The sequence below is a fragment of the Achroia grisella genome, unplaced genomic scaffold (genome assembly GCF_030625045.1).
Source record: "Achroia grisella isolate CSIRO2021 unplaced genomic scaffold, CSIRO_AGI_Agris_v1 utg546, whole genome shotgun sequence".
NCBI lineage: Eukaryota > Metazoa > Arthropoda > Insecta > Lepidoptera > Pyralidae > Achroia > Achroia grisella.
This window is the reverse complement of record NW_026712931.1, coordinates 1,464,395-1,526,858: the sequence shown is the minus strand read 5'-3', so window position 1 is coordinate 1,526,858 and position 62,464 is coordinate 1,464,395. Positions and strand designations below refer to the sequence as shown.

Sequence of the window (62,464 nt, the reverse complement as noted above, 5' to 3'; positions counted from 1 at the left end):
TAATTTAGTGCTAAATATTGTATGTGAAATTACATGTAAGTTTACCTATGGGTGATTTACGCTCATAAATTGATGTAAATTCTTTATGCCGTTAAAAGTATCTGGTATTAAATGAAAAAATCTATGTAGAAAAAAATGTAATTTCTTACACTCATTTAAACGTCATAAAGTTAAAAACAATTAGAGTCCAATGTCTTTAGGCATTCTTATATATATAGAAAATGAAAAATACTTGAATACAGAAGATATTTAAGTAACTTTAGTTTTCTATTGATAAATGTCGCATGCTCTACCTTTGTTCTATAATAAACATGTCAAAATGGCCTCCAGTACTAAGTTGAAGTGAACAGGGAAGTATGCCCCTATGAGTAAAGTGGCTGAAGGGAACTTCATAAGAGGAAGCGTTCCGCTACGGAAGTAAACTCAGTTGCCTTTTGTTTCCTTTTCTAAGCAGCATTTTCTAACGTCAAAACAGTACACCTTAAATTTTATTATCGATTACATTCATGTATTCTTTGTTGCGATGATGAGAAATGATGCTGCGTCCAACTGTGACGATGATGGTGAGTCTGGAAGTGGTTATGACATAAGACACTAGTGCATAATAGGATAGTTATGGGCGTCCAACTATAGTCCGATACGTATTGTTTATTGCAGTATCACAGGTTTAATCAATTCCGCACCTAATAGTATAAAAAAAGAATCTAAACATTTTTTACTAATAAAGTTTTTCCCTACAGTCTGAGTAACTATATGAATCTCAACCAGAGGATTATCCGTTTAATTTTATTAACTCACCGATAAAATAAACTACATTGTCAGTATCTGTAACGAACAAGCGGTGTTAAAGCTAAGCTTGTTCGTTGCTTTCATGAATTAAAGCGTTCGGCCGTTCTGTTGTTAAATAGTAGCACGTTGCAGAATTAACAAGCTTTTGTTAGGGTACCTTAATAACTCAAATTAAATAGAATACTCAACGTATTATATTTATTTTATCGTGTGCTAATTGCAGGGCATTGGATACCTAATAATGTCTAAGCTGTAGGTTTATAGAACATTAAAATTGTAGTTTTTTGCCGTATTTATTCATGTGTGATGAGCGAAATGACCTGATCTTTTTAATAATCATATTTCACAAATGCCTCACCAGCGCAACACCGTTAGGATGCAGCAATCTAACAACATTCATAAAAATCAAATTTATGTACTTATGTATGGGAATTAAATAAAGCTCATTGATTAATCATAAAATCATTGAACTGTCAGGTAATATTGATAACAAACAATGAAGACTATCTATAGGAGGGAATTCAATTTGCACACCAAGCAGTATGAAAATATATAGTCTCGGAAAAGTTCTATATTTTCTTGAAAATTTTGAACAGTTTATATTCAAATGTTTTAAAGAACCCAACCACTGACCACAGTATACTCTTGACAGTACTCTACAATGCCTCTAGTGTTTGATGTGGTGTTTTATCTGTTCGGTGGGCGTGTCCAAGACAATGATCTATTTTTACGTGAGCGCGTAAAGAGCTGGCCACGTGGCGGGCAGCTGCGCAGACGCACGTGCCGCGTATTTATACGACGCCCGCCCTTCGTCAGGATACAGTAGCTGATTTTTCTTTATTGCACCTACTGAAATGTGTTTTGATATGCTACATTGTACGTGAGAGATTTATGAGATTTTTATAGGAAAATATTCTGTATCTTCGCACAAGTGTAAATTCAGTAGCTTTTGGTATTAAAGAGGATATCGAGGTAACTTCAAAATGTAATAAGTATTTAATTCTATCCTAATATTCTCCTTAACACATTAGCTTAAAAGTGTGTCAATGTAAATGCAACAAAAATCTACAAATCAGGCGGATTATGAGCTCTTTTATCTTCCTCGTAGTAAAAAACAAACAACATTTTTTATTCCACTGAATTCTGATTGAAGCAATTAATATCAGCCTGCTAATATTATAATTCTGCTAATATCATAATCCTAAAATATTATAATTCTATTAATATAATAATCATTTTAGACAGGCGTGTTTGTGATAGATGTTTGCTTGTTTGTTACTCAATCACTCATAATCGGCTGGACAGATTTGAATGATATTTGCTATACAGATATCTATATTTAAAACATAGTATACTTACAATGATTTTCATTCATAGTAATTTACGGGGATTAATAAGAATATAATAGAGGGCCAATATGGTACTGAGACAACGTATAGTTTTCCAATTTAAATGTTTCATTGCAAAATAATAATTAATAATAAAATAATAATAAATAATTATTTTAAACTTTTCTCTTAATAATTTACATTCAAAATTAAATTCGAAATAAATTTATTATACTACGTACCTATATACATATTATGATATAGTCATATTTCTATAGATAACTATTATAATTGATGGTTATACCTAGCTTTTACACTTTTGACTAAAATTAATGAACCGGATTAGTGTACGAGGATGTAACCATAGTGGGTTTGGAAGACACAGGAGATGGTGATAGCTGGGCGGCGAAATATGAACACCCTGTAGGGTTATTAATCTGGTCAATTATTATGAAACTGACGTATGCTATGACACACATCTTCGTCGCATCCGTTTAGAACAGGGTTGTAACAAAGTGAAATGCTGTAATGTAATTCATATTTTTTTTCTTTATTTATCATATCTATAGATACGAGTAACGCTCCGTACCCTTGTTAATTTATTATTACTATTGCAGGTTACTATAAACTGTTAATAAAAATAATTTATTAACAGTTTAGTTTAGTTTTGAAATTAGGAATAAGAGGCAGGACCCCTCTGGAGTGGCAACGCTTGAATGGTATTATAGGTCACACTTGATGTTCGTAGTTCTGCTCATGTACTAACCGTCGCTTATAAATGTTCATATTTAGGCGACGGTTACCATTTACCGTCAGCAGGATAAGAGGCATGACATCTTAGTCTGGAATGGCAACGCATGAGTGGTATCTTGGGTCACATGATAACGCGATGTCTATAGATCTGTTCATGTACTGTCCGTTGCCTATAAATGTTCATATATAGGCGACGGTTACCGTTTACCGTCAAATGGTCTGTGAGCTTGTTTGCCGTTCCAATTACATAAAAAAGTCTTGTGTGCGGTTTAATCTGATAATAATCTTACTAGCATTATAAACGCCAATCTTTGTGAGTATGGATAGATGGGCGGATGGATGTTTGTTATTCTTTCACGAAATTACTACTGAACCGATCTTGCTGAAACTTTACAGTATATAACATAGGCTATAATTTACATGCGGGTGAAACCGCAGGCACAGCTTGTATCTATATAAAGAACTTGTCATTACCGGTTGTCATTCAATAACAACTAATACAGTAATGTCATGTTAGATAGAAAATACATTTATTTTATGAAGATGTTAATGTTAGGTATATTAAGAATTAGACGCTTCCAATAAAGTCATACGTATACAGGATTAGCTGATTTAGCCTATATCAAAATTGACATAATGTTAAAATATTTGCAGATTATATCCAATTCGTCCATAGGGTTGTCATATTCAATTAAGGATAAAGTAAAAAAAAATATTGCTTTGCGAAAAATGGATTTCACAATCTATTGGAATAAATTAATTTTGTTACGTTCCATAACCATTACCTACATACTCATCAGCAACCCTATATGTACGTATGTACTTAGTCATGTTATTTTTTGGCTTGAGCTGGATACTTTCTCTGAGTAGGTGGTAGTAAAAACTCGCAAATAAGATTAATCCAGCAACAGATATAAGAAATTTAAGTATACCACAAATATCATAATTTTGTATTTTTTTATTACACTGCATTAGTAAACAAGCAGTCAAGCACCTGGAGGAAAGTGGTAAGCGTGCTTTATATATATGAACATTATTATAATCAAAATATGTAGTATCTCTGATGCGGCTATGCTTGCGAACGAAATTGTTATCCTGTGCTATATTCCATAACTCGTACTGTGTTTCACTGCCATATCGCCTTCAAATCGGTAACCAGCTCGCATAGAAAGTTGAGCGGTTTTGGTTATAATAAAATAAACTATACTTTTCTATTATTAATGAGCACAAGACTTTATTTATACCAAGATAACTTGATAAAATGAGTTTTAGGCCCAGTACTAAACATACACTTGGGTGTCATCTAATAGATGTAGGGGTAAATGATACTGTAGGATCTTAGTAGACACGACTATTTTCTGTATGTGTAGTCTAGTAACAGACAACCCTGTTAGCCGGTCGTGCGGTGTGTCACTGGCAACGGGCGGCAGCGGCGTCTGCTTGCGCTTCAGCACTCCAATGTACGTGGACAGGTGTAGCCGGCTGCCCCGCGTTTTCATACAAAACCAACGTTTCACATATAAAAGGCACTTCCTTTCATCCCACTGCCTACTGTCGAGAATGCCCATTAATTTGCCAACACAATATTTTTAGTGCGCGGCTCGCGTGTAATATATCGTGCCCACGTGTCGCCTTATGTCGCCCGCCGAACGGCTGCGTCAAATTATTTTCGTTCATGTCACAAGATACGGCGCTCATCTGGACATTTTTCCTTTAAAAATCACACCAGTTGTTAGCTTAATGCGACCATGGCGCGCTTCCGGTGGAAAACGTGCGCGCAGCTTGCCGGGGAAATTGTAACGATTTATTACTCATGTCATACAAAATGAAGGAGAGCGGTAAAATATTTCGGTGCGAGAACTTAAATTACTCATGCACGATTTCATTGTAAATCATAGCGATCACATAAAAGTTTCTCCGTATTAGAAGATTACTATAATCTTGGTATACATGTTTATAACTTGGGAGCGAATTAACCATCAGTTTTCATGGAAATGGAACACTCGTCCGCCAGAGAAGATGCTAGAGATTACAGTATATTTTTTATATTATCACGTCATTTTACTTTTTCCCCGCCAAAGACATCGATCATGTTAAACAAAAAACAGCGGCTTGTTTCAATAATTTCATTTTCATATTATGTTAGTATATTTTTAGCGCTTTGTTGCGGCCTAAATACCCTTACTTTTCATGCACAGTAATAAATCTTTTAATAATGCGGCTGTTATTTTTTGGATGCCAGATAATAGTCTCTGTGATATATTATAAAAATCCTTTTTATTGCCGTTTGAATTTACTACTACTTGATTTCTTCAACACCATATTACTATATCAAAGGAGTTCATTTGTGTCTCGATTAAAGCCAGTTAAAATAAAATGTAGTGTAATGTGATGACGAGAAACAATATGTATCTTTTAGTAGTTGTGTAGTAGTGTTGGCTATTTTTGTTGGGTGTCAGGTTGGTGGGCAAGCGAAAAGAAAACAAGCGTCTACTAAGACGCCGATAGACATCGCTGATGAAGTACGAGGTGACGTTCAAACGGCGCCACATTTTGTGGAGTTGTCAGACATAAACAATACAATACTAACTAACGAGCATCATCTCATTTATTCTCTAAGCGTCTTGTTTTCAATCAACTGTCAAAAGATTGCCATGTCTACGGTATTTGTTTGCATCTAGTGACGCAAAAGATATCTTTGTTAAAACACAACGAATTCGATTACTCTTTTATAATTGTGATATATGATGCGTTCCCGGTTTGTCTAAATAAATCCGGATATAATATTACAACAAATCCCAGTCTTACTAGGATATACATTTCTGTAGCAGTAGTAATTATAGTATAATAATTGACTGAGCTAAAAATTGATATATCTTCTCAACATTGGGGCAGTTAAGTGGCGTGATAAGAGAGCCGGAAGGATTGCAGGACCTACGTAAATATAGATTACTAATTACATATTAATTATAGATGCATGTCGAGACCATAAATCGTTGAAATTTAGAACAACCAATATAAAACATATCAAGATGGTAGTTAAATCAAAGTGCAGGGTAAACAATTTGAATTTACAGCGATATAACGATGTTTCTGGCGGCACACATGCGTGACGGACATCCGCGGCAAGTGTGCGCACTGACAGCTGCAAAAACTACCGGCGCGCACTTATCACTTCAAAATTTTATGCCTAACCAAAATTCTAATTGATAGAGCATTTCAGAAGTATCTAGATGCTTTATCTTTATGAGATTTTATAATTATTTTATTGGTGTCCATCAATAGTCCGTTTTATTACCAACATTTACCCTATATATTAATGATACAACAGATCTCCAGGTCAGCATCACAGATTACCTATTAAAGGGGTTAATCTTCACTATTTGTTTTATACTGAGAACTTACGACATCTCGTGTCAGAGTTCATATCCAAGAGTGAGTAGTGAGTGGAAAAAATATAATCGAATTTCCTTCAGGCCCTCTAAGAGACAGTTATTGGAAAACTATGTATTGAGGCATCACCATTTAAGATACTCCTTTGAAAAACTGTAATAACTGTCAATTGTGGTGTCAATATTTTATAATATGTGGTAATAATCCAGCTTTTGGGTTTCCCGTGCTATCTATTATATTTTTTTTGTAATGAAACTCGACAAAAATATAGAAACACTGCGAAAAAATTTGGTTGAGAACAATTTATGTTGTTCCTTTCAAAACACAAATATAGCAGGTATTTCTGTTCTTGAATTAAGATTGATTAATCATTTCTTGTATGTAAAAAAAGAATAGTTGGAAATAATTAATCTCGACGTGGCTGTAGCTAATGTTCTGCGCGCGCGCACCTCAAGCAAGACAAACGCCGTCGACAACTGTTGTCTGCTTGTCGCGACAGCTGCGCTCCACTTGCGCCCAGCACTGCTTACAGGCAAACACTGAATAACAAACATAACTATTATGAACCGTATCCCACTGTAATAATTCCCAAAGCACTTTTCTGACACAAATCTATATTTATGTCCAGTTGTAATCGAAAGTGCCTGCCAGTGAACCGCTGTATAATATTAGTCATGAAAATTGCGTGACTTTGTTTTATATTTAATTAATGGCCAATAGTCATATATATGCTCTAGCCCGATAGTCAATTGATTGCATTTTAAGTGTCTAGATTATAGCTTGTAGTAAGAATATTTATATAAAATTTTGAAAATTATTAAATCATTGTAGATATGTACTTAACGGAGCACATGACTTACTGCATATATTGGTTCTATAAACATATATATATATGTATTTCACTTTTACTAAATGTTATGGAATAACGTACATAGATAAGATAGTAAAATTCCTAGAGGAAGGTGTGGATACCGTAAATATGTTATTATGCTAAGGATGTTGTTAAAAATCTTTTCAACATCCTTAGCGTAAAATAATATTTAAGGTATCCACACCTTAAATTGTTTTAAACACCTTAAACGCCTTGTATTAAACATAATACTGTGCGGCATATTCAAAATATTTATATTTTATATATTGTACTAAAAAGTAATAAATTATTAACATTTAACAATTTAGGTTGTATTTATTTTATATGGCTAATCGTGAGTCACATTACACGACAGTCAGCGTCACGGCGCGTCGCGGCGTCTTAACCGCAACGTAGGAGCACGAGACACTCAAGTTCGTTCGTGATTTATTTAACGGAATGTACCACATAGATTTATAAATTAGAGGTGATATAAATTATCACAAATAAGGAAGGAATTATTCTCATATTTATGTATTTGTATAAACATATGTACTCGTGTATATGTGCGAAAATTATAATTCCTGACGCGGATGGCTTTATTCTACATTATTTGAATTTTATGTTTTTTGGATAAATATGTTTATTATTTCTATCACTGGTTAATTTAAATTAAAATAGTCTTATTTTCATCTATGACTATTATGCAATACTCACATTGTTCGATTTTATATTGAATACTTGAACCCTGTTTCCTAAAGATTTTTTTGTATATGAAAACAATTTTATAATAAGACACTTGGTCTTGTAAGCGCCTAACATCTCAGTGGACGCCACACTGTCACTGCATTTTGTCTCTAAATCATCGGAGGTAAGATATAACTGATTCACTCGCTATTACAATAAAAAGTTATCAATATGTTAATCAATTTGGAATCTGTCTGTGAACTCTCACAAATATTATGTTTGTATATAAGTATTGTCGTTTTAATAAAAACCCATTTTCCCATTGCATTCATACTATTAGTATAATCATTCATATGAAGTTAAATAGTTCATTTAATATATTTGCCAATTTGTGTAGAATATTATTCTGAATGATCGAACATTTACTATTAAATATTAATAATTAGAACATGAATCATGCATACAATATTGCAGAGGCGCGCATAGGTCGCTAGTTCGCCATTTATCACCCGCGATCATAATCTGTGAGGCGTCGGCGCCGCTCAGCGTCGGTGTGTTTCTATAGGCGCGTGGTACAAGATTGTCATCGCTGACAGACAGACGAAACCTTGTCTATTAGCAATAATTATAATGTAAACTTTATCCGTGCATAAGAATTTGATAACGTTTGTATTTATTTTTTTATTTGCATATACATTAATGTTACTAAGTTAAAACAATTTGAATATTATTAAAATATTTATAACATTGTTTTTAGAAGATTTGCCCGTAGCTTAGTTCGCACACTCGGCTGACCTGCATCGTGGATAACTTTACTTCTTACTAGCTGTACCCGCGGCTTTGCCCGCTTGATATTTTAGCCTATGTGTTATTCTGATGTATAATAATTTTTTTTCAGTAATATAGCATTACTGAAAAGCGTCATCAAAACCCGTTCAGCACTTTTTGCGTGAAAGAATACAAAACAAACATCCATGGATACTAGCATGGATATAGACTAGACTCGCATTTATAAGATTATTACCTTCTTATTACAGATTGTTTTATATATTGACTAGTAATAATTTTATTTTTTCTCTTTGGCAATAAGCATCGTTTAAATTATAACATATTAGAACTTTCGATTATGTAGTATACACATATTGATCAATTGTTATTACTTTTTATAACATCATATCTCTGTAGATTCACTTTAATATCACTGCTATATTCAATTCTTTGCTTGTAAAACAAGCAGTTAGGGACCAGAACCTACATTAAAATTTAATTCTTCAGTTATAATTAGCTAATAAATTAAATTATAAAGCTATACCTATAGAAACTATCATACTAATAAATTAAGAATTGTTAAAAATTAAACTAGAAATTGTGCCACATCTCGCGACTCGCACGTGCCAGTTAGTATTTTATCAACAAGTAAAATTATTCGCCTCGTGGGCTTAACATTAATAAAAACTATATAAACTGTATGACGTGTTAAAAAGTTTCCGATGTTATTGTTTACAATAGGAAGTGTATAGGTTAGTGGTTTGATGAGAGAAGCTTTTAGTTGGCCGGCACCTTAGATATTTCATTATTTATAGCACATACGGCTTACTGTTTGTTTATATTTCGATCTGATGAATCTAGCGCGTTATTGTATGTTATATATAAGTAAAAACTTCAAGTGTAAACACTTTTAGATTTTCTTACATTGCTACAGTTTTTAATATTATTTTCATATTGTTTACGTTTGATAATATTTTATTATGTTGCATTATCTAATTTATAATATTCGCAAACAATGTTGATAGCTATAGATCTTAAACCAAGGAGATTCTTAGATTTACATTGAGGCAGACTTTAGAGTAAGTTAGAATTCATAAATATATAAATACGTGTTCGATACAAAGTTTGTGTTTATAATTGAAATGAAAAATGCTGATTGTAATAAAATGATAACGATCGAATTGTTTTCTCTAAATTTTTCGAAAATGTACTTAAAAATATCAAGTAATAAAATGAAATCTTCGAGTTTGTATAAGAATACAAAAGACTAGGAAAGTGTTTCAATTTATTTAATTGTTTATAAGGTTGGGTATAAATTAAAAAATATATCATTAACATTTTTTAATAAAGTTTTTCTAAGTTAACAACACAGTTATGAGTAGGTAATGTTTTGCTTAATTGTTTAAATATTTAAAATAACTCATCGTTACATTGATTAATACCACAGAAGACAAATTGATGTGGTTAGAAGAAGTTGTACTCATATAAACAACTGATATTTTCCTATAACAAGTCCTGTTTAATTGTAATCCTCCATTTCGCAAGCAGCTCGCGTCAGGGCGTCACGGCCGTGGGGCGAAGTCTCACATACTAATTGGCGAGTGCATGTCACATAACTTAATCAGGACCCTACACTACGGACTGCAGAGTTACCCTTTGTATACACTGTAGATATGTTATACCTATACAATTTAATAAACAGATATGCAAGTACAAGTTTCTCGATTGAAGCTAATACCAGGCAGTAAAATTACAGTATAAGAGGCATGGTATAGCAAGAGTGATATTATTAACGTTACATGATAAGGTGATGTCCATAGTGCTGTTAAGGTATATAGGAGACGGTTACCACTTACCATTAAATCAGCCGTCAACATGTTTGTTGTAATAAAAGTATTTAAAGTACCTTTGTCATGACAAAACAAATGCCAGAAAACACTAAGAAAATGATGAATGTATAATTTTCTCTATTACGAAGTCTTGAGTTTATAAGAAGTTTTTATATCGACGGTATAACATTGAAACATTATTGCATTTTCAAGTCTGAGTTTATGATCTCTTAATTGTCGAATTACTGAAAATATTAATGTAAGATATTAATAAACAATAGTATTTATTTATAGACATTACCAACAATAAACACATACAAAAACAACACATATAGACTGTGGTAATCAAGTAGCTTTTCATCCGTAGATCGATATAGCAATACCATAATGTACCTATAACGAACTGCACGTGTTCCGTCGACAGGGAGGTGGGTGGTGGGGTCCATACCAGCAAAGCCAAGCACGATGGCACTAATCTCAATGGGAAACCTTTTTATTAAATTGCTGAGTGAGGGCGGCGAGGGCGACGGCCAGCTGGCAGACTTGTATGGGCTCGCCCGTATGATTTATACATTTAACAATTTGCTTGCATTACTTACGTTAATTTGACTAATAGCATTGATGAATCCATAGGTTATTCTGAAAACGTCTAATTGAATTGAAGTTTTACTTATTCAGATAAATAAAGTGTTTTGGTTTGAAGGGCAAATTAATGACATGACACCTTACAAACGGCAACGTATGACTACATTATTCCGTAGTTGCTGTTCGTGAATAGGTATGTATGTATAATCAAGGGTTACCAATTGCCTTGGTAAGCCATCATCAGCATATTTGCTATTACAACTACATAAACAATCACATGGTGTTATAATAATTGAAAAATATGAATGATAAAACCAACATCTTTTACATTTGACTGGTTTTCATTTTACACCCAAATTTTATTGCTTCAATAATATAGGTATAGTAATGGAATTTTAGACTAGCGGGTTATAGGTACGTGAGATTATTATAATAGTCAACGAACTATAAATGTATTTCTAAGCATTATCCTGGGAGTAGAGGAGAAAGGGGGCGGATATTTGTGAATTGTGAGCACGTTTCGCGTAATTTAGTCGGTTCGGTCCGAGTGGAAAACGATGTAAGCATTTCATACGCCAATAATGCATTTACTGAGTAGTGTAATACATGCATACATAAGTATGAAATATCTTTCCGTATATATTGTAAACTAGCTGGATTTTATTTTCATTTTTTTTATTTAAAGGATATTTTTTTCTTTTAATTTATTTAATAAAGATTTATTTTTACATATTTTATCGCCAAAATGCAGAACAGTTTGTTGGCAAAATATAGCCTATGGTGTATACATACATCTATACACATACACACATCAATACACGTTTTTACAGAAATTTAGCAATAATCTAATATCTTTGCCTATATCCGCCTTTGCGAAACAATCTGTCACAACTTAATATTTCATTAAGACCCACTAAACAATTTAGTCGTGAAAAAGTAACAAACAATCATTTTAATGCATTTTTACATTTATAATATTAGAATACATATGTACATATATTATACACATAATACTTTCCGTTGAATCACTCTATCTATTAAAAAAAAACCGCAAAAATCCGTTGCGTAGTTGTAAAGATTTAAGCATACATAGGGACGGACAGACAGCGATAGCGACTTTGTTTTATACTATGTAATGATGCAGAATGCAACAAAATTATTCAAGTTTTATTCGAATATGCTGTGGAACCTATTGGTATGGTGTAACTAATAAGATAATCATTGATAATATTCATGTCGTGTACTTTGCCATTAGTTTAGTAATGTGAATTAGACTGTTTTGTTTATATGATAACTGTATGAAGTTTAGAATGATAGAGCCAACAAGGTCACTTGTATTTACAAAAAGTCCAAAGTACATTTGTAAATTCAAATTGTGTGAGTTTGTAATGTCTAACCTTTGACGGATTGTTACAATGTATGTATCTACTTACTGTCGGAACAACTCCATATATTGCTATGAATTTTACTATAAGTACAAAATATACCAGAATTTTTAATATATATTATGTACATTTGCTTGCTTAATTACTTAGATGTTCATGGGTATTTATTATTAAAATATCAGTACAATCTTAAAATAATCTATTTCATTGCTAGACAAAGATGAAAAGAAGAGATCGTGTAAGAAGAAGAAAAGGGAAGAAGACATAATCTTATCAAAATTTAAAAAACGTTAACTTTGATGGCTGTTAAAATCAAAAGCATTTGTTACGTCATACTTGGTTACGAAGTATGAACACGTGTTTCTAATAAATCTGTTGTAATATGATTAAAGTTAGCTATAAAACTATTACCTCACCATCATTGATGAGGTAACTTCTATTGATATGAAAACAATTTGGTCTAAAAGTTATTGCGTTTCGATTTTGGAAGGAACAAACACTTTTTTTTTTATTAATTTAACATGCATATACTAAAGGAATAATTTTGTACAGCCATAAGAAATTACGGAGTAATATTAAAATGCTTCCTCATAAAGTAACCCTTTTGATTTCCCTGTACCCTAGGGAGTGTCTGCCCCGCCCGCTCCATACCAAGCGCTATTGACTTTATACGCCGTGTTGCGTTTAGATCGTAAAATGCGTCTCTAGATCTCGAACGAGTTTTCTAAGTGAAATTTTGCGTTGATATTCTAAGTTCAAGATATATTTGTATACTTTTTCATTTATTTCTGCCGCCATGTAGCAGTTTTGGAAAGTTTGTTGTGGTTTGAAGGCTAAGAGACTGCATTGAAGAACTAAGGAAATATTTTTATAATGTAAATATAAAATATCTCTATATTAATATTTTACAACAGTACAAATATAATTATAACAAAAGTAAACAGAATAATCAATAATATTTTCCCACACACTCAATCAGTTCTTGTAGTCTAGTGCCGGAAGCGGGTCCACGTGCCATGCAGGAACTAACTATGTACATGAATTTCCGCTAAACTAATGTATTTTGGGGTCACAATATAAAAGACCCTTCTTTTCTGCAGTAACGTTTTCTGTCATTTCCATAGTTGCCTGAACTTTTAAGTTATCAAGTAAATATAAGAGTTTTGATATTCATGAGTAGGTATTTAAAATTATATAAGTATACATATTCCATTCTGAACGTTTGGACTAGTTCTGATTAAATTTTGTGTGCATATAAATATAGGTATGTGATGCTGCTTTTCCGAGCAGGACGATGTGTTTCGGGTCTTATATAGTAGTACCACAGATAACATAATATTACATAGTAGTACTTATAAAGAGATAAAGTTTGTGATTTACGATATTTGGGATAAATACAGGAACGATCCGATTTTGAAATTATTTTAACGTTGGATAACTTAATTGTTTTAACCGAGGAAGGCTATATGGCATCACGCTACAACTATAGGATCGGAGTTGCAATGTAAATCGTGCTAAAACGAGGAAATGTAATCCAGATGAAGATCCACGGATCATGAAATTGTTTGGTACTACAAGTGAACCCGACAGACAAATTCTCTATGCGCAAACACCAGATTTTAGTGATTTCGGCATGTTTTACGAATGCTTTGTATATATATCATACTTTCAAGCACTATCAGTATTATATGTTCAACTTGGAGGAAGATACCGTTTTACAAAGAGTTAGAAATAAAAATCATCTGCACAAACTGAAATTTAGAACCATTAGTAAATAAATTCTTAACCATATTTACAATCATTGAACATGTTGGAGCTTTATCACGGTCATAACTGACTGAACCGTTACACAGGCGCATCCTTTGTGAGTTCAACTCATGTATGTATATCGCATTAGACTAGATCGACAAGACACGTGTTGAGATAACTACGATCGTGTCTGACACGCGTCTGGCGAGTAAGGGTTGTGTTTGTGCTACATAAAATAATAGTGGCGGCACTATAATAGTACCCGGCTGCGCTCGGATGTACATGACTATATGAGTTTTACTTATGCTATAAATTATGTTAATATATTAACATAATTTATAGTATAAGTCACTCTGGAATATAATTTTTAAAATAAATAGTAATTGGAAGAATTGTATTATTATTTATTTAATTAGCAAATTAAATTTAAATGTTGATACTATTTAATGTATTATCTTAGATATTAAATAAATTGCACAATTATTGTACTATTTCACATAAGAGCTCAATAGGTTTACGGGTCTAAAACATTGAGTAACAGCCCAAGCCGCACAATAAAAAAAAATTTCGCTAAAATGTTTAATGAAAATAGTGTTGTCATAAGTTTATTAGAAATTCCGAAGTCTTATATAGTTATAGTAGAAATAAAAAATTATAATTCCATATATGGCATAGGTGTAGGTTACCTACCATAATGCTTACGTTTTTCGCAGATGCAAATTGTATACTACATTACGATTCTGCGGATAACCAAACAAAGCAAACATTGACTTAATTTATTATTATAAATTTTTTCTTCACCAAAAAGTGGTATAAAATATTCTTCGATTATGTTTATCTTCGTCATTGGTAAATATGTACTCATCCACCTATGCAATTACCTATCTTTAGATGGACTACTCCGTGCGTATGTAGTATATATACATGGATAATCCATTAGGTGATAGTCTGAAGTGCAAACTAAAATATAATATCTTGGAAATATATCAGCGATTGAGTGCGTGTATCTAACACGGATATAATGGGGTGTGAAGGTTAGCAATTTCAGTTTCAGTCTGCACTTGAAAGTCAGCCACTTGACGGGTACACTTGTATCCGTCAACAATTGCAAGAGTCTAATCGTTCTGTCGACGTTATTTGTGTTACCTGATGACATGCGATTACTCTATTAGTGAATTTGTTTTAAATAAAATGTAATTTTGTACTCTTATATTTAGGTCAGTAGCAAATACTTATATTTAGAAATGATTATTCGTCAATTATTAGTATTCTTTTTTGATAAGCTACTTAAGGACAACGTATTTATATTTTATTATATCCATATTGCAAAGTCATGTCAGTAAAGGTAAGGTAAGGTTTACAGTAAATACCTACCTATGCGCTTAGCGAGTCCCCGCGATGTCCATCAACGTTCGAACAGTGACAAGAGATGATCTAATATTTGTTCGTGGACAGGATGTTTGCCGGACTCACAACGCCAACGTTCAAAGCCAACAAAATATCTATAATCACATACAAACATACAACAAAAAGTTATCACGATCTCGTGTAAGAAAGAAAGTGCCTTATCATACAATTTTGACATGCTCTTAGATATCGGCAATGTTTTTTGTTATCGCAGTCAATAAATAACGTGAACGATTTGGGATGCTGTATTTTCGGTTGCGTTTATCGGTGTGTTATCAGCGGAAGGCGCGCTCTTGACCCGAACTGATAGGGGCATTCAAATAACTATATTCAGCACTTGATAAGGTAATACGTATGCATTAAGTACGGTCCTTTACACTCGTAGTAGTAGTACTAAAATTTTGTGAAGATTTTATCATGCCATCATGACTAGGTTTCAATTTATATTGCCCTAACGAGTTACATAATAATTCACGTACACTTATATTATATTATTATATCAGTTAGCATATAACCTAATGAAATGAAAACTAAATGTAAACAAATAACACCTGTAGAAGTAGTAATATAAGGCTCTGCGGAATTGTGCACTCGATGCAACTATGTTCTCTACATATGGTAGTACCGAAAGATATGAAAATATATTCAATAAAGACTAAAAAAATAAAATATGTAACCAAATATTGATCGTTGTCATTTCTCCTAAAATTATGACGAGCCAGTATTATATATATTTATCTAATAACAATAATATACATCATACAGCATCATCATCATACAGCTTTTTGGGATGTTATTATTTTTACGGGATTGTATCTCATGTCGGAAAAGCAAATATAATGGAGAGACGACTTTATCAATATTTTGACAGTTCACAGTTGTGAGATAAGTCCGTCACATTAAAGTCGTAGTGGCTTATTTTTTATTGCCAGAGTAACGTTTTTGCGGGCGTCGTTATTTTTTTTATTACTCCATATTTCACGTTAGGCGATAACTAGTGTGTTTATCACGGTTCGGATAAGAGTTTCGCCCGATATACAATTATATATTTCAACTGTTGATTTCAACTGCTCTGAGCAGTGTTTTTTAAACCTTTATGTTTGTGTTTTAGAACTCCTTTGCGAGTTGAAAAGTTCTGACGATCCTCTGAGTATATAGATATGTAATATTATGTTATCTGTGATATAGATTAAAACTATAACCCAAGTCAGTGATTATACGTTTTGACAAATATGTTATAAATAAACAGGCACACTCTTACTGAAAGTGTAGGTAGGTTATCTTTTTTGTCAATGATTTTTCGTGAAAAGCAAAGTGAAAAATACTCGAGAAAATGAATGATGAGCCATGTTGGGTAGATGTATGTACATTTGTTTTTGTTCTCGGTGATATTTAGGATAGGGTACCTACATTATCTATATCCCTATTCTAAATAACAATTGGAGTAATTTATGTAATAAATACGTATTACCGAAAATCTACTACTTAGTAGCTGGTGGCCCATTCTTTTAAAATATTTGTACATTGTCACAATAAAAGTTTAATAGTAATAATATATACGTAAGATGTGTATGTCATAATGTATCGTGTCCATAGCATTAATTAGTGGTTAAATATAAAATACAATATCTATAAAACAATTTTTATTACCTGTAGTATAAACCCTTTTTTTAATAAAAAAAAGTACCTTATTTAATTTTTGGTAGTTACATTTAACCTGTTGCTGAATAAATTTTACAATTTTTTTCTGCACCAAATAAGTCTCGATCCAAGTTGATTCACACAATAAAAATAAAAAAGCTATAGAATATATCTTTTTATTATAACATTATGTTTTTAGAAGAAATACTATATAAAAATACTATTTCTACAAAAACAATTTTGCGACCCTGCCAGGATTCGAACCTGGAATCTTCTGATCCGTAGTCAGACGCGTTATCCGTTGCGCCACAGGGCCAGATAAATGACTTTGCCAATTTCTTTATCACTATCAATTAAGAGCTGTTCAGTATCGATTTTATTATATTCTGTTTTTTAGTGAGTAATATGTATATATAAAAATTATTTTGCTACTAAACATAATTCTTCTTTGAGTTTCTAATGTTCACTACTACTATATTCAACTTTTGACTTATTATTGGCATGTCAGCATTTTAACTAGGCCATTACATAATAATAGAAGTTAAATTCCACGATGAAAATACGTGATCATTGTACTAATTAATTAGGTTTTACGTAAACAAACAAAGATCGTGTGCGGGCCGACGACGTCGTGTTCTTTTTAGTTCACATTACATTCACCGCGCCGCCACGGCGCCACCGTCGCCCTCGCAATGACGGGCGCAGTGTTATTGATCTTTTAAAATCTAATTAAACTCAATAGCATATCATTGTGTACAATGAAATGTTGTAAGTATAAACTATAATCGTTTAAAACTGTTATTCAATTAGACTGTATTTTCATTCGACTTTATAAAAAACGACCTTTCCAATTCGTCGGTATTTTTCTGTGGATCGTTCGTGATTACTTGTTTTACAAAATAAACCAAATTTTGACGATTCTTTTAATAATTGACTTGGTTTATTTTCTTGCTTGTCTCGTCTTACAAATGTCTACCTACTCGATTTTTATTTCTCTGGAACTCATTTGTATGAATCGTATATTGTGTGGGTACATCTACGCTAAATGGCCGATTAGATTTGCTAGCTCTTAGGTCGCATTATTCAGATTTAATCACGATGGCAGTCAGTTGTTTGTGGAACAAAATAATTAATAATAAAAGTATGTTCTAAAAAAATATTATGATCGGACCATTAGGTACCTAAATTAGTTCGACAAAGTTCTTATGTCGTCAACACGTCATCAGGTACCGTAGTCGCTTTTCACACATTGTTACTGACACCACCCAGATAAAAATATAGTTTTATGACGGGTTATTACAAAAATTAATTCATATATTAGAAAATATTCTTGACATATATACGAAGCAAGGACAGATAAATTAATACGTCTTAGAGATATTTTTCTTCTAGGTTAGGTATGTTATCTTTGAAATAATACATTATGGTATGTAATATGTAGAATTTACCATAAGAAATATTTCTAGTGTTCAAATACTACCGTAACTAAAAGTATAGGTTCATAGGTTAGTCAGTTTATTTTTTATACCGTCTTGAATGTGTATTCAAACTGTGGATGTATGTAATATTAAGAATAGTTTTCCTTGTTGACAGTCATTGGACGATTCATTTATTTCATACTAACATAGTTTTTCTCTATGTATAGGCCAATTTGCATCACGAATATTAACGGCAATTACAATGGTAATTTTTTCTTAGCAGTGACAAACCATTCGGAGCGGATTATGTAGGTACTTTATTTATGATACATTATATCTTTTATAACAGGGATTTAGATTTTACAAGAAAAGGTATTGTATCTTTTGTTGTGAAATCTTTTGATATACATACATGAGATGATATGAATGTGTGTGAACATGCAATGTGTGATTAAATTAAGTATACCGTTTAAAACCATACAAATTTATATAATTTTGGTCTGTTATGTTTGACCATAGCGTTGTGATATATGAGTAAATATATCAATATTTAGCTGTTAATTATCACTGGATTACGACTTGCTATATTCTCATTACCAATATCTTATTCTTCATGTATCTAGTTAATATATGTTTTTGTATAATTCAATCAAATTAAAAGACAGTCTACAGTTTGTTTATATAAATATCTTGTAAACATTATAAATATAGACATATGTCCGTTCTGAAATATGTCTTTTCAAATTATGATATATCTAAATTGGAGCAGTAGTTTGACATTGAACAAATAAATAGACAGGATTTCCTTATTCTTTCATTTACATACTAATAGTAGTAATTTGGTAAAAAATATTTAATAACAAATTAAAAAAATGTGTGCCTCGTGTGTGGGACTTGTGATGTAGTAAGAATACAATGTCTTTTTTTAAAAGCAATTGTAACGGCATATTATCTCACGGTCCTGATGGTAACTGGTAACCGTCCCCTATATACATTAATGCACTACGGACATCACGTCATCACGTAACGTACATGATTATATCACTGATACGTTTCATTCCGGAGGACTGAGATGTCATATATATCTATACGTATATATTTTTGTGTGCTTTACAAAAAAAAGTATCTGTGTGTTTATATCAGTTGCCTAGTATCCATAACACAAGCTCTGCTTACCGTGGGAGTAGATGGTGCTGTGTTTATTGTCTCGAGTTATTTATTATTACTATTATATTTCATATCCTTTAATTTTACTGCCTGATCTCATCCATCAACCTAAACACAGTTTACAAAAAGCGCAGCTTGGCGGTTGAAATGAGTAAGACAAAGGTTCATATACAACATTTCGCATGGTTTATTTAGATAAGTATGGTTCTTTGAGTGTCGTAACAGTTAATTAAAAACAGAGAAACAAAGTAAATCAAGGCATAGGCTTTAATTTACACCTGCATGTAGCTATTTCATGGTTATGGTTAGCAGTAATAGTAGGTGAATAGCAGTATATTCTTTGGAATGTATGTAATTTGACTATATGTATCGCACTATTGAACTACAAAGTCGACATTATTATTTTTCTATTTTTGCTTTAAATCAATTACATATAATTACAACAACAATATTTACAGCACTGAAAGAAATTTCGCATTATAATATCTGTATATATTTCACCGTTATGTTTTCTAATTTTTGGCTTTAATTAATTCTAATTTTATCACGTGCGAAGTCAGCCATCACCGATATTTTTTTTGCAGTCAGCATTCAATGAAAAGATGATTTCAGAATGCACTAAGAAAAGAATATTATAAGGTACAAATATATTTCCAAATACAAATATAAAACAATGTGTATTATAAAAAAAGGTATATAACATATACCTAATATTAAAATTAAGAAGTAAATAATCCGTCTGCTTAATTAATAAATTACTACTTAGATTCTGTATTATTTATCGTTGGGTCGGTACCCAGAAAATTGACCTGTGCCTATATTTGGGAAGTGTATGAGGTGCGAAGTGTGTAGGACGTGAGAACGACAAACAACGCTTATTTTAGGTATGTTGGTTCCCATAAAATTATGGTAACATATTTTTCTCGTGCAAGCAAAATAGAAAAAATCGTCTTATATATAAAAGTACACAATAACAATGGACTTGCCTGTCTTTGAGTTCTTTACTTTAGGTTTTCAGCAGAATGGAAATAATTAATTAATAGTTTATTGTGTGGCGCTTTGGAATAATCCCCAATTTGTTTACAAGTAATTCTCTAATACATAAATATTAGAGAATTACTTGATCTAAGATCAATTTTCGTGAAGATTTTTAGGGGAGGCGTTTGTTGGAGGGCTGAAATGATGATGATGATGACTTGTTTTTAAGTAAAGTACTGGTTAAGTACTGGGGATTATCTGTCTTAAGATACTAAATATTGTTGTTGTATACTAGGTCATCACCTCATTATCATTTCTTACGAAACGGATATTAGCATTGCCGTCACTATGCTAATATATTATTCGCACTAGTATGCAGATATTTATATCTGCATAATTTATTTCGTAGTATTCATTAAGGTTTCAAGTGACTGGCGCCAGAATGACGGTGTCCGCGTACTACCCGACACCGTCACTTGATACATCCCGCGATGTCGGGTGCGGAATATGTTAGGTAATACAGCATTATGTAAATATATACTTCTATTTTTTAATGCCAGTGAGAATCACAAACATACTGAATATACTCGATGACGAGACAAAAATATCAATGAAGATACGCCATTACAGTACAAAAAATAAATAATATTAATATATTTAAATAAATTAATAGAAATTAAAGGAAAAACTACGCTGATCCCAAATGACCTGGGATAAGGAAATGATTGAATAAATCAGTAATGTATTAAACAAGAATTTTTACACATACTTGTATAAGTCTATAATACAAGTAGTGGTTAGTCGTAACTTCTTCTGGATTGAATAAAAGTCATAATGTAAGGCTATGACCTTCTGTGATAATCTATATTTTCAACGGTCAAAGAATTTTGAAATGGCGGTCGTGAATATTTGCAGTCTCATTATAAAATTATCACGTTTTATATGAGTGAAAATTTTTGTATACCTAAATATTAAGACACAGTTTAAACTCCATAGTTTAAACTGTGTCTTAATATTTAGGTATACAGTTGCCATCAACTGGACGGAAATGGAAACAGTATTATATTCTTATATATATATATATACTATGCTATTAGTTGATAAATTGTATTTTTACTACTGTATATTCTACACTCAATTGACAGAAGAATACTTCGAGATTATCAATTCTATGATTATCTTAATGAATCACTACGTACACAAGATGTATCCATATGCTCGTAAGTACTACCTACTGTATTGAGATTCAAATACAGTATAATCAATCTAAACAGGTAGATTATGCGACGACTGGTTCTTGAATATCTAAAGTGGTTACCGTGTATGTACAGCAAGCTTTTAAAGGCGGATGTTTTATTGATGTCACATAATTTACACGTGTTGCAAATGTATGCGTGGATACGACCAGTTGTACAAATTAAGACACCCAAAGTACTAATGTGCGATTGTCTCATCATCCCTAATGCATGCATATGTCGTTGCATCAGTTTTCCGCCCTAACAGTAATATGAATATAACGCCATTATTAGATGACCTTCTTCATGTCCCCTAGTCTGGTATTGATAAGAGTTGTAAGGGTGTTGTTGGATAGGTTTCCAGAGGTCTTCTCTATGTGGTTGTTTATAGATTGTACATTGTGTTGCGCCATATGGAGTATTAGCGGGACACTTGGGAGTTAGTGATGTGATTGGTTAGAATGCGACCAACTGGCTACATTCGCGGACAAACATTGTTTCTAGTGCAGTTTGGTGTACGACATGCCTCCATTCTTTGCGCTTTATTAGATGCAGCTGTTGTAGTAAAGTCAAATAGTTAAAAAGCTATATGGATGGTGGGGTCAATCATAAATTCTAAATAGCAATGGCGAGTAATAGTATTGTTTTACTAAAAGCTTGTATCTTTATATCAACGTTGACTTTGAGGAAAGAATTTGTTTTTACATGGTTTTTTTATACATTACCGTATAGTATAAAAATTAAATAAAGATAAAGAAATGATTAAAAAAATGTTAATGATTATATCATTAACATTTTTTTAAAAACGTACTTTTTATTACAGTAAATAGCAAAAAACTGGTCGTCAGTCTGATAAAGACTGTAACCATTGCTAATAGTCGTGGACGGATGAATTAACGCCACAGATTACATTGTGACATCGCGTAACACCCCTTATTTTTACTCTTCAAATGAAGCGAAACTATAAGAAGAAATTATTAATACTGATCTAATGACGTATACGACTACAACATCCGTCATACTCGTGAACGAGTGCTGCTTGTAGGGACTGGTCTGCTCTTATCACTACGACTGATTTAATCTTATTGCATGATTATATTTGACCCAAAAAATTAGTGCTTGTTGGTAGTTTGTATTCACACGTTTCGACTTGTAAATGTAAACTTACAAGGATTATTTAAAAGAGCAACACACAAGTTTCTTGCTCGTTCTTCTTGTGATGAGACAGCTTTCCGAACGAGTGGTAGATAAAAAACAAATTGTTATGACTATTCAAAAGTGCTTAAATTAAGTTTATTTGAATAAATGATTTTCTATCCTATTCTATTCTAAGGACCAATACTTTATTCCTTCATGGTAACAACAGGTAAAATTTACAAATAATCTAATTGAAATTTAAAGAACTTAAAGTTATTATAATTAATCTAGTATATCCTATAAAAATCATTCCATAACCTGTATTAACAAATTTTAATATCAAGTCAAAGTTTGCATTTATTAATCTTGTAATTGGCGAGACTAATATAATAATTGCAGTTAGATTTGTAATAGATGTCGCAAAAGAAACGATCGATCACTGTGCGCTGTCGGATCACATTCACAGCTCCATAAATTCATATCAGCGTGCGACTTAATCAAAACGTGTACATGCCCCTAGTAGGGGCCGAATATATTCATTTCGTCCGCAATATTTGTACATTAGAGGTCTTGCCTCGCTACGCTCCCTATCCAAGAGCTTGACTCCACAGCCTCGCTTTTTATAGGGGAAAACTGTCTGCTACCATTGGTTTCTGATCAATAATGAAATGTGTTTTAATGCTTTTCATTATAAATAATATTGAATGTTTAAAAAAATATTTAAACGCTTGATTATTTTTGAATCGATTAGACCCGAGAAAATTATATAACCTACTAGCTGTCTCGGCAAACGTTGTTTTGCCATAAAATAAACAAAAAAATTAGGGGTGGACTACCCCTAACATTTAGGGGGATGAAAAATAGATGTTGGCCAATTCTCAGACCTACTCAATACGCTCAGAAAATTTCATGAGAATCGGTCAAACCGTTTCGGAGGAGTATGGGAACGAAAACTGTGACACGAGAATTTTATATATAAGATAAATTACGGGAATAGATTAAACAGGTTCTGTAAATTTATCCTACTTTTTGGAACACTAAAAAAACTTCAAGATATGTATATATTACAAATACATTATTTCATTTAATAGGGATAACTGTTTGAATTTCAATATTAGATGTATATGATGGGTTTATTTCATAATGAAATTATTGCAAATTAATTTTAAATAAAACATATTACAAATTATGATTTATTTAAAATTAAAAATAATTTCATTCTAAAAGATTGCCTCATAAAGAAATGTTCATAACAACATCTGACTATATCTTACGATAGTTGTTTCAATGAGCAAAAAAAAAAATATTGGTTGAGTTTCCAAAGGGTGAAAATAATAAAATATATTTCAGTAAAGTTTGCGAAAACCCGTAGTAGGAGTTTTAACGCTGAGAGGGATTCGCTTTCGCAAAGTAATGAAACCTTAAATCCCTGGTACGGACTCGTAATCCCATGACGAAAAGTTACTGATCAGGGGTGCCAGTTGGCCGGAGCTAATGTGGTTTAGTGTTTCATTCCGTGCGTAAATTGTGTTTTTATCTAACAACGTTGCTGTCTTTCTCTTTTAATACGATTGTGTTCCATTAAAATTATTTATATAATGTTTGTTTATATTTCTAAATATCACTCTTCTTTATATCTGCTTTATTGACTACTAGAATTGGTACAAAATGTACTTAATGCTATAGCATTCCTTGGGGATGTGTAGAGATTGAAGTGTAGAGTTGAGTGCGGTTAAAGAATACAGAATTACAATATAATTAACTCTTGGGTTATACGATATGTAAAACATTTTATAGCCCTAAGCAGTGAAAGATGTTTAAAATAAGTGCAGTAGTTTTGAAGATTGCGCTCATATAGACAAAAATGCTAAATTTACACTGCATACTTATGATAGTAGTGTTGATAATAATATTAAATATTATAGATTATTATATAACATAATAATAGTTACTAATTATTACTGAAGCGAAACATGACTCCTGCTAAATTATACATTGCCCTTAGGAGTATTCTGTTTCTACTAGATTATTACTCAAATCAGTGCAAATCATATACAATCTTATCTTCTTTTGACTTAGAGTTAGGGCCGATATGTCTACTGTCGTAACAACCCTGGAGGCAGATATTAGTATTTAAGGGTTACCGTCATTTTAGAGCCATAAGAGCGTTAATTATTAAAATATTGAACTCTGGCATAGGTCAATATTTTAATAATTAACACTTTAATAATCATCTCTATAATATATACATACAGATCTCTAATTATGTGAAAATAAATTGGTATTATTGTAAAATCAAAAATTATGAAAAAAATTCCCACACATATAGCAATTATATTTCGTAAAAACATTAATTTTCTTTTTGCACCGCTCTGGGCTATTAAATATGAAAAGTTTTTTTCAGATGCAGGCAGTTTTATAGATTAGCGCGTTCAAATAAACTTTTTAAGGTTTCTATCATTCTTTTTTTTCATATAATTGGAATGGCAATAAAGCTGACGGCTCACCTTATGTGTACAAAACAAACTGCGTAGCATCTGAAATAGGCGAGTCTGAGTTACGACGCTGACGACTTTTTTCAACGTTATCGTGCAAAAATTTTACTCTCACTTATTTGTAATACAGTATGTTAATAGAAGTTTAAGGTAAGACGTTATGACTAATATACAGGATGTAAGGGATAGGTTGGAACAACTGAAACTGTGAATTCAGCCATCTAAACAGAAAATCAGTGGAAATTCTTTCCAGAAATTTTCCTTCTTATCCTATTTTCTCTTTTCAAATCATATATAGGTACAATAATATTACGTTTTTTCTATGCTTTATGAATGAGTATTTGTACGCTGGAAACAGCATAATATGAAACCCATATAATGATGAAATCTATTTTATATAATTGTGTACATATTGTACATACTGTACTCTGACAAATAAATATATATGTATATATCTTCAATCTTTAGTTAGCTGAGGTTTATTATGTAGCTTATCTACCAAATAAATAAATTATTGTTATTATTATTATCAGGTGTGTTTTTATATTCAGCAATGGTATTCACTTTGAGGTCACCGTCCTGGTGGCAGCCCTACAAAAGCGGGTGGTACACGCCAGCGGCAACGCACGTGCAGTCCATAATGAGCTTGCGAGACGGCCATCTTCCAAGAGATCTGCGTGGGCTGTGCTGTATTACAGTTTACTTTGCAAAATGCTTGCACGTTACATTAAATTTTACTTTTTCTGACATTTTACTGGCACTTGAGATAGTGACTTTTATGGGTTTGCGAGTACGGTAGGTATCGTCGAAGCCGATAGATGACTGTTAACATTTTCTATTAGGTGTATATTTTCTTTTATTATTAATAAAGGAAAATAAGGATTCTTATTCTGAAATCAATGTGAACCATTTTGAGGACCTTAAATTACTAAGTATTTTATATTTAAATGTTCCTTATTAGTAATTTGTTTCATTTACAAGTGAAGACAATAATTATACCTGTGTATATTAATACTTTTACGTTGTATTTTCCTTTTTCCTGCATCAGGTCTACCGGAGATCAACCGGAACATGCAAAATCATAAAGATTACCCATTTTAGATTAAACATGCACTATTTAAAAATTTTTTCTCTTAGAAAATAGAATTTTGGATCTGTGTACCGCAGTACATGTTTGCGAATCATACGTACATAAGTGTATTTATAACAGCATTTTCATAAAAACACGGATAAGATAATTTTACATATTAAAAAAAATTCGCAGTCGGTAGGATTCGAACCTACGCTCCCAGAGGGAATCTGATTTCTAGTCAGACGCCTTAACCGCTCGGCCACGACTGCCACAAGCCAACAAGTCGAAATTAGGTACTACACTCTACATGCTGAATCTACATTTACCATTGTTTGATGTAGAGAGCCAACAATCAATATGTGTGATTATTTCGTATCTATATATTTGAAGTTATGTAAAAGGACTTAATTATAAATGTGTTTCTTCGAAATAAAAAAAAATCTATATTTTATTAATACATAAACGTGCGCGGAAGGAGTATGCAATTTCGCAGACTTATAGGTTATATAGAGAGAGCAGGTTGCTAATATTTTTGTAAAATGATACTCAAATAATACTTTAAATCAATAACAATTACCATATATTTGATAAATACTCTTTTGTTTATTATGACATAAGCGACTATTATACTTTTAATAAAAGCTTTTTATAGTAATGCCATATTTCATGAAATATGTATGTCAATTAGGGTAAGTACGTTAGTAATTTAGCAATATACTGCTAATGTTTGCAGTATATTGCTAAATTACTAACGTACTTATTTCAGAAAGGTATAGGTATACAATGTGTGTGATAGGAATTTATGTTTGTGTAACCGTAACTGATAATTTTATAGCACTTTGTAGACTACTGTAAGTAAATACTTTCGAATGATAAAGTTTATACTGGGTAAGTAATATCGGTGCAGGAGCACACTGTTGTATAATAATAATAATAATCTCAGGACAATTCACACAGCGCCATCTAGTCCCAAGTTAAGCTAGCTAAAGCTTGTGTTACGGGTACTAGAAAACTGATACAAGTACATTTTTTTCGTAAATATATTCATATTATCCATGGAAAACACCCAGAACGATACAAACAATCATACTCATGAATACAAATGTTTGTGCCCTGCGAGGAATCGAACCCGGGACCATTGGACGTAAAGCGATGTGCTACACCGCTATACCACCGAGGTCGTCACACGTTAAACGGTCGGTGTATATACACCATATATTGTGTAATTTGGTGTCCATAAAAATATGACGGCATTTTTTTTAATAATAATATTAATCTATGACAATACACATAGAGCCATTTAGTTACTAGCTAAGCAGAGCTTGTGTTATGTGTGTACATTGTCACGAATATCTATAAATGTTTGCAACGTGTGAGGAACCGAACCTTTGGAATTAAAGCGTGTGATAAACCGCTAGATTATCATCGTCGTCATCATCATAGAATGCGTGATGAAATCTAACTACATTGCATAATTTAGGCAAAATAAAACAATATGTACAGGATTTTAAATCTATTTTATCCGTAAAATTATTGTTTGATATCGACTGATAAGTTGATAAATGTATGTATTTTATATAAAATTTAAAACATGCATTAATAAACATAATCATATATATCTGTTTATTCATATCCACATGTTTGTATATATAGTTATAGGATAAGTACAAGTTATTTACTCAGCTGTGAGCGAGGTAGGTACTAAAACAAAATAAATGGAGCGAGAAATCCCTGGCCGGTTAGAACAAACGCCGTTTATGACTATGTGAGCACGCGCAGTGTGTAAGTACTACAAATATTATGTTAAGTAGCGAAATTAAATCGCGATCGTAAATCTGAATTGTCTATTTTTATGTAGCCTTCGATACGTGTAGCGTTTTGTTGTACATTTTTACTCGTCTTTTCCTGTTATTATTAATTCTCGTTAGGAAATATAAGTAATATTTCTAAGTTTATTATTAGGTATTACATATATTCATATTATATTTTTATTTATTATATGTGTATGACGTACAGTCATACACACAGACATATGAAGTGCAGACACGATTATCACATTTTTTGCGTCATTGGAATGGAAAACCAAGCTGACGGCCTAACTGGTGGTTAGTATATACGTGTGTATATACTTCATGTTATGATGATGTGTACTGTTCCAGAGGATTATGATATTATGTCTCGTTACTCTGGAATTTCACTGCCTTGTCTCACCAAACCGAAAACTTGTTTTTCAACTAAATTATTTATTACAAATTAAAATGTTTGGCATTTTGGCAACAGTCAAATACATCTGTCATACCTATTGCAATAGGTATGATAGATGTATTTGACTGTTTACAAATTCTCCCTAGGTTAAATAAGAAGTTAAACAAGATATTCAATATTGATAGATAAAGAGCGACGACTGAAGAAACGATAAACGAATTTAAATCCTGTAATAGAAAATATGCATAAAAGGACAACAACACACATACCTTCACTTCAATATTATTTTATATTCCGTTTATCCTAATATTATAAATACTAAAGTGTGTCTATCTGTTTGTTACGTTTTTACGACTAAACGGCTGAATGGATCATAATTAAATTTGTCACAAATATAGGCTGTATTAGGAGGATCTCAATCCTGAAAAATAATTTGTTAGTGAGTAAGAGTTCGAGTCACACGAAGTTGCGTTTTTTCTATAGATTTTTATCCTCGAATATTTTATATATGTTTAAGTAGTTATTTTTTTCTAGTTTTATAAAATATTCTACATATTAGGTACTACTCTACTTAATAAGACACACGTAAATCTTAATATGTTTTCTATCTACATCTACATAATTTTTATAGTTAAACAGTCTACTAACTTGTGTGTAGACAGTGCCGACAAATGTAATTCATCATCGTCATCATCATCATCGCAGCCCGGAAGACGTCCACTGCTGGACATAGTAATTATAGCCAAATGTAATTAATAATGATAAAATCAAATTAACTAATTGTGATGCATGTAAATATAATTTAGTTATAGAGCAGGTTTATAGAATAATTGAATGTAAATAGTTATTTATAGTTAGTTGCAGTATTTGCTTGTAAATTGCCATAATACAAGCTTTTCTGGAATCGCGCTTAGTGCACGGCGCGGCGCGTACTGCGCACGCACCATGACGTGAACAATGATTGCGCCCGCGCATAACCTCAACCAATGCATACGTAATCAGCAACTGTTGAATGCTAACTGGAAAACGTGACATAAGAGTTTATAGCCAACACTCATTAGTTACAATGAAATTTCTGTTCTTTTGAATAAGCTAAATTTGTTTATTCTGTATTCATATCCATTCACAGTAATATTATAAATCTGTCTGACTTTCTGTCTATCTGCTTATTGGTATTACACATCTAAATGAACCCAGCTGTAGGTACACTGCTGTACGAATTTTAATTCATTACATGAATAATATTATTACTTTATTTAAATTTAAATTATCTCTATCAACAACAACTACGCAGGTAACGGCTAGCGTTTTGTACAGTCAGATGTTTCGTACAGTAGTACTAAAAATCTTATTAGCTAGTAAGCTAGCCTTAATAGTATTGAAACTGTTCCACACAAAATGATTAATAGTTGTATGTATTTCAGTTGTTAACAATTCTAATCGGTTCTGAAAAATAAATGTGTGTGATTGAAATTGACAAAATCTATTCCAAAGCAGAATTGTCAGCAATAGTATTACTGTTAATCAGGCTGCAATTTCGTTTGTTTGACCGTCAGTCTTCCTATTATCATATTACGGAAGTATATTAGGTTAAACGATACACTCTTACATCTTAATCCTAACTACTACGATGGACATAAATTATTATTATATCTAATATCAAGCCGTGGGATGAAATAAGGTAGAAATATAAAACCAAAACTACAAATATGCCTTTGTTATAATGTCCCAAGAGCAATTTATTCAGTAAGGTTGTTTTAACACTATTTTCCAGTAGATACAGATGTATATAAACCGGCTTACAGAACAGACAGAAATCTAAAAATAGACTTCTGCATAAGGCCGTAGGGTTGTATGTATTCTGAACACAATGCACGAGGTGACTGGGTCATCGCTTCCGCTGCATAGGTGCATTGCTAAACTGTATGTATAAATAATATTTTAGTAATATGTAATACTCGACACTCAAGTTTTGTGAATGTTTGGGGGCTAGTGTGATTTAAGTTAAATATAGCCCAAAGATTAGAGAGGTTTTCTACATTCCTTAAATCTAAACTAACTAATATTATAAACGCGAAAGTTTGTGAGTTACTCTTTCACGCAAAAACTACTGAACGGATTTACATGAAACTTTGCAGTAATATTGGAATACAATAATAATATTGTGACAATAGTAATTTGAAGCTATGATTACCACAATATGATATACCACGAAGTAGATATCTGTACTAGGTCTATACCACAAAATTTTAAAGTACTTAAATTTATTACCTGCTTTATTACCCTGCCTTCACTTGCAGCTATTCATGAGCGTAACTAGAGTCTATTAGAACCCGCACAATTTCGCGTAATTTCCGTTGTCATGCAGCTCTTATCAAAATTAATAGAACAAGAGCCCACGACGGCCAGACATACGTCATATTAGTAAACGTGAAAGTTCTTGTATGTGTGTCCCCAACACAGGTAAGAACGATCCCCAAACATAAAACCTGGATCGTGGTTCCTTTGGCAGGTAACATTTTTATTACATTATTATTTTTTACTAGGTTATCAGCGCAGCTTCGTCTGTATGATAATTATCATTATGTTCTGCCAAAATTATATAATATCTTTTTAAATTATAGCCTACTCTCTGTACCTGTTTTTTCACCCGATAAAATTTATAGCCTATGTATTATTCTGATGTATAAGCTATGTTACTGTAAAGTTTAAAAAAAAATCCGTAGTTTTTGCATCAAAGTTTAACAAACATCTATCTATTCACCCACACTCACAAACTTCAGCGTTTATAATATGTACGTATTTAAAACATATTGAGATAAATAAAAACAAAGCCAAAGTAAAAAATTAAGTCCTACCAACAGTCAGTTACCAGTTCTAGTTAGATATATTTATGAAGGTTGAGGGGTAAACACAGGTCCTTTGGGAAATATGCGCAGCGTTGCCCTTTACACCCACTGAATATTTAAAGCCTTTAACTACACGGCCCCTTTGGAGTGAATGCCTCGCCTGAATATATTAAAATATTATCCTTTGTTTGTAGTTGTGAAGTTATTGAATTTTAATTGTACACTACTAGGAATTCACATTCAATGGAGCTTTTCTTTTCATAGGCGGAAATATTTTTATTACTAGCGACCAGTCTAGGCTTCGCCCAAATATTATAAGCTAGTAACTTCTGATCTGTTTTTCATAGTACAATACAGTCCGTATTCACTGATAATTTTGCTATCTGTATCTGAAAGAAATTTTTAAATCGATGACGTGTTTTTTATTTTATGCATATAAACAAAAATATAACAAATATTTTCTTTTTCTTACGTAGATAGACAGTAGTATCTAATAAAATAACTATTAAACAAAGCTGAAATAAAAACGTTGTATAGTGTTCATTCAAAACTGTTATGAATAATAGAAGAGAGGTTGGTAGCGTGAAAGGTTAACGAGTGACGTGCCCCAATGTGCTGCTCGTCTATGTAGGGTTACAAACTTTAGTCTCGTACGAATAAAAATCCGATAAAATCCCAATTGGCGCACTAACCTCATATATAATAGTATATTGAACAATTTTTTAGATCGAAATCTCGTACTAACTCATACGAATATCGAATAGCAATCCATCAAAATCTCGAATTTGTACGATGATGCTCGTACGGTTGGCATCCCTACCAGTCCGCCATTTTCCACTTAAGTCAATTTACTATGTGCAATATATACTGAGATGTGAAGGTGTCATTAGTTCGACGGTAGTCCATCGGTTTAGCATATCGTCTTATTACAAATGGTCCCGGGTTCAATTTCTCGCACGATATATATATATATATATATTTGTTATCACTAGTATGAAAGTTTGTTTTGGTCTGGGTGGTTTCCCTATATATGATTACTAAAGAAAAAAGTGTTTAAGTAATTCTTCCATTTTTCTAGTCTACTGTTATTATAACCTCTACTTAGTTTGGGATTAGAGGACGCCGTGTTAATTGTTATGGGATATTATTATTATAGGCTTACGTCACTTAACAGAGTAATGTTTGTATGACAATGTATAACCAATTTTTTTAGTAATTACTATTTGCAAGCTATTGTTTACATATATTAAAAATGAAAGGACTTTATCAATAGAACACAGTGCAGAACGGATTATAGAGTTTTTCGATAGTGTATGTAAGTGTATTAAATATGCAATTTAGGCAGTAACTAAGAATTTTGTCTAGAACGAAACAAGATTTTGTGTCTATTCGAGGACTACATATGCCTTTGTAATTAGACTGACACAAATTAATAGAAACCTTGTAATTTTAGTAATATGGTACTTAATGACCTTCTTAAAATGAGAACTATGGAGTAATAAATATATAAAGAAAATTTTTTAGAACCATTACAGACAGTTACATGCATTTAAATTTAGCTTCGTTTTAGTTCCTTTTGAAACACTTTTGAATGAACTTAGTGTTAAGTGATCTAGGGCAAGTGGGTAATATGAAAATTATCTGTACTAGCCGGAAGTTGTAATTTAACTCTACTTCACTGTGAAAATATTCACTACATTTTTACTCAATTTCAAATAGTATTTTTTTTCTGACAGATAATGAAATTTTAAACAAACAAGAGACTCTATTTTTCGACATAATTGGAAATTGGAATCCAAGATGTGCATGTTAAACTCTCACATTTTAGATTTATAAAATAAAAAACGTAAATTATTTACGCAAAACGATACTCAAAAGACTTATGGAGACCTATTTGCTTGACAGTTTTCCAACGAAGTAAAATTGTGAATACTGTTAAGTAGTCGTGTAAACAAGACAAAATGACGACATTTCGCGTCGCAGGAACGTGTTTACAATCACAAATGAATGTCACGAAGATACGAACTAAAATACCTTTTATGCGAATGCCAATAAGACGTATTTTGCAATTGATTTATTGTTGTTTGCGATTATATAGTCCGAGAACCGCGAATTATTGCAACAAGACGCGTAACTAGGCAACGTGGTTGTGCTAACCATAACAATAAGCCGTTGTTAGGCGCCTGAAAATATATGTGTACATTGTACCTAAGAATATGTGGCGGTGTTACAAACAAGTCGCTGTTTAGGCTCAGTAACATAAAATCATATTATGGAAATCTATATTATAATATTAACTGTAATCCGTGGCTATCGTCGGTCTAACGGCCCCGGTGGTCTAGCGATTTAGCATATCGCTTTACTTCCGATGGTCGCGGGTTTATAACGGTCTGGATATTTCCTAAGAATATTATGTATGTATTGCCCAAAAAAATTATATATTTCTGTCGGTGCTGTGCTGTGCGAGTTATTTTTTATTATACTTGGACCCGTGAAACTATAAGTAGCTACATGATATATTTATGTAAAGTTTATATACTATGGTCATAACTAATACTACAACTATTAATACAGGATATGGTCTACCTATATACTATTAAGTTCCTTCCGACATTTAAAACACGATAGAAACAGCCAACCCAACAGTCTTCGTTATTTTCACTATTATTATATTAGTACTTAACGGGTGTGGTCTATGGATAATTTGACTTTTAAAAAAATCTGAATAATGAATAATATTTACAAAGTATTTGGGTTAAGTAACCTTTAAAATTTATAATGACTATTAAAAGGCCATGCCTTGAATTTATTGCAATTTTTACAGAGTAAATACTCGTAATACTAGTAATACAGTGTAAAATACTAGTACTTCAGATAGAGCTTATCAAGACGACAATTTCGTGATAACTGTTCGATCTACGGTACTAACACAGCTGTCTGTTCTAAGTGCACCGGGCGCATTCGATCAGGATGCGTAAAAATCGATAGACTCAAAATATAAAAACACAAATATGTTATTAATGTGACCAAGTCATGATACCTGCTCATTTTATCGTTACGATTAAATTTACTTATAGATTATAGAATTGAGTCATTTTATTTGCGTCACTCTTATCATATTTAACTTTCTCATAGGTACTTCCTTTGCATAATATTTTCAAACGGTGATAACTTTAATCCGTAAGTTGTGATTTTGTGTGATTCGGGAGCCATGAAAACGTGAGAGATACTGGAAAATGGTCTGAACTACAATATCACATTTACTACGATAAATTAATATCATTATGGACACAAATTTTTCGCGGGTTTTTGTAATGATGGTGATTCTTTCTATTTGTGTTTCTATACATATTTGATGAAGTGTTAGTAGTTTATTAGACTGTCATAGCTAATGCATTGCCATTTAATTATGATTTACAACTACCTGTAAATCATAAAACCCGTGCACCTTCGTATGCATTATACTTACTTGACATTTATCATTATATTTCGCCCAAATTACATAATATCTTTTTAATTTATACCCTATGTGTTATTTCGATATTTAAACTACATAAATGTAAAGTTTCATCACAATCTGTTCAGTAGTTTTTGCGTGAGAGTACAAACATTCATGCATCTATCCATCGACACACACGAACTTTGGTGTTTATATTGGTAAGATGATAGATTTCTGTAAAAATGATAGTAGATATCACTGATTTAGTTGTATGTCAACATTATGCTTAGAAAATGTGTTTCGGTCTGAAAAGTCAGTCCGTTTGTCATTCCAGTTAAATAAAAAAGGCAGCAATAAGTTGATTTTAAATTATACTTCTAAATAGCGGCTCATACACAATATACAGTTTGAAGTAGAAGTGGTAGACAATTATGTATTCTACGGTATTAGTCGGTACTCAAGCACCCGTTATCAGCTTATCAGTGCCGGCGTCCTCACGCCAGTGCAAACACCTGCTAGACCCACCTGTTTACAGCACCGTTATAATCTAACAACTTGGATGGATTATGGTTGATTACCCGATAAAAATAAGGAAGCAGACAATTCCATTTTATTATTGTGGATTAAGAATTTGTATGAAGCCGTCTGCGTGGACACCTCTGTCTCGCCGACTTCTGTTGCCAGCAAATTGTTTGCTTTACAATTCCAATTGTTTTTGAGTTTGAAGGGTCAGCTATGGTAATGAAATTCCATAGAAAGGTGGCTTACCACCTTAGTGCTGTGACATCTTTGGTTCTGTTTATGGAGGACAGCCAACTATTAAACCATTCTTGTTAAAAAAAATATTGCTTCAATGTAAAATTGTAGTTTTTTTATAAGTATCTATTAGATTGCTTGATTGTTTTCAATTATAGAACTGTTGATTACTATAATTTTCCATGTTTTGTTATTTGACAATAACTGGCTTATCATTATATTTTTTTGTATATAGATATAAACCGATATTTATCTAACTACCTATGTACATCTCTGGTGACTAATTTTAGTACCTATGTACTTGAATATTCTACTTTTTCGTAGTGAGTATATTGGTATAAAAGAAATCGCTGAACATGTTATCGGTGTTGTCTCCAACAAAGAATTAATAGAAAATAGGTCAGATTTGAAGTAGCGATATATATATCTTACATTTAGATTAAATTCATTCTTAATTCATCGGACAACATTTATATTGAATTATTAAACCTACACTTAAACCGCTGTTCCGAATGTCCATATTCCGTTTAAGATACGAGTATAGGAGAAAAATATTATAATTCTTTGAAATACAATTAATTTAAAAAATAATAGAAATATGTACTACTAACATTAGAGATTTTTGCAATGTAATGCCTTTTCACTACAAATACAGGTTTAGTAGCGAGACGAATGATGAGGTGATTACTCCAAGTGTCGGCCACGTGTTTAGGAATTGAATCCATACTTTCGGTGCAGGTGCACTTGCGGTGTTATCACACGATAAGTTATCGCATTATTGTATGTGAGATGTCATGGTACTCACCTATAAAGATAATTGTAAAGTTGATGTATGTGCTGTCAGGAATGCATTGAGAGAGTTGAATATTATAAATTTACGTAAATTGTGAATCAAATCTAATTTGTTGATTATAATAATCCTCACTAATCCATAAATGCCGACTAATATTATAATAATCCATTTATTTGTCTATTGAAGGATCCTGGTGTAATGATTTACTAACCTGACTTCTTGACACTAAAAGTGATGTCGTGATTTGGCTGACATATTATATAAGAATCAATTCTTGAGTTCCTATTTAAATTTGCAACTAATTCTCCAACGTTAGTAAATATCCATTACAAACAAATAAAATTGTTCTAAGTAACGCATATCACAGGAGTTGTCGTAGTAGTTGTATTGCACGTAATGGAGACTAGTGACACCATTGTCTAGCAATGTACTTCACATTTGTACATAAGTGAAGTTAGAGATCTCAGTGCATATGTAAATGTGAAAGTGACTTTATCACTTTCTTTCCATGAGAGGTAACAATTTAAACAAATATTGTTACCTCTCATGGAAAAATCATAGAGTGTATACAGAAAGTAATAATACTATTCCATAGTAATAGCAAAGACATAGGCTACTCTTTACTCGGATTAACTAATACACCTCGTTATATATCAATTTATGTTTGCCTGCTAGTAGATAAAGAAATGTACCTACTTGTTTCATTTATGTGGACTGGTATGAACTTACCAATGAGATAACCTTTTAAAGAAAAATAGTTTGTAAAATTATGACAATAGTTGAAAGAAGTATGTCCATGTATTCATGATCACAAATAAAATATGGATATTGTAAATATAGTTTTGGAATTAATTTAAGAAATTTGGGTAGTACAACAAGTTCACAAAAAGGAAGGTATATTTGTAAAAAATCATTCGGGTACTTTACTATAACGTCAACGATTTCATGATAAAAAGTATTGCCATAACAATATTCGTGTTTATAAACTATATGTAACTATATGTATCATTCATTACACTAATGATAAAGATTGTATCGTTTAAAAATTTCACTTTGAATTCAACTTTTACATGAAAATAGGTATGTAACTGCATTGAATTTTCATAAACCTTCTTTCACAAAATTGTCAGATAATTTCAGGGAATGAGATAACAAATTTGATAAAATTCTTCTATGGGCCCTGTGGCGCAACGGATAACGCGTCTGACTACGGATCAGAAGATTCCAGGTTCGAATCCTGGCAGGGTCGCGCATGTATTTTTATTTATCTTTTACCGTTTTTCACTCGTTTACTCTGCGTTAGTAATTAGTCGTATTGTTCGACGTTATGACGGCATTGGGTTAATATTTGGCGAACAAACGCTTAAAATTTAGCGAACTATCTACACTTTATTTTAATTTCTAACATCCATACAATAGGACGTAAAATGCTGTAACTGTACCTCATTCGTTCTCTTTACACGATTCTCGACTGTATTTACAATAGCGTAGAGTGCCTATTAATTCAGAAGACTAGTTGTTGAAGTATGTAGTATACACACAGCTGACCAAATATTGTAGTCGCGATAATTGGCCGTGATGCAATCGCGTGATCTCAATGGACTCGTGTCGATTTCTAAGCATTTTTAGGAAAAGGTGAATACGTTAGTGACTTGGGAAGTCACGTGGAAATAAATATTTTATGTCATATATTCAATTACAGAATGAGAGTAAGACAAAACATATTTTGTTATTTAATATTAATAAAAAAAATATATAAAGAGGTGTTCTTGTACGGCTATATTTACAATTACGAACTCTAAAAATTGAGCAATTAGAAGTATCTACCTATATATAAATTATTTTAATACATAGTTTTAGCACCTGTTTTTAAAAAAAACTCTACGCTTGATGCCTATTATAATTTTCTTCGCATAAAATCACATATCTTATTTATGTTGTTGAATGAAGCTTGAAATTAAAATTATTAGGGATAGTCTTTTTTTCGAATGTAATGAATGCTGTTTACAAATATACGAAGTGATACGTTAGAACAGCAGATTAATCGATTTTAATAATCTTGTTGTTACTATTTTTTAATTGATTAAGTAGTATGTTTTACAAATAGAAAAAGAAATCCATAATAATAAATGGATATGTAATAATATTCGACAAGAAATTATATTTTTTTTGCATATTTTGAAATAATCAAAGTTTTCAATAAATATTTTTCTATTTGTATGATTTAAAATATTTCTTTTTAATTTGGGAATACTAACCGATTCCGTCACAAATTTTCGCCATTGTTGTTTGATTTTCGCATACTCATACGTTCGCACACTCGTAAGCCTTGCTTCTGAGCTTACCCGGGTGCTCTTTGTGGGTAGTAGTAGGCTTTTTGATATTATCGTTTTATACATGTAGCTTATCCTGGGATAATGTCAATATCTAAGTATTTTACAAACAGTGAAAGAATTTCTCAAAATGGGGCAGTGGTTTCAGAGTTTACTTTCGAATCTTTATCTTTGTAATTAAACTTAGTATATATAGGAATCAAATGATCGTCTGAGTTATTGGAGTATATTATTATAAAGCAGTCATCAGTAGGGTTTATATGGTTATTGAATAAAAAAATATAGTATAGTCATAATATTTTTTATTTTCTGTTTGTTTGATTTATCGGATAACTTATCAAGACAAGTCAGTGCGAAATTTATAACTAAATAAAAAAAGGAAACATGGACGAAAACATTGTGAAATACAGTTTACAATTTGTGACGCAAAGTGCTAAGTTTTGGGATATCCATAAATTACGCTTGTTATAGGTCGTATTTCTATTAAGTATGTATCATTAAAACAATTTCTTACGACTTAGTTGTTAATATAGGTACAATTGCGTCTATATGGATAGCCCATTGGTCGCCTGAGGTGTAAACCATGTTATATATTAATAATATTGTTTTTAGTAACAGTGTGCCGGTCGGCACATATATACTACTAACAACACAATTTGTTTGACCTCTACCAACGCATCCCTCAATAACTAAAACTATAACAGTCTATTTAAAATTATAATACACCGTAAGTAATAAGAATTAAGATAATTAAAGCATTTCCACCTTATTCAAAATAAAATCGTAATAGGTCTCAATTTGATACACTTTTCGCTATGTTTTATATCTTTTCTCAATTACATACAATATTTACATTATATAGTAGTGTGCAAACGCAACCAATAAATTAATAAGAAAAGTTTGCATTCGCACTCTATTAATACATTTCCATATAATAATAGCAAAAATTGCCATGCAAAATCACACTCAAGAATAATAACTTAAAGTAATAAAATTATATACGTAAACCAACTTAAAATTGATTTACTTCTTTGATATAAATGGAAGCATCGTTTTAAAACTAAGAATCTAGGACTGAATTCAATAAAAAGAAATTTAATTAAAAGAGCCATGAATTTTTGTACGTAATGTGCTACACAAAACTGTACAATTTATAAATACATACAAAAATTTTAAGAGACCAAAATGTATAGGATGTTTTTAGGTATTCCATTAACATACTGCTCAACATACCTATGTACAAACATTGAAAATTTACATTCATCTGACTAATAACTAATAAAGCTTTTTACATAAAACGTATTATAACAAAACAGTCCATCGACTCAACGAGAACGGTTAATTGCATTGCAATATTGAAGTCTTCACCGTAATGCCACGAAACGATTAAATTAAAATAATTTGTTGATCGTACATAACGAGATCGTGCTTAGGACATCATCGCGAGATGATTTTCACTGGAACTGCTGCTGGAGGCATCGTCTTCCTTCTTTTTTCTCAGCACCTCCTGCCTCGCCTCCCATCACGGCAACGGCCACGATTCGAGGTATCTTATAATTATCATAAATTACATTGTCCCTTAAAATTAAGCACATCACTTAGCATGACGGCCTATCTGGTTGGTTCTGTTTTTCAGGTGTCTGAAACAAAAAAATAAATACATGAGTATACGGCCAATAATATCAGTAATACCTAAAGAAATGGGAGTACCAATATAGGGTTCTATACGGGAACAGAAGGTGAGTCCATGTAATCATTTAGCGAGGGTGCAGCTACCAATCGTTGCACAGATGCGCGCGCACATGTTTTCCTACAATTTGACGATATGGAAACGGTACGAGCTAATTGAATACGTAATGATTTAAACAGTACGTTCAGTAAATTAACGTACAAATGTCACATGGAATGCTAGAATGACCGGTAAAGATATTCCCCGTTAATTCCGCAGGTCATATTAAAGTGATTGCGACTAATAGTGTATCGAGTGAGCACATGCGCATCCCGTCCGCGTTCGGCCATCTGTCACCGCATATGTGCTGTGTTTCAACAATGTTTTAATTCATTAGTGCCCGGACAATAGACCGCTTGTTTCACTACCCTAATTTGAGTGCAGGCGTGAACCTAACTCGAATGATTGTTTGATCAAATGGCCAGGAAAATATGAAACGAGTTGTATAATTATTATGCACGAATTGTTTACAGCGAGCACTTCAGTTGCAGTTTCAGTATAGCATTCTCAGTATCAGTAAGTGTTAGATTACCGCTTCCCGTCCATACACATCCGCGACACAGCTGAACTGGCGCACGTGGCCACACCCTATTTACGGACACATACCATAGGGAGAGCACACATGTCCCGAACGGATCGGGACTTTGCGAGAGCGCACACGTGAAATCCCTTTATGAGAGGAGCATTGTCGACTGGATAATGAATAGGTATGTGTACATCGCATTTATTTAGCTATCCGGCCACCGGCGCCATCACGTGTGCTCATACGCAGCTGCGAACGACCGTTACCCGCACAATGCCCTCGATCGATACGTTGTCGATGGAATCGAAGCTATCGGCGAAATCGATGCACGTGTGCTGAGGTTTGTCGTCAAGACATTTCGCGGTGTGGCGGCAGCGCAGCGCTGCATTGTCTTCTCACCGCAGCCTGTTCTGTTTATTAGTTCGGAGAAGCGTAAAGGTGCTCGTAAAACTTTCACGTGCGCGATTTATGCTTGAGGGACTCTGAGACAAAGATATTCAGAGGAGCGGGCAAGCGTGGGCGCGAACACCTGGCGGCTCGTTAGTGTCGCCTGTCGGATGAGAACGTCGCCGCGCGCCGCGTAGGCGTCTGGTTGCACTATTATGGAAGGATCAATTTATTTACTATATTGCCATCTTGACTTTCTTTAACTCATCAAAGAAATACCATATTTACCTACTCTCTACATGGTTTAAGAAATATTATTAGAAAGTAAATTAGTTCATAATAACACGGTACCGATATCAATCTATTGATTATGTACAACATGCCAGCTTCTAAGGGTTCTTAATTGGTTTCGAAAGACAACATGCGGGTCAGTAATTGGGTGACTAAGTGATATTGACATAGTAGGCTAAGATCGAGGACGTGGGGGCTCTTCCATTATATGTATAATACCAAAAGAACAAATAATCGACAATCATTGAAAAATACTAGAGATTATAAAGGGGTTGGGCCCATTATACGAAATAAAATTGGGGTAGTCAGCGTGGAGGATTACACGGCTAACCGCACTCATTATAGTAGTACTTAACAGCTTATTATGGTCTGAGCGAAAAGTCAAACAGCGCGTGATTCTGTTTGTCTTGGCATTTATCACTAAAGGTGAAATTGTATAAGTGGATAAAATTCGTGATAAATATTGATTAAGAATAATTCTTTGTGTAGGTAGAGCTGAGACTAGGTCCACGACCTCACTGACGCCCGGGGCGAGGCAGCTGCAGGCAACAATTATGGTCTCAATAGTGGCGTATGCTCGTGACCGGAGGTTTGTGGAACACAGCGTCGATGCCCCATGAGATACCGCCGTGAAATGCCGCCTCACGACGCGCACGCTTTACTTCAAATTCCACCACGATTGCCCTGAGCCATAATGTTCAAGTATGTACATTGCATTAAACGAGTATCTATACAATTTATATACTATGAACGAATCTCGAGAAATTCGATCTAATGTCCTTGCAAGTATATTCCGCATTTGTATTCAAGAATGTGGTCCGATTAGTCCACATTCCGATAGTTCCTACATTGTTATGGGCGTTCTGTTAGTAAATATATGTAGTTGAATTTTGCGATATAGTTGGCGCCCGCGCCTAATTAAAATAGTGGTCTGTTGGACATATTTTTATGGTATCGATGATTATTTATTGATAATTATGTACTGTCGAATATCTTGCTATATATTCGATTAGAAATGGCATGTTAAACGGCATATTAGACCTACGTAAATGTGTATAAATTAGACATAAATTTAATGATAGGTAGTAACTGAGGCGGTCGGCGCCATAACACAACATTCTGTGATTTTTGTCAGATATTAAATAAAGATTTTGATCTTAAAATAACTCGTTATTACTATGAACTATATGAATACATTACAAGAGGCTATTTATGTAATTTGATTATGACTCAAGATCTTTTGTAAGTACAAATAATGCAATAGTGAATTCGTGCACTTGGGCAGGATTAGTGATAAACTCATTATGAATGTATGTCGTTTATATAGCACTCGGCTGTTGTAAATTCAGCGAGGCACCTTACGTCTCCTAAATCACGCTTGTTTTGAACATTTTCCTCTGTTCCAACAACTGGCAGTGATTAAAATTTACGTGGCGCGACCAAGTATTAACGAGCGCGCATTGCGCCTGCGGCTCGTAATCGCAAGGCGCACGAATAAATCCTTCGAGATGCACCTGCCGCGCTCAGACATCGACAACACAATCTGGTCGCTGCATTTAGGTCTTTTGCGGTATTGAATTTCTCTTTGGTCTCAGTGAAACTAGTTGGTTCTGGCATGTCAGCGACGGAACGGCAATCACGCGCAGGTGTCAAGTGGAATGTTAAACGAGGCAGCATAAATACATGTTGAATATTCAGATTGTATGTCAGTACACGGTCGTTTACGCGGCGCCGGCGCAGGTGGCCGCACTTCAAGGCTGAAATTCAAAACAGTCGTCACGCATGCGTGAACAAAGTTTTGGTTTTCGCCGTATACGTGTTAATTATGATAGTGCAATTTTTATCATATTCAACAAGTTGTAAGATATAAGAATGGAAATGAATGAATGGGTTGAGTGCGAATAAATATCTATAATTTATTATTATTGAATTATTGTACTTGTTCAGAGAACTTGTCAAGCGGAGTCAATGATCGTGAATAAAAGGCGATTGTTTATTGTTATTCTTTCCACACAAAGCCATCTGAGCTAAAATAACAGCAAGCATTATGCATCCAATATTAATTGTTCCCGAGAATTGCGTCAAGTGTGTCCATCGTTAATTGCCAATCGCATCTTGGCGTTAGTTAATTGCATAAACAATTGTTTACAAGTTATGCGTGTGACGCCACGTGTTGTGAAACTCAGCATCTCCGCTTTTACCTTCCCGCGCTTGCGAAACGTGCAGGTGCGCGCCGCAAAAACACCGACACGACCGATTTCATTTATTTTTTATGCAATACGTATCTCTACTGTGCTATAAACACGAACTCTAATACTGCGCTGTTGGCTAACGTCGTTTTACTGACGACAATAGAAAAATGTTTTACACCTCAACTGGAAGCTCCATTTAGGATTTATAAATTTATTTGGAGATTGCTAATAATATACTTATTTATAATGAAATAGTGTATATATACCATCTTTACAGCCTAATATTACAAAGTTAGTCACAAGAAACTATTGTAAGGCAATTTTACATTTAGAAATTATAGGTAGTATACCGTATACATTGTAAATATTAATTATTAGACTCACCGTTTGATTTCTGTGTTCTTGGCTGGAGGTCGATCTGCGAAGGATAGTGTTAGGCGCCGACCGAGGTCCAAGAGGGCGTCTGTGAGGGCGCGACTGCGGCGCCACAGCGCAAGGTGGCGACGCAAGAGCTCCTTCTGCATCAAATTGTCCAACTGCAGGATGATTTTCCAAGGCGGACTGGAGGTCGCATATATAATCGATGACATGCTGAATCACTTCCAATTTTGAGATTTTTCTGTTCTTCGGCATAAAAGGCACCAAGTCCTGTAGTTTCGAGAGATACATCTGGATCTCAGCGTTTTCGCCTTCCCTATGGCGCTGGATACGACCGCTGGCGATTGCGGGCACCGAGGCGCCGGTCGCACACACTGCCGTTATTGCTTTCATCGTGAGAGTCACTAAACACGTACACTGGGATGGGGTTTGCGAGCGACACGTGTATAACGTGCGGAGCGCGAGAGAGGAATGACGAGTCGTCGGTACTGTCGTTGTATTTATGGTGTATGGTGGGGCGCGGGGCGGGTCCGGGTGGGCCAATGGGGGCGCGGGGCGGGGGCGCGTAAGCCTGATTTTTCCCATGGCTGCGGGCGCCTCGTCTGCCTGCGCTGGGCGGCCCTGACTAAGGCCGTTGCGCTCGTGACATGCACTTTGTCCTGTCTGTACTGTTGTTTATTTCTGGTTCTGTGATATTAACCAGTTTACTATTATGTTAAAAGGGCTTACAAAACTATAGACTATATTTGCCGATTACAGATAAATATGTGAAACTTTGATGTAGACTAAAAATGGAGTTGACTTAAGGAGTTCCTTTTACAGTCTGTTGTTTTATGTTTCCAGTATAGCCCTAGGTTTTCCTAATACAATTAGAACAATAATAAATTGAAATTACTGATTAATTTCTGTTACTTACTTTATTAAGCATTAGCGAAATATTTAAGCGATTTCAATTTTAAGGATCGTAAGGTTTTACAATAGATTTATATACTTTTATTGTTAAACGAACTCGCGAATTCGTTCTCGTGTATTAGTTATAAACACTCTGTAAGGTGATAAAATATATTATTAAGTCAAATCTACTTAACAATAAATTACTTTGAGAAATAACAATACCTATATGTTATTTTCAACTTCCAGTCATTCTTACTATTTCCACCTATACTGAACTACATGTTTAGACACTGCTTTTTTGTTGTCTCATTGATAATATGTTTACAATTTATATGTGTAGTAGCAGGTACTATGAAATTTTCGTCACATATTTCATGAAACGACGAGACACAAAGGAACAAATAAATAAAATTTAATAAAATAGAAAGAGACAAATCGCCAAATATAATATGTGTAATCCATTGTAGATAACTGAGTATATGATTTTATTAAGATTGTGCCTTCACTTCTTTATTACCTACGGATAATATTACTTATTTATACTTAGAAAATAACCCTGACCAGGTTATCTCAATATCATCAGTATTATAAAGATGGTTTGTTCTGATGGCTTGTGTTGGTGATACATACCTCAATTAATAGGTACAGTTTGTACTACTTTATGCAACCTTTGAAGATTTTTGAATAGTAGACATTAATTATTACATAACTACGTTGTAATCTCTTCCTAAATAAAGTTTTAATCTTTTACAAATTTATTGACCACTATAACCTAATCTTTATTAAATAGGGGCGTGGGTGAGGGGTACGGGGGGTGATGGTGACCGTGAACAATGGACGTACGTGACGGCATCCACTTGTGGCGGTCCCACGGCGACAGGTCTCGGAGGCTGCGTCGCCGCACCTGAAAAAATTCTTTTACCTTTAATTGTATAAATATAAAAACTTTTAAAATAAATATAATTTATTTTTACACTATTGTGTGAGAAATCGGAAAGTATGCTAATTTTAAAGGAACTGTCAACTACAACTATTCATATTCAATTAAAACAAGAGCTACATGAATTTATTATAGTATAAGTATTTAAAATACATATGACAAAAGCATATTTAGTGTAATATATTGTAATCAAAATTTTAATTATCCTCTTGTGTTTTTATGTTATAGGTATTAGACATTCAGATATAATAAAATATATCTACCAACATGTAGGTATTATATTGAATCTTATTTTATTTAGATAACTTAATTGTATAACTAAGAATCCAAAATTAAAAAATATAATATAATAATTAAAAAACTATATACCTACTATTAAATAATTTGTACACATGTTACGGAAGTAAATAAAATTAAAAGATTAATTATGATAAATTTAAAGATATATCTTTGTATTTATCGTATATTATATTCTATTGTAATTAATGTTATCAATTATAATTATTGTTATAAGTGAATAACAATCCCCATATTGACAGTTACTATTGATCTACAGCAAAATAGTGTAATAATATAAAACTCTATCTTCATCCCATCTCCATTTATCATTATTGTGCCCTTGCTAATATTAACATATACATTTTTATTTGTGTATGTAAAAAACTATATATCCTTATTATATAATAATGTTAATTATATATATAATTAACATGTGTTATCCTACTTTACAGCGAACTCAATATTCTGTTCAATACCACCGAAAAATGTTAATACATAGACTTAACGGAGTCTTTTCTGTCTGATATTGGCAGATAATTACCATTTTGTTTTATTTAAAAAAAATAAGAAGATAAAAAACCTGAATACATTGTACAGTACCCACAAGTAACTCTGCTTGCTTTTTTTAAATTTTTAAAAAAGATAAAGGTATATCTTTGTCTTCTAGTATCTATCTATCTCAAATCCAATCAAATTTCATTAAAGTCCGTTCAGCCGTTTAATGAAAAAGTTAACTTTTGCGTATATATATATTAGTGTCGAAGTTTGCTTTTATGATATCAGTGTGGAAGTATGGATAGCTTTGTCACGTTGATTTCCTCGAATGGCAAAATAAAAATTTACTTTCGGAATTATATTTATTATCATAAAGATTAACTTAATTTATAGACATACTTGCTAAAATTATGTTGGTTCATTTTTGATTGACGTTTTGTAGTTCCCTAATTCGTCTTGAGAGTAGCATATACTCGTATGTTATGTACCTGTTTATTTCAGTCATTTTTATCTCATGAAATAAGAATACTAGGCATACAATACCCAACTATCGAAGACGGTCATTCGTCTTAACATGAAGGTCTGAATCGTAATAATAAAGCAGTGGTCATAAAAAAGTGGGTAAAAAGTCACGAGTCACCTTGGAGGCGGGAGTAAAGAACTCAGGTAGCGAATTGCTTCATTTTGAGTTATTTGGTTCGGCCATTTAAAACCAACGTGACTTGATAAATTGGATCGAATAACATAATGACGAAGTTTACGAACAGTAAAAGCTTTACGCAACTCGATTTCTTTGCGAAATGAAACGGTAAAAGTCAGTAATTATTTCCTTGTAAGCATATTCGTATTTAGGTACTGTTATGACTCTTACCATAAATGAAATAAAAATTAAAGTATCTACAGTATACCAATTTAATCAGATTTAAAGTTTTTTAATACTAGCTATGCCCGCGACTTCGCCCTTGTGGATAGTGACCTTAGCCAAATAAAGACATAATAATGTAACCCAGAAAACCAAAGAAAATGTTTTATTCTTCAAGCTTCAGAAATGGAGAATTTTTATAAATACTTTGATTGCCATGTTTATATATATTTTATAAAAGGTCTAAAAAATAAGTTTCATGCATCTAACTTTAAAAATGACGATAGTTTCATACAACCTTTCATCTCTCCTTTCAACTCTTTTTTTTCGCATTAAGAAGTAGCTTATGCCTTTGTCGGGGTCTAGGCTATCTGTATACCAAATATAATTTAAATTGGTTTAGTAGCTTTGGCATGAAAGCGAAACAGACAGACAGAGTTACTTCCACATTTATATTAGTATGTATAATTAAATGGTCAAATGAGACAACTGCATAATTACCATTATTGATAAATAAAGTTAAATATATTAATACTTCTTCAATATATTACAATTTACAGCATTGAGTAAGTGGTCAGTAAATAGTCCGTATTTTTTTTAATGTTAGTAAAGAATGTATTGTCCGGCAGTTTACACTTCAGTGTCTATAATAATACTTTATGACCACTGGACATCAAAACGTGTCTATGTGGCTACCTCAGAAATTTATGAGTCCCTTGTTTCCAACCATGCATTGTCTACTCACGTAATGTTCTTTGTACACCGTGATTTTGTATCAAAAGCACCTTGCAGTGCAATTGGCAGAATATTGTTTTAGGTGGACAGGTATTCGATCCCTTCTGTCGCAGATAAAAGTATGGGCAAAAAAATTAAGTAAAGATTCTTATGTAGCTTAGGGGTTCAGTATATTTTAATTTATTATATACTATATGTATGTGGAATTGGAGGACTTTAGTGTACTCATACCCATAGCAATAAAGATGTACAGATTAAAAAAAACTACCAGAATTAAAACATAGACTAGTTATATAATTTTATCTTTATAGTCGTAAAAAAGTTTTTATTTTTAATTTTTGTTTGTTATATAATAAGTTTGAATATTTATTTTCCTATTATTGGTCAATTATTATTTATTATAAGAATATCAAGTATAAAATACTCGAAATTACAAATATTATTTACATACTTTCTGTTCAAATAAAGTTAGTACCGTAAACAAAACGTTATTATTTCTATAAAATAAATGTTATGGATCCCTAAATAAAAAAAAAACGGCCACATAAACACCTTAAGAAACATTAAAATGATGACATTCCGCAAGGTGTTTTTATGGCTACGTAAATTATAGGAAACTAAAGCAAAAAACCTTTTGTACAAAAGCACTTTGTTCTCGAAAATGTTGTAAACTTATTTTACAAGCTTTCAATATTTTAGTGTGAAATTAGTGAGAACGGATATGCCGATTAAATAATTTATAAAGGTTTCGTCCCACTTTTTCTTAATTGTTCAATAATTTTATATTATTCTTCAACTCTTCTAAGACTGTAATACTTCAAAAATCTTCATCGTTTGGTTTCCGTTTTAAATATTACCTTTTGGGGGGAGGAAGGGGAGGGATTGTTAGTAATGTGGACTAATAACCCCATTACTAGTAATGTACCATGTCAGGTCGACCTCCGCACGGTTTTCCTTGGAAATCATCAATCAAGATGGGCTAATTGACTTGACGTCATGCTCATTTTGTCATCCCCCACTGGTATATCCAGTATAAAACGCAGACGGTGCACCATTCCATTATCATTAAAAAAAATACTCTTACCTGTATATTACGTGGATTTATAAAATAAATAAATAAAGCATTGATATTAATAAAAAAAAATGTATCTATTTCTTAATATAAAAAGCTAGTTCTCATTAAGGTTGCTACTTTAGTCGTGGGGCGGTTTAACCCTCGCGCGTGCCGTGGGAGTGCCGAGCGCGTGCCGCTCCCATCGCGTGATACACCCTGATCAACCGGATTGATCAACTTACGCTGATATTAGTAAGCATTGTCAGTGGTTTTGTGCCGCTAAACAATATTAATTTGTAATTCACAGCGTGACATGTCTAAGCTTAGTTACTTCTGAAATTAAGTACTGTAATCTTAATACCCAAAAACTAATAAAATATCACATAATTAAAATTGTATGTTTGTTTGCTTGTTGCATGAGTCTTAATTTTTGGGTTCTTGGTTCATTCTGTTTTCTCCTTAATTTCTTCTCTCATTCATTATATGAATAATATTAATTGTTATGTTTTAGTACCTCTAGTACTTATAATTACTATATTGTTAAAAAAACACAAATTATTTAATGAATTTAAATATTGTACATAGTACAGAACCCATCCATTTGTAATCGTACATCGTTCTGCCTTTATTGTAATACTTGCATCGATCCATAAAATACTTTATTAATATTGACAGAGTAAGTAACACAATATCTTAGCCAGCGGCCATAAACGACCCCGTCGGGTATATTGGCTAGCCGTTATTACTCCTCCGCGTGCGCTTATTGACAGAATAAACAGTTCGATTCGTGTTCCCCACGATACTAGAATCCCACGGGAGGGCGCGAGAAATCCCATAATTCGTGACGTGCAGGTGCGGGCTCATTACGAACTTTTCCGACACGCGTCGGCACGTGCACTGTTCATATCCACACGGCTTTGTTTTGCAGATCCAATGCTTTGCGTGCACTTGAACTATTGCTTTAATGAGGGCATATACCTTTGGATTATGTATATAATATATAACAAAAGAGATTGTGACATATACAATATTACTTTGCCACATTTATGTTATTAATTTCTAGAACTGATGGTAACCAATTTGCATCAAATCAGTCGCTACCATGTAAGACAAAAAACCTTACTGATAATGAAAATATATTATTTGTATGCATAAAACGAAACATAAATACAAAATTTTAGAACATTATAATTAAATATATAGATATCAAAATTCTATGTAGATATATTTGTACATAAGGTTTCATACAGAATTTCCTAAACTTTTAGGCAATGAACAAATAGGGAGCTCACCTCTAAAGTTAAGGTGCAGTTTAAGTTATATTTACTGTTCACTCAAAATGGCTAAAGCGGACTCGAAATGCCATGTAAGGATGACCTTAAGTTCCGATGGGAAGCGGCCAGTTCTCGTGTGAATTGTGTCGGCGTGGGAACAGGTCACAGGTCACAAGGGATAATCACGGGGGATCGCCGCGTGCGCATCTACAACTTCAACGATTCGATTACTACACGCGAATATCGCACATAAAAAACATAAAAGATATATAATATATTATTATTAAATAAATACAGCATATATTTATTGAATAATAAAATTATGATAGGTACATATATAAAAATAAAAATGGAATCGCATCCGTTCATTCTAGTGAAATTCAATTTTTTTGCGAGGGGTCGCGAACCTAATGTCTTTTCTAGCATTAATCAAAGAGGCGAAGCAATATATACATAAATACATCCATCGGTAAGAAAAAGAAAATCAGAAGTAAAACTGTTTGTAATAGGACAGATAAGATAATATAACATAGTAAGCTGACGAGACGAACTCATGCTTAGCTATTAGATAGATCATAAAGAAAACGCTTCAGTATTTGCTATCTATCTTCTATTTATAAATTCTGATGATGACAATATTTGATGACGATTTTATTTTGTATAAGATATGTGAATTGTTTTATAAAACACAAGAGGTGTTTAGTTTATTTCATGGTTTCGGTTATTATCAAACCCATTAGTCGAAGAATTTTTAATGCAAACCCGCCTTTAGGAGTAGTTTATAAGAACTTTCCTTATAAACTCATTAGGATTCGATGGGAAGTGATCGACTCTCGTGTGAACTGTATCGCCGTGAGAACAACAGGTCATAGGTCATTGAGGTAATTATATAAGTATTTATGGACCGTTGCGTGCACGGGGATGCGCCGGGATTGCTTTTTAGAACACGCAAATTATTGTGGTTATTTTTAAAAATATTTCGATGTCTGTAAATTCTCCTGACCATTACATTATTATATTGGATAACAGTTTCATTAATTTGCCAATTTTTGCAACTACATTTTTTATGTAATTTTGTTTAATAATGTATTTATAATGAAAATTACAATAAGCTAATGTAATACTTTATGTTTAAGTTGGTAATGTTTAGTTGTTTATAGCCTTATTATGTTAAGTAAGTACCCTGTTACTATTATTTTAAGAGTATATAACCATAACTAATATACTAAAATGAAAATCTTTTAGAAAACACGTAAACAAACGAAAATAACAAAACTTCATGGACTTTAAAGAGTATATTACATAATATTATAATTAAAGTACATGTATTTTTTTGTATTGACTCATTACATTTTTTAAGGAATGCATGAATCGTGAGGGTTATATTGTTCCGAAAATAAATTGCTGCATAATTTCGTTTGAAGTATGCGCGGGCGCATGTCTGTCTAGAGGTTCCTGTGTGAACCTCCGATGACCCATCGACCCGTGAGAATCTGAGACTCGGGTCACGGAAAAATTTTACTTTAACTGCCCCAAATTGGTAAATGGTATGCCATCATTAATTTAATGCTACGTAAGTAGAGTTTGTAAATTCCGAATTAAGGAATTTTGTAGTCTCCATCTATTACATCATAATTTAAGGTCTTTTTGTGTATAATAATATGTTGTTAGGTATGTACATTGTACACCTTACAGTATAGGTAGGTTATAAATAAAAAACCTTTATTATTACTGTTAACTTTATAAATTTATACATGAGTTTAGGCAGTAACTGTGGTCCTGTTAGTTTACATTTATATTTTTTTGCCCATCTGAATGTCAACAGTCTGTCATGATGTGACAGGTAGATTATAGGTTAGTACAATTATATATTTGAAAAAATAAATAATGTATACTATCGTAAAATTAATTAATAGTTAATTAATTTAATTTAATGTTTTCTCACTAAAATATTATATTATTTATAATTTATAATAATAAAATTTTATTATTTATTATAACAAGAGTAACTCTTATTAAATGAAATCTAATAGTCTATTTAAAAATGTTCTAACTGTAAAATATATTATAAACCTCCAAAGATCGGTTCCTAATATCAATCATATTATTCTGTGGTTCTTCTTTTTAAATAAATGTATCTATATAGAAACCAACATTTGGTTTCTAAAACGTACCTAAGAGTACTTTATAATGAAGGTGTTATTATATATATATATATAATATAATTCTGGTTAAGTGATTAAGAATGATTTTATGGTATACTGAAGCATTTATCATCTCAAATTATAGTACTAAGACATGTGTAATCTTAATTTTAAATGATAACGATTATGATGCAGCCATTTTATTTAATACTCCTGTTAGATTAATGAAGTAGCAATGGTTTTGAGGGCGGGGGCAGGGGGGAGATTAATTCGCAATAAGCGTAAAAGGCATTTAATAATGCATACGTCCGATCACGTGCGTGTCCCATGAACAAATAGCAATTCCAGTAATGAACGTAGTACAACTTGGGAGGGTGGGAAACACGTGGCGGTCACGTGACACTTTTAAATTTTATACGATATGGGGTGGGTTTCCAAAGCTATATTACATTACAGATTTTATTCTTTTTTTATATCTAGTATTTATAGATAATAAGAAGTTTTAATTTAATTGTACTATGTATCTATATATATATACGATTTGAACAAATTTAACCAAAGTTTTAATGGGGACATGCTTTGAAAATATTTTATAGTTGTCAATAGAAAATGGTTTAAAATATATTTCTAACTCTAAATATGTATATATAACCAATTCAAAATAAAAAACAGCTTTTAATAAATAACATAAATCTTATTACTATTTTGTATATTTTTATAACAACTAATTCCAAATGTTGAGCTATAAAATTAATCACATACACTTTACTGCATTTGAACAATGGCCGTATATTGCAATGTCAAAACGTAACTCCCACAGATTTATAACAAAAACTGTGTCGACTTTCCCACAATCGTTTCTACGATGAATGCTGGGGCTCAAATGCATAGGAGCTACTGTATGCTATGACGTCACCCTGCAAATATAGTAACCACTATATACAGATCCTTTATTACGGTTATTATGGCTCCGAATATATCTATTATATTGTGCGTTAAGAGAGACGGGGTAGTTCGGAATAATATGGTTGCACACGATGGTTTCGATATGGGGGTGTTGTGACACGCGTGGGAGCAGCTACTATTGTAAAGGCACTTAACTCGTCTCTGATAAAGGAACTATAGGACCATTATATGGATTTGTTTCGCTTATCCGTTTTCGTTGATGAATGGACATTGGATTATATGATACGTAAAGTGATTTTACCGAGGGTTATATCTATCATGTAGATTCAATAATAAGAAAATGTTTTACTGGATAGTTCAAATGTACTTACAAGTTCGTAAATATGTTTTGGTATTTCTTTTCAATTACTACTAATGTGGTTTGAAAGAAATTGTGTCCCGATGAACAATATCTAGAATTTATAAAAGATTAGGTACAAGATTAGGTAGAAACAAAAATTGTCAAAAACAAATATAATATATGTGCAGATATTCAAGTCTTTAGATATAGTCATACAATTTATGTATAACTTGTCATACATATGTATTGTCAGGCTGTAACTCATACGATTATAACGTAAATAGAGCGTAGAATATAGAAGCACATTTCAATATCTTCCGAATTTTTAGCTAGGTTTAGTTGTTTTAGCAAGCTATGAGAATAATTGAGGTAACAATTAAAGATCTTAATTTAGTATTTTTTTGCAAAATAAACTACGATGAATTGGTTAGAGACTGGTTTCTAAGTTTATCTGTCTGATGTTCATTCTTCGCTTTCTATTCAGTATTAGAGTAAGGCGTTCGGTGTGTTTGTTTGGCACTTTGGTATTATTATACTAGATTACAATCATGAGAATTATTAGACAGATTTCAATTAGGAGACAGATGGCGCTGTCATCTCATAAACAAACGTCTCCGTAATTTTATTCTCAAATAAATACATAGTCTAATTATATATAGTCGAAAATTATATAAACTGAATTATTAACATCTAAATATGCAGTGATAATGTTATCAAAAGTATATATCGTGCAGTGACTTTAAAATCAGTGAAATAAGTGACAAAAACAACTTACTATTAAATTCTATCTGTGAATAAAAAACAGTGCAAAGTGAACAACTTAATACTTTAAAATATAAAACAGACATTAATTTCTTATCACCTGAAACATTAAACAGTGTGTTAAATATAAAAGTGCAATTTTGTGATTTCCAAAAGTGACGGTCATCACATAACTTTTAACAATTCAAAACGAGAATTTACAACGGACTTTTCGATACGACGTAAATTATAATACACATTTTCATATTGGTCGTCAATTAAGTCTGTGGCTCAATGGATGGCCGTATAGTTTTTTAAATTTGTACTTGAACGTCCCACGATCGATCCTCAGTGACGGGCTCATTATTTTTTATATTTTAAAATTATTGCGTCGACCTTAACACAACAATAAAACGCCATCTATAAATTATTATTGAAGAAGACATTAGACATCTGCATATATCAATCATTAGTTCTTTAAACAGTGATAATAGTAATTGCACTTCCCAATAGAGGGCGCAATAAACATGTCAACAACAAACCGATGCAAACAGTGTAACAAAATACTACGAAATCGTGAGTATTTGAATTGCCAAAAATGCAAATTTAAATATCACATTGAGTGCATAAATATCTCTCAAACACGTTATAATCTAATGGATAAAAAGAAAAAAGATTTGTGGACTTGTAAATCGTGCATTCACACCAACGTAAAGATGCCATCTGCATCGAGTACAAGTACTCCATTGTCCTCGAACTATGAAGGTAAAAATAACTTCGACATAAAAGATGATGATCATATGTTGGACTACAATTCTTTAGATAAAAAACGAGACATAACAACACCTTTAAATGAAAACACAGACGTTAAAAACGTTAGTAAAGCTCGCTCCTTTTCCTTAGACAGTAATGAAATGGAAGCATCACCAATATCAGAGTCAAATATTTCTCCTTATCATAGCCTCCCTGATATATCCATTAGAGTAAACTACTTAAAAATAGAAGAATTACAAACAGAACTAATAGAAACAAAACTTAAACTAAAAAGTGCAGATAAAGAGATAGAAAACTTAATACAAGAAAACCGTAAACTAAAGAAAGCAATAAGTGACTTGGAAAATAAAAGCAAACAATATAAAATATTATTAACAGATTCTACAAGTTCCATAAAAAAGAAAAATGAAAGCAAAACTAAAAAAACCGTAAGGAGTATAGATTTTTTATCCGATAACATGCAAACGAAACAAAACAATTTAGACAACACACTGAAAGACCAAATTGAAATAGTAACTAATCAAGATAAACAGAACGATAAAATTAATAATCAGAGTAATTCTGCCAACATATCGAATAATACCAACAAGAATAAAAATATATATATACTAGATATTCAGCAAACCAAGGGATTGGCATTAAGATGCCCCGATGAGGAACAGATAAAGACCCCCCATGACCAACCAAAGGCAAAACAAATCAAAATTTTTAGTACACAGCAAGGAATAGGACTTGCAAGTGCTTTAATCTATTCAAGACAAAACAGTAAATACGAAAAATATACAATATCTGGAATTACAAAACCCAATGCTTCAGCGGCAGAAATTTTGAAAGATTGTCAGAACTTAAAACTAAATTCTTCCGATAAAATTGTGCTTTGTTTAGGCGAAAATGACTTTAATCCATACAGCTTACTTATCGAATTGACAATTGCACTAAAAACTCTCCAAAATTGTACTGTAATTCTGTTAAATATTTTAGAAAATCGACACCTTAATGTAAAACTACTGAATGAAAAGATATACCTACTAGGTAAAAATTTTGATAACTGTCATTATTTAGAAGTTAAACCAAAATCTAGTAATTATAAAACTGAACTATGTCATAAATTAAATTTTATTATTGATTCTCTAGATTACGATGAAAGATTTCTTCCATTTAAAAATAATAAAAAACGCTTATTAAAATCGCCATTAGTGAATCATAGTGAGCAGAGAAATAATAATGTGAGCTCGCTTGGTAACATAAAACGTCTTAAAACAGTAATTCAGACAACCTTATTCGAATATTTTCCAAGGATATTACAAAAAAATAAATTAAATAAAAAACATCAATTTACCAAAGATAAGTTTCAGATAGACCAAAACCGTTAATAAAAATGCCTCTAACTTTGATTCATCATCACAACTACATAACGATAAGATTTTTTTTCGAATCTAATCCTGATACTGAAACTGAACATAACGTTGTAATAATGCATCAGAATATTGCTGGTATTTTGAATAAACAAGATATTTTCCAAATAACCCTGGATGAGTTAGTAAAAATCGGTACCAATGTTGACATTATATGTCTCAGTGAAACTTTCTTAAAGCCTGGTGATGAAAAAAATTTATGCATGCGTGGTTACTGTGTAGCAGACTTTTATTCCAGGGAAAATCAGCGACGAGGTGGGGTATGCATACTTTGTAGAGATTATTATAGTTTTAACAAAATACCAATGCTTTCTGAATATACAACCGACCATACATTTGAGTGTTGTGGCATTAGTATACCACAAATGAAATGCATAGTTATAAATATATACAGAGTTCCGAAAACGAATCCCAATATTTTTTTAAATAGATTTGAAATTTTATTAGACAAACTACGGTACAAAAAAATATATAAAATTATAATAACCGGGGACTTTAACATAAATATTTTAAAGGAAAGCCATATCAAGACAGAATATATTAGAATATTAAAAAACTACGGATTTACAATACACATTAATGAACCAACAAGAGCACTTTCATGTCTAGACCAAATTGTTAGTAATGTTCCTGATGTTATTGGAAAAATACACAAACTGGGATTATCAGATCCCAGAATTTTTTGAAAAAGCCATGTACGTGAGAATGGTTACTTTTTTGGAAAGGTTCAAAGTATTGAAGGATGAACAACATGGTTTCCGTAAAGGTAAATCTACATCCTTAGCAGCTTTTAAACTCATGAAGACATTAACGGTAAATATTGATAGAAACATTGATACAGTTGCTATTTTTTTTGATATGACTAAAGCATTTGATCATGTCACTCATGATATTCTTCTAAAAAAATGTGATAATTATGGTTTACGTGGTACTGTATTACAATGGATAACGAGTTATCTTAGAAACCGACGTCAATATGTAGAAATTACAAGAATGAATAATAATTTTGAAGAAATATCTTATAAATCTGAAATATATATTAATAATATAGGAGTTCCACAGGGGACAATATTGGGTCCATTATTATTTATACTATATATCAATGACTTATCAAGTGTAACTGAACACCAATCTACTTTGTTTGCAGACGATTTCTCAATAGTAATATCAGAGACTATAGGGATCGATTTCAATATTGACATCAATAATACTATTGCTAATATTATAAACTGGTTAAATATAAATAATTTAAACATTAATGTTGAAAAAACTAAGTATATAAGATTTTATAACAGAAAACCGAAAACTCGCCCATTAATACTAAAAATTAACAAGGAAACTATAGATGAAGTAAAAGAAATTCGTTTTCTCGGTATTACAGTTGATAGCCAATGTTCATGGAAACAGCATGTGAAAAAAGTAAGTAACAAACTAGATAGGTTTGTTTATGCTCTCTGGAGACTGTCAAAATTAGTAGACCAAAGAACCGCGGTTACCGCATATCATGGATATGTAGCTTCTAACCTTAAATACGGCATATTGCTATGGGGTAACTCGGTAGATATTAACAGAGCATTCGTATCGCAAAAACAGTGTATCCGAGCAATTTGTGGTAAGCGTCCGATGACACCATGTTCGCCACTGTTTCGCCAATTAAAGATACTCACGGTCCCTTCAATGTACATACTTGAATGCTGCCTTTTTGTTAAAATGCATTCATATCTATTTATAAAAAAGGGTGACTTCTATAAATTTTCTGTGAGAGATCCTGGAAAACTTGTGTTACCAAAAATGAGAACACGTTTGTATCACAGTAATAGTTATACCTGTTGCATAAATATATATAATAAATTACCAACTACAATTACAAATCTTTGTTTAAAATGGTTCAAAGACAAATTAATGAAATGGCTGATAAATAAGTGTTTTTACTCAGTGAAAGATTATTTTACATGCAAAATAGATGACATTATATAATTTTTATTAATAACTATAAATATTGACAGTAATTAATTAATATAGATATTTAAATATATTTGTGGGTATTCGTAATGTAATGACATAATTTTATATTAAATTGAATATGATTTAATTTGAATATTTGCATACCTCTAAGGGGTGCTGCATGTCATGTACTTTTATTAGTTAATAAGATCCGAAACTACCATGTAGCAAGCAAATAAATAAATTATTATTATTATTATATTATTAAACGATCATTATCACAAAATACAATAGTATCTAGATCAAATATTAAAATAGGTACTTATAAAAAAATTGCGAAACAAATTCGTCATATTTATTATTAACATGAGACCCTATTTACGGAACCAATCAAGTGTGGAAAGCACTATTGAATTTTTTCAAGTACAGAGTACTTACCACGGTCGGAGCGAAAGCCAGGTGTATATGGGCTATATCTTGATTCACTTTAGTCTACGAGGTTTTATTAATGTTTTTTTTTATTTTGGTGAAAGGAACGCCCTTTAAACCTTTGCCGTCAATTATTCGTGACCCTAATTGCAGATGATGCGATACTATTGTACTGTTGACGCGTCTATTGGTTTATTTGTGTATTCGACTTCTGGTAGCTATTTGGGGGTATAAAGATTGTTTGCTATTGTTGGCTTTTTGTACGATGTAGTTTTTGTGATGCTGGTACCAGTACATTGAAAACATTGATCGAAATAGATCGGAAAATAATAATGTGTTGTTGTTAACTGTAATATCTATATTTAAAAATACAATAACAAAAAAATTTGGCACGTATTTAAAACCCATATAAAAATTTTGATAAATAATTATAAAAAGAAGTTGAGACTGTCATGACATGCATTGGTTATTAAGTAATATTGTTGGGTATATTAAGATATATAATATAGTAAGCAAATTACATCAAAATTTTAATGTTTAAAATACGGGCCTAATATTTTGAACATATAAGTACATTTGGGTTATAAGGAAATGATAGAAGTATTAATTTTCTTTGTAAATTCATACATAATTAACACCGACGATATAAATATTCATTCTAATGTTTGTATTGTTAAGGGAATGAACCTACAACCATCGTATTATAAGGATTTATGTGTTTGATCGCTACACCACTAAGTTGCTAGTCATCTATTCCAATAGTAAGAATCACATTGAGGTTGATGATGTTTATTACAATAAAGAGTTCAATTCAATATACCATTCTTTAGGTTATTAAAAGTAGACCACAGTCTACTCGTATTATTAATTTCTATAGTTTATTGTGTTTTTTATTTGCATATTTGACAATAACTTTGTGCACATAACTAGTGTAGAATTGCTTAACCGGGATAAAAGAATAGTCTATCACCATGGAGTAGGTGAGCCCTAAATCAGTGTTGTGTCTTGTTTTGCATTACCTATATTTTATTTTTATTACAAGGTTCATATATAAATGCATTAATAATTTTCAACTAACTAACATATAAAGTAATGTTCGCAGTTATATGCATTACTCATTTTTAAACCCAACAACAAACACAATAAATGTTAACACGACATTTAGTATATGCCAAAATTTATGTATGTTAAAAATATAGTTTTTTTTCTGTTCATGCTTTATCTAGCAATCTAACTGATTGCTATAAAACATACGACACTTGGTCCTCTATCAAGGTGTTAGTCGACCTCCCCTATAAAATCACAAACTCAGCAGTATCGTATGTGAATCACAGCACACTGGTTTTCACACCGCGCGTAAACGCAGCTGCGATGTACATTTGCCTTTACAGCTGCGGCCTGTATGCAAACTCCCTATATAAACTAATGCTTTTTATTACTCAGGTCGTGACATTTTGTGATCACAACGGGCGTTTAATACAATTATTGCAAATATTGCATAAATAGAATGCAATAATTAGAACTAATAAACATTATATAGGTAAACAACATTAGGTAAATTATAGATGCTTTTATATATAGTGTATATCCATAAAATTTGATTTAGAATAATTAAACAAATATTGGGAGATCAGGCCCGTGTAACAAATAGTATGTAGTTAGAACCTTTTTTAGAGATTCAACTTTACGCTGCTGATTTTTTTATTTTAATATGAAAAAAATAGTTTATTTCAATTAATTTATTGTAATTCTATACCTACTTTAATTACTCCGATTTCGGTCACGGCGACTTATTTAAGTCAGTAACTTGATATTTTCCAGTAGACGAGTACAGGCTGTATAGTACAAGCTATTCAGTATCTATACGTAGTAGATATGTATAACAAATAAAATCGACCATTAATATTGTAAACATCTATTTACAATATGTATGTACTTAGAAATAAGAAGGTCTAATATCCAATTTATATTCATAAGTTTTGTTCAGCAATCGATTATCATGGCTCATTGTAATGTTTTCTACCAGGAGCTCATTATATAAGCCATACAGTAACGAACGTGGTTCTAAAAGTAAAATCAGATGGTCGGCACATGCCGGCGGCATATGGCGACTAAGACAAAGCGCCATTGTCGTTATTTCAACGTTTTAGGGCTGCAAATGAATATAACATTTAAGCCGATAATATTTAAAAAATCAGAGGGAAATTTTTAACAAAGACATTCGTTTGGGTACCTCTCTGTGTGTCTGTGTCTCACCTAATTCTGTTAGCAGCAGCTTGCTTTGCAGACCGTATTCCATTTAGAGATACGGCACACCAGTCCAATTTTTCAGAAAAATACACACAGCTATCTGTATACACAATAACTGAGATTTTTATTTTACACTTGCGTACCAGTTTGAATTTTTATATAATTATATGGTCAATATAATAAAAAAAGCTACAGAAAATGGATACTGACTATTAGACTCTTTGTTTGTGACAACTTTAATACAGAAATACCTAGTAGTTAAACTTTTATATGATATGATCTGATCCGAATATTCTTTATTTGATAATTGATTGTAGCTTTTCAATTAATATTGAATATAACTCATTTTTAACTTTTGATTGCACTCGCAGACAATACAAACTTATTTTATCTATATTTCCATTTATATCTGAAATTATATACTGCAAAAAAAATCAATTAGATGCA

General features: G+C 32.3%; 1 protein-coding gene and 3 non-coding genes across 4 annotated transcripts; 1 reads left to right on the top strand and 3 right to left on the bottom strand.

Annotated features, from left to right (window-relative positions):
- Window positions 1-17,407: 17,407 nt before the first annotated feature.
- Window positions 17,408-17,480, bottom strand: Trnar-acg (transfer RNA arginine (anticodon ACG)). The gene has a single exon. It is a non-coding gene; the product is annotated as a tRNA-Arg (tRNA).
- Window positions 17,481-26,853: 9,373 nt separating this feature from the next.
- On the bottom strand, window positions 26,854-26,935 carry Trnas-aga (transfer RNA serine (anticodon AGA)). Its single transcript has one exon. It is a non-coding gene; the product is annotated as a tRNA-Ser (tRNA).
- A 10,949-nt stretch (window positions 26,936-37,884) lies between these two features.
- On the top strand, window positions 37,885-37,957 carry Trnar-acg (transfer RNA arginine (anticodon ACG)). The gene has a single exon. It is a non-coding gene; the product is annotated as a tRNA-Arg (tRNA).
- A 1,369-nt stretch (window positions 37,958-39,326) lies between these two features.
- Window positions 39,327-45,023, bottom strand: LOC131848238 (protein extra-macrochaetae). The gene is made up of 2 exons (XM_059198031.1): window positions 44,548-45,023; window positions 39,327-40,681 (listed from the first exon to the last, which is right to left on the bottom strand). The coding sequence occupies exons 1-2, from the start codon at window positions 44,932-44,934 to the stop codon at window positions 40,640-40,642; spliced, it is 429 nt and encodes a 142-aa protein (XP_059054014.1). The 5' UTR covers window positions 44,935-45,023; the 3' UTR covers window positions 39,327-40,639.
- Between the last annotated feature and the right edge of the window lie 17,441 nt (window positions 45,024-62,464).

Coding starts and splice junctions, on each gene's coding strand:
- LOC131848238 (XM_059198031.1), bottom strand. CDS start 44,934: ATGAAAGCAATAACGGCAGTGTGTGCGACCGGCGCCTCGGTGCCCGCA. Junction 40,682..44,547: donor AAGAACACAGAAATCAAACG/GTGAGTCTAATA, acceptor TTTTTGTTTCAG/ACACCTGAAAAACAGAACCA.